Source organism: Melanaphis sacchari, unplaced genomic scaffold, assembly GCF_002803265.2.
Source record: "Melanaphis sacchari strain LSU unplaced genomic scaffold, SCAv2.0 Contig23_pilon_pilon, whole genome shotgun sequence".
NCBI lineage: Eukaryota > Metazoa > Arthropoda > Insecta > Hemiptera > Aphididae > Melanaphis > Melanaphis sacchari.
The window spans coordinates 1,435,079-1,507,167 of record NW_020271114.1 but is presented as its reverse complement, the minus strand read 5'-3'; the positions used below and the strand labels follow the sequence as shown (position 1 = coordinate 1,507,167).

Sequence of the window (72,089 nt, the reverse complement as noted above, 5' to 3'; positions counted from 1 at the left end):
TACCTACTATTTTTGGCGATTGGTTATTTTTAGGTTGTGTTCCACAATCCAAATAACTCGATATTCACTATTTGATGACATTTTAATTTTTTTACGTTTATGTATTAGAGTTATATGGGTAAACATATAAACATATACGTATAAACTTAAAAACTAATAAGTAATATTACACATAAACATGGATAATAAAAAAAATATTTCACTTATACGTGATAGAATCAAATTATTTTTTTTTAAAATTCACAAATGATAATTTTAAATAACATCTTAGATTACGTTATGAGAAATTTGATTTGAATGGTTGCCACGTGAATCTAGAGTCGACTGCGTGAATGATATTATCTTTGCCAAGAAAGAGAAATAATATTTTTAGATATGGTTTAAAGTGAGTTTATAATTACGTGTCTCTTAAAATGTCCTCCCAATCGTAAACACTTCGCTATCGATGGTCCCGATGGAAGAACAACTGTTTATGGCCTTCTCCTTTATCATCTTCCATTGCTTGCAATTTGGACACAATTTCTAAAATGACAGCCAGACATTGAGGTGTTGGAAGAATTGGCCAAAAATAAAATTGTAATTCAATTAAAATAGGTAAATAATAAACGTTCACGGTTTAACAGTGCATGGATATTTCAATTAAAATTCGTATATAACAAAATAATAAAATTTAATGAAAATAAAAAATAATTTATAACAAAAAAAACAAAAACTGTCTTACAGATGCATGTAACTATTATTATACATGCACGGCTGACGGCGTTGTCGACGATGTCGTGTCGAACTTTTGACTGACCCAACAAAGGGCGAACCGCGAACAGCGAGACCTTAAAACGATAGAGCGCTACCTTTAACAACAATAAATAATCGTAAAAAGTACTGGCGCAACAGAAAGGAGTGAGAGAGAAAACAAAAAAAAATGATTACTTTTTACCTTTACGTGACGTGTCCTCCTTTCGTTTCGTCTCGAGCCGTCATAATAAATAATATATATTTTTAAATTAATTTAATTCTATTTTATCAATCGACAATCAGACTATGGTATCTTTAGAGTTTAAATCAAAACACTGACTTTCGTCACATGCATATAATGTACTGTGTAACGGAATATCAAATGTCGAAGAATAGGAATTTGAATGTGACTGAAAGTTTGTTTTAATTTGACATAATATCCCCTCTTTTCTCAAATATACATGCCAGTATGTATTCGAAATCAAAACACATGTACCTTGAAATACAATTCTAACAGTTTATCTATTTTGTGATAATTTTGAGCTAATATATATGTAAATGCAAAATTACTTTTCGTTTAACAAAATATAATACAAACTTTAATTGATTTTACTTATAAATATTTATCCAATATACTTAGATATATACTATATAGATTAAAATACATTTACAAATTAAATTTAAATATTATTATATCAATGTATAGAATAATTTTTTGGTTGTATTTTATGTTTTTATATCTTGGTCAATAAAATAAATTGAAGTATCATAAATAAATTTAAATAAGTTACTTAGTTACATAATATACATATTACATATTATTCGATAATGGAGATAAGTTCGATCAGAGATAATTACCGTATATGTGTTAATGATAAAACTGATGCCCAATGGTAAAATAAATATAGTATCGTATATTATAATTTTATTCATAAAGAGAAACCATATTTTTATATGTATCAGTTATCCCTTATTAGTTAGGTATGTAAAATAGTTTAAAAATACATAATAATATGTTAAAATATTGAAAGAAATGCCAGTATGTGTATGTAATATAAGTACTCGTATGTTTACCACGAAAAACATAAAATATTAGCCTTTTAAAATAGATATTTTGTAAAATCTCTTATGTTTCTCTATATTTGATATAATAAAAATGAAGTAAATAATATGTATATTCATGTATAATGTATGTATGTACCCATGTAAGTATGTATATATGCGTATGTATATATTATTTATTGTATACATATTAAAAAAACGGTTAAAGTAGTAAAATTCAATTTTTCAATTATTTTTAGTTTGTTAAACAAATTAATATTTATGATAAAAAAAATTATGAAAATAACAGATAGAAATCGGTCTTTAAATATTTTTAAGTTACTATATTTTCAAATAAAACTTTTAGGGAAGGAGTTTAGTAAATTAAACAGTATTTAAAAAAAAAAACTTCTATTTTGAACTTGTAATTAAAAAAAGAATAATGTAAAAAATACCAATCGGCTAAATAAATAGAATAACGTACGTTTTTATAACGTACTTTAAGGAAATCGAATAATTTATTTATATGATATTATTTAATATGCACATACGCTTATACAATAGAGACTATAATCTTATTCGATATAAGTTATAATATATTTATTATATAATCTATGTTAATTTTTACAGTACAATCAACTATAATAAAATTTTAATACTCTATTGAATATTGATGTATTAAACATACCACGATGTCTTATATTAATGTCTTAAACAGTTCATAATTATAAACCAAAGTTTTTATGTAATACTTTTATGTTATACTCTAATAATATTAATTATGAAACATGATATGTCAATAAAATAAATAATAAATAATGAAATATACAATTACTTCTAAGCGCAACAGCTCATAACGGGCCCCTGACTTCCAAAATACGAATACAAGGATTATTTTTTTCTATTATGATCTATTTATAAATTTCTCTAGTTAGATACGTGTACTTAACTATACTATCTACTAAATATTTTTCTCTACTTCTTTTTATCATCGACTTCTACGGACGTCCCAATCTTCTGATTCCTTCTATTCTTGCATACATTATGTACTTGGATAGTCTTTTCTCTCCATTCACCCGACGTTCCTTTAGAAATATTTTAATATAAGACTACAAATTTCTTAATACCAAAATAAATTGTGCATATAATGTCATACAAAGAAAATAAATTATCATGATAGTATTTCCGGCAAGCCCATGGATGGTAGTCTCAAATATCAATACAAGCAATAATAAACATGAGTAAAGAATACTTAATTGTAAACATTTTTGTAGTCTCATTATTAACTATCATTCGACAAACATTTTTTAGAATAATTTAAATTTATTTATTTATTCATTATATAATATAAATTTAAATTCAAATTAAATACAATTAATCATTTTAAATGAGTTATGTATATTAAAATAAGTAATTTGTTTAAACCAAAAATTCTCGTGAAAAAATCATAGTAGTTATAGTTATGTTTGTGACTAATTTTGGTGATAAATTTTTATTAATTGTAATTTTAAATTTATTTATAAAAATTTTAATCATCAGTTATTTTATGTAGAAAATTTAAATATAAATTCATTTTTAATAGTAAATAATAACTAAGTAATTGGCTACGAACATAATATAAATTCATCACTATTTTTTTCACATGAATAGCCAAATTTTAAAGAAATATCCTACCTACTTAAAACATGTATGAAATATTAATACATATAATAAAAAAAACATAAGAACAAAATTACAAACGTGAATATATACCAAGTTTCTATGATGTTTCATTAAAAACAAAACGTAAACCTTACCTTTTAGAGTGAAGTGGATCCATGTAAAGATTTTAATATTTAGTTTTGTATAATAGATGCAAAAATAAATTGTAACTATAAAAAAATACAATATACCTATATTACATAATACATTGTAATATTTTACTGTAAATGTATACTTAGAACACGTTTAATTAACAAATACCATAGTATTATAATAGGTGCCCTATAATAACTTCTTGTCGTGACTCGTAAACCTTGTATAATATTGATGTACAAAATATTTGGAGCATATGTTTAAAAAAAATAGTCTATAACTCGCTATTTATTAAATATTTTATTCTAGAATTGCTGTTCGATTATAGTTTTATTTAAAAAAATCAATCAAAATGTATATTTAATTCTGTTTTTGCTCTGATCGTCAATTATTATAATTATTTAACCTTTACTTCATTTATCACAACCAATAGCTCTAATACAGATGATCAATATCAATTAATACAATTTTTTAATGTGTTAAATGATTGTGAAGTTTATCCAAATGACTTAAATATAATCTTGGCCAATGAGGGGGTCCAGCTACATTGTATATCGGAAATTTAAAAACTACTGATTATAATGCAAAAACTTTTTTGGAACTCGTGTTATTGGGCTTGAAAGAAGTATTAATTTTGTATAATGCAGATTTTTTAATCATCGGAATTAACTAACTAATTAGTTGGGCGTTAGTTTTCCATTTTAAAATGAACAAAAAAATTATTTAAGGTCAACTATGTATGTATAGAAAGAAGTTATATGTTAGCATAATTATTTTATTTTAAAATTTAGTCTAGTGCCGGTACTTTATTCCATAAGGAGTAATACAAATGGAATAAAGAGCATGAATTCATGAACACATTTTATGGATAATAACTCTCATACATAGGACGTGTAAAATATTTATTTATTTTTATTCAATAATCTTACATACTAAAAAAAAATTTCACATTAATCTAACACAATACGAATTTGACGTATTTGTAATATATTTTTACATAGAAATATGTCTCGTCTGTGATAACGTGTCTGTAAGTCGTATATGTGCGGTATAATATATAGGTAGGTAGGTATACCACGTATTACATAAAGGTATATATATATACTTATATACATAATAGTGTAGTAAATCGTTCCTAGTCAATAAATAATGACATACTTTTGGACACTGGATTATTGACTTTCTAGTAGGTATATAATATATTTGTTATATTTTAGCAAGTATAAAATCAGACGTTTACGACACGCAATAAAGGTAATAAATTAACTTTATCAATTTATATTGAAAATTTTGTTGTTTTTTCTATTGTTTCTTACTAGAGACGTTATGCAGAAAGTATTTTATCAATAATTATAAATAAATTTTACAATAAGAAAAAAAATCGGACTATTGCTCTGCTGCATAATTGATGCCGTGTAAACCTCGTTATTGAGTAGGTCACTATAATAAATGTGTTAAATTTGAATTCAATGATCAATCATACTGTACGAGAAACTATTCTGAACGGAGATAATTTAACTTTTAGATTTTTAAGGATATTTTATTATACATTGATTTTGTTATTGCCCTAATTGCTATTTGTGATTATTAAAAAACAATAGGTTGGACTAATTTTTGAAAAATTATTTTATTAATATTAATTATACCATATAAATATGTATTATTGATAACTGTTATTAACTTTAATACCGTATTTCTACATGTGTTGTAGACCAAGATGACCGATGTGAATGATGTTTTATGCATTTGTGGTTATGTAGAAAGTTAAACATTTATCTAAAAATGTTGAAAATAGTATTGTATAAAGTATTGGAATATACAGTAAAACTCGCTTAAGACGCTCTCGCTTAAGACGCTTTCCCGCATAAGACGCTGTTTTTAGTCGGTCCCTAGACATTTCCTATACTAGTCAATGTAAAAATCACCTGTTAAGACGCTCAGTTTTTCTCTGTCTAATCGGGTAAAACGCTCTTTTTTTCAGCAGATTACGATAAATTTTAGTAGTTTTGTGAAAATAAAAATAGAATTTTTAGTACTATACGTGTTCTTATCGTTTTATTTTATCGCTATACCTATTTTATCATTACTTATTATAACAGTTTTACTGTATTTCATCGTCTACTCCTACAATAACTACTGGTTTGCAACATTTATTGGAAATTCGGAAAGTATTATCCTGTGTTGAAAATTCCGAAGAAATGTTAGGTTGTCTTAATAAAATTGAAAACTTTCTTGCTGAAACACATTGTCAGAACCTTAAACAATCAAAAATAGATCATTTTTTTAATAAACAATAATAAAATATGTATGTAATAATAATATTTTTTTAAATTAAATTCAGTAGCACAAAAATATAAGTATGTATGTATATTGTAATTATAATTAATTTATAAGTGTATTTCTCATTAAATTATGTTTAATTATAAAAAATAAACTCGATATTTCAACCACATCATTTTGTTTCATTCCCGCATAAGACGTTTTAGAGAGCTGGTCCCTTAAAGAGCGTCTTAAGCGAGTTTTACTGTATAATAATTTACATAATGATGAAAAATGTCAAGTCTTAATAAATTATATTTTTGGAATTATAACAAAATATAATTCAAATAATATTTTGTTGAAATTTGAATACGAAATGCTTAAACAATAAATTGTGCTTTTTTAGTTTAAAAATTTTTAGATTTCTATTGGAACAATTTACGAAAAATCCCCCTGAATTAAATTTTTAAGCTATAAAAATTAATTTGTAAATTATTGTTACTTTTAATAGTTATAAAATAAACTGTGATAAGCTTTACACATTTTTGACACGAAGAATAACATAGCTCAATCATATTATTACAATATCGGAGTATTAATAAACTAATAAAGGTACTTACTCTTATAAAATAATATTATATTATTATAACATTATTTATCGTTTATAAAATATAACACATTGTTATGATAATAAAATTTAAATAAAAATAACATTGTTTTGTGCTTATTACAAATACTATTTATAAGCTCTACCTAATATAATAACATGAATTTTGAAAACCTTTGATTGTTTAGAAATCGATCGATTCAAATATTTAAATTGTCCCGATGACACGTATATCATAATATACCTATGATAATAATGAATATATTATATACCTAAAATACTTTTGGTGACGTCGTATGCAGTATTGTTTTCGTGTAATAATAAATTAATAACCACGTGTCCACGTAGGTACCTACCTATGTAATACCTATATGATATATACTACGAACAGGAACAATATGGCGCTCGTATACCTATATATTATGTCGTGGTGTACAACGCTGGGTTGTTTTTGTACCTATTTAAATTACGGATTCCTATTAAAATAAAAGTCACGCAACTAGGGAGGCTCGCGCCTGCTAATAAAGCCAATGGGTCATGGTTAATATTTGAGAGCTTTTCACAGGGTGTCGCTCTGTGCGTTTCATGCGCCAGTGCGTGCGACTTTGCAGTTCGAGTGAAAAACCTAAAATCGTAGTGGCCAAGGTGTAGTGGCTTAGCTACTAGAACGGTACAGAGATCAGATTTGTACGCCCCAAAAACTGCGTATGGGGCGGTTGTTTAAACACCCGTACATAAAATCCTCACAATATGCACTGTATAAAACCCGTGATATTATGTATATTATATGAGCAACCATCTAGTAGTATTTTAAACGCGCTTCCGTTTTGAATGAAAAAGAAAAATACAATTTTTATCAGGATGGTTATTTGAATAACAATAAAATACATAAACGTGTCAAACGCATTACGATTCACCGATTCAAAAGTATATGAATTAGTTGGGCTTTTTAAATATTATATTTTTTACTTTAACGAAAATAATACACAGTAATGTTAGCGGCTGTAAAAAATTATAGTTGTTCACTGTGCTCCTTTATATGAGATGATATAAAAACATTACACAATATGGGTGCGTGGTAAAACCTGTTAAGTGTGTGTACGATTCACAAAATCCATGTGTCAAACTAAAATAATACGTTTATTCGTGTACTGAGATCCGACGTGTGTTTTAGACTTTGGTGTAACGTATATCTTGCGTATAATCTGGCGTAATAATTTTCAAATGTATACGATATGTTTGTGCGTGTGTGCACGCGCGCGTATTTACGATTCGTGTAAGTACACGTTCCTTTCGTACACGCTCGATTCGTTTTTTAAACATTTAATGTTTGTTCAGAATTTATCGACCTTTCAGTATTAACATACATCGACACATGATACGAGTATGTATAGACACTCGTCCGACGATCGAAATAAAGGTGGCGTGTAGCCGTGTAGGATATTATATATATTACATAATATAGGCGCAAGTGTTCTCGCATTTTATAAACAGCACAATCGGCTTACGTTTTATGCTTATAATTTATATATCAATATATTATGTGTAGGTATTGTATCCAAATGTTGTAGAACTGTGTATAGGTTATGTATAACCTTAGGTATAAATTGTTATGTAGTTATCTAAAACGAACTATGGTTGTATACTTATATAGTTTTAACCGAACAAAGTCCGGTTGAATGTTAAAAGTCACCCTCGTCCCGACGTTTACGTTTTAAATATTAAAGTAGGCTTACTACATGCAAATTATTAATAATCGATAGAAATTTAAAATCGTGGTGTACGAAAAATAGTGAATAGGGTAATATTATTATACATTACATAAATCACCAGACATTAGGATAAACGTCGAATTACCGATTTCAGAGGAAGGAAACGCCCTATGGGCACGTTGTGTAGTCAACAACAATACAGTCACTATGCCACGAAAACGTGTACTTATATATATTATTATATGATCTAAAATAATAAACCATACGAATATCCATGGCGACCAATATGGTTATTTGGTCTTGGTGCACGCGTTCGATGAAATGTTTCCTTTTTCGCTTAACGATTGTGATAATTATTAATTATACATATATATTTATATGCATATATATAAACATTTCAATCATAAAATTATTACATGACCACACCGCTGTGCCGTTCTCCCGTTACCTATCTTAAAACTTATAATACTATGGCCCGCAGCACTGAATTTTGATTTAAATTTTTTAACAAGGCGACCAAGCAACTGCGGGTATATCCGGGATTTTTCAATTAATGGGTTGAGGGAAATAAATTAAATTTAAATTACATACCGTATTACTAGAATGTATTTATTTTTTGTGATTCGACATTCATACGATAATTCGCGAGTTTCGTAACTTGTGGTATATGCGTGTGAGTTACGCACCTCGTCCTCGTGCACTCTTCGTTGATACCTGACTACCCGCGTTTACCGGAAAACAGTTGTCGGACATATGGTGTATCTCTAGTAATGATTGATAGATGGTAGATCATATTTCATGTTTGGCGATCATGATCTTACAGCCGCAAAAATATCATTCATGTTAATGCTGTAACATTATTACCCGCATTGCCGACGTTGAAACAGGTATGTTCTATTAAGGCACCTGCAGTATTAAACTGTGAGGAACTGAAACTACAGCACGGCCGCGGAGTCATGAAGTGGCGTATGAACGCCTATTATGTTGTCCGGCCCAAACATTATCGGTAGTTGACGCTATAGAAATAATAACCAGAAGCTAAGAGAAAACCGAACATTTAGACATCAGCAAGTTTAAATCCATAAAAAAAATTATAAGTACCATTGGTTGTAATTATGTTATATGTTACCATTTATAATCCCAAAATTTTAATTTTGTATTTTTGCAATCACAATTAATATTGTTACAACTCTTGAGTCGATACAGCAATTTATTCGTGAACAGAATAATATTACGTTGGCACCTATTCTCAAAAAATTAATATAGTCGGTTTTGGGGTGGTTTGTAAATTTCAAGTTTGCAATTACAAATGAGAATAAAAGTGCTGGAACAACTTTGAAGTATATATAGGACGTTTTTTTCGATAACTGGGGTGCTAATGTAACGATTACAACATTGGCAACCTCTTTCAAATCATTAGTTTGCTAATTACTTTATAGTTTTACAATATAACTTGTATTATAACTGTTTAATTCATTAAACATTTAATAGGTACCTACTACCTAATTTAACACCATGTTATTATTATAAATTACAATTGCGATAAATTGTAAAAAAATATGTAAATAGGTTTAAAAATTAAGTGTAATAGTATGAAATATATTTTATTAAGTCTTCTAGATTCAGATTTTTTTTTTTAATTTTAAATACATTTTTATTGAAAACTCAATTGGTGTAATTCTGGAATAATAATTTATTTTTATTTGTTATATACCTACACCCTTTTTGAGATTTAAGATAAGTTTCGTTACCATTAGTAGGTATAGTAATATGGTAAGATTGTAGGAATATACACCGAATAGGAACCTAGGAATTTATTATTATTTTTAAATTAAAACTCTGTAGGTATAATATTAAATTTATAAAATGAATATTAGGTAATTATTAAAATATTATTGATTGAAAAAAATTTAAATAATAATTATACTATACAATTCAATCACTAAGAAATTAAAACTGCTGTATGTAAGATCGTGTATAATTCATACGTCATATTTCACACGCATTGTTTGTCAAACTAATTAACTTAAACAAGTATACTAGATACCTTTTTGTTCACGTCTACTTTTTTTCACGAGTGTATCGATATTAATAGTGATCTAAACATTCTAAACAATCATATTAAGATATTCAATGGAATTATTATAAATTACGATCGCAATAAATTGTATTTATTGCATATCATATATCAGGATTTATGATTAAATATATGACGTATACATACATAATAATTTAGTCAAATAAATTAATTGTATTTTAAACTTTCCAGAAATTCGTCCTACACCCGCGACATTTAGACGCGTATAAATAAAATTACTTTTGGTCATACCTGCGTTTATTTCATAATGTCATGTCAACTAACTATATTATTATTATAATCACACCGGACTCCATGGTCATACGGTTCATAAATGGTACAGCCGATAATAGTTCTGACGTCAGAAGTTACTATACGAAATTAAAATAATTACCAGCACAATTATTTTTACACTGAATACGCGTAATATGTTATTAACATGTATGCGGTTGACCACTCTGATTGATGACGACCAACATAGCGCATTTTTATATCTTTTAATGACATCTAATAAATAAGCTTATTGTTTTTCATCGAATGAAAATAACGTCCTTTATAAATAGGTAAATATATAACTTATAAGTAAGCGAAAAATAGAGCCGCTGTATTACTAGGTAGGTTCTATACTACTGTGTGGCATCTGCACAGTGGGTCGGCTTTATGTTATATCACCCGGGCCGGTACAAAATAACCCGTCGTGGCGTCGTGTATTGTATATTGTTGAAATATATTTTTTGCTGTAGATATATAAGTGCTAATTACTAAATTAGATTTAATTTTATATAAATTTGATTCCCTGCGTGTCGTATTACATAAAATGTAAGTCTGTTCACAGGTCATAATCGTTATTCGATAATCGTTATAAATTAACAAATTCGCATACTATTACTTTAGGTACTTATGACCTATGACCTATATGTCATGTGATATTAATTAACTCATTAGACATGACACTATTTTTAAGATGTTTCTTTGTTGGAACAAACGCTGCGCTCTCCCATAGAATTTTAGACTTCATATTTACATAATAATGATAATGTGTTGATACCTTGGTTTGTCGATGAGTAAATTGTTGCTTAGGTGAAATTGTGTGATCTGGCTAGTCTGTACACTATATATATATAATCATAAATAATTAAATTATGTGTTATTTATGCAACTCACTAAAAATGTATAATGAGGTTTAGCCCCCCTCCGCCAAAAAAAAATTATAATGATAATTGATTATCCTATGTCTATGAACGGCATTATTTTTATGTTGCAACGTTGACAATGAACATTGTTGTGTCAGACGTCATTGACAATAATTTGCTTATTATTAAAAATTAAATCTTAAGTATAGAGTAATATTACCTTATGATCTAAATATAAAATATTATAAATAACTCCTTTCCTTAACTATAGACAATACACTACCTAAATTTAGTTTATATTAACTTTTTATTAATTAAAATGTATTATTAATAAAATCAGTGGTTCTATAAATTATATATGTTACAAATTATTTTCAATCACTACTCACTCAACTCAGTACACGAGATTGTATAAAATCAAATCTATTCTTTGTCCTCAATGCTAAATAATTTTAATATCTTGATTATATTTATCACTACATCAATTTAATTGGTACATAATGGAAAAAAATCTAATGAGTGGAGTGGAAAATTTTCACTTAAAAAACTCGTTTAAATTTGCCAGCTGTTGCCAATTATATAAAACAAAAAACAAAAAAAAATCATAAATCTATTACAAGTACCTATCTAAATATTTTTTTTTATAAATTTATATTATTTATATATTAAATAGTAATTTAAAATCTCTTGTCATAAATAATTTTTAGAAGCATTAGTACTACCAAAAAAATAAATTTTAGGTATCTAACAATAAATATAAAATGGAATTTAAGGGGAGTCAAACTTAAATTAAGCAATAAAAATACAAACATATTTTATACTTAAATGATAAATAACTACAAAATTAGGAAGTAAAATATTTTTGTGAACTAGGTGGTGGATATTCTGTACGTTAGTGGTCGATTTTTTTTTTGCAAAACGTTAGACTGATTGAGTCCTAGTTCGCTTCTATATTATAAATATATTACATACTATAATGGTTGTAGGATAGGCAATTTAACCCAAACAACTTTTTACAATTATTTAGATAAAATTTTTTTATATATAGGTAGCTGAAATATAATTTTGAATATGTATTTACAAAATACTAAAGCATGGGCAGTGTATTTATATATAATTATATACACTAATAAATCAAATTTAGTTAATTTTAGTTTTGAAGTTTAATTTAAAAGGAGTATAACTATTCATACTCAGTGGTGTTGTACATAACTTTTTGTATGATGGAGAGAAGGGTCAGTGGAAGAAACTTAAACTATCTATAAAAATTGACATTTTATAGTGATTATTATGCTCTTAGGTCTTAGGACTAAAAAAACTGTCTTCAGTGTAAATGAAAAAATAATTAGGTGAGCTGAAGCTCCCAAATTTAAAAGTTATAGGATATGCGTCATATTATAATATTTATACAGTTATTCATTTATCGTTTTACATACACTATCACAATATTGGTTGTAATGAATGCAATTATCGCGTCATTAAACTATCGTCGTGTGCTAGACAGTGGGTATGCAGACATGACAGCAATGAAAAATTGATTCTGAGGACGTAAATATGTATTTAATCAAAATAAACAAAATGCATTAAAAATAAATTTATTGTTAAGATATAAAATTTATAGTATCTGAGCAATATTTCAGAAACAACATGTTATTGGGAATAAAAAAAAATTTGTTATGTATAAAAGTCACAAAAATTATTTTTTTCTATTTTTAATGTCCGTATAGGTTTTTAAATATTTCGATTATAATTTTTTAAGAATCACCGACTAGGTTGTCTTCTATATTATTTACAGCGTATTCCATAATCCGTAGAGTTTTCTGTTTATTTAGTGTATAATTTATTTTTTGTAAACTAGAAAAAAGAGGGTGAAGGACGCCGAAATAATTCTTGTACTGGGCGCTAATAAAGATTGAGCCGGGCGCCGGTCCTGGCTGAAGTAATAAAACAGGTAATTAAGTTCTGATTAACTGTCTTCGAATTCGGATGGTATACACGGCTGAGGACCGAAAACGCCGAATTTATAAACTACTCTGTGATTTATACCAGGCGCGGATTCAAGGGGGGGCAAGGGGCCATGCCCCCCCCACGTAGACTCTGGTGAATTTTCTATTATATCTATTTTCGACAACTGATAAAATGCATTGTTTTGCCGATAGCGTTTCGGCCGTGTCCGTTTTTATCGGTCGCCGTCAAAAAGCAAATCTAATTTAATCGAATATCTGTTCTGTGATCATTTTTTAATATTTGTTACATTGTATTATTAATTATCATTAATTATATATTACGTATCATTATTAATTAAACCATTTATATTACTTATCTAATTATTTTATTTATTTTATTGTACTGATAAACTGGGATTTAAATAATAATATTTACTTATTAGCTTACATAGTATGTACAATGTTTTTATCGGACTTAGGCTAAAATTTCATTTAAAATAACCTTCCCCGTAAATATGTTCTAGATCCGCGCCTGATTTATACAATAATTTTGCATAATAATTATACCTTTATAATTTACGAGGCGGATAAACCGACGGGTACGTCTTGTAATTTGAAAACGCGATGTAAAGTCCTAGGTCCTAGCCTAAGATAATTGCAGGTATAGACACTGTCTGATATTAACCAAATCGAGCGACATTGGCCTTGAACAGGGTCCCGGGGGGGCATACGTTATCACTTAAATAAATAATATCAATATTATCGCTGAACAATATATTGTTGAAAATTAGTTAAAACTGTTGAAAGAACACTGAATAATAATAAAAATATGCAACTATTGCAATTTCAAATTTGCTCGTTTCTAGCAATGTTTGATTACATAAGACCCGCGAAAATCACGCGGGTAATGGATTGTTTCCGTTTTTAATGTTTTTATAATATCGTAACAAATGTCAAATAGGGATACATATTACCAACATCTAGTCAGATTACGGATACGGTTTTAACTTTTAAAACCCAATGCTTCATACCGTAGGGATACAGTAGACCACCCAGCTGATTGAGTGTCGTTTCAATATTGTTCTGTGATAATTGTAGAGTACCATAAGTCTTATGTTGGTCACATTGATAAATGATAACTTATCATACAAATATTTCGGCATATTTTGATTAAATACTTAATAGTTTAATAATATAATAATATATTGATATATAATATTTTTTAAATATACCATTAATTGACTATGTACATAAAATCGTAAGTTTGTTTAACTATTTACACATCACACTTCTCATTAACATAACTATTTTTTTACTTTTATGGTTTGCTTAATTTCCCGTTTATTCTTAATTCTTTTCACCTTTTTACGTATCAGTGCTTATGTGTATTTTTATAATTAAGGGTTATTAAAGAGTAAGAATTATATGATGAAATGTGCATAATATTATAATTTTAAGTCTTGTATTAACTAGGACCAGTATTTCGACTACCTAATTTGGCTGTGTAATAGTCGTTAAATGAACTCAAAACAGGTTAATTACATTTTTCAACATAACAATATAGTAAAATATCTTTATAAAAATTAATAAGCAACATACCTAATATTGTCCAATCTTTGAATTGCAAATATTGGTAAATTAATTAGATTAAAAGATTTTTGATGTTGATAGATATTTGTAAAGAAAGATTTTACTGTAATTATTTGTTTGCAAGGAATTTATGCTAATTTAAAAAAAATTCATATTTTATTATAATATGTTTAGTTAGATAAAGTAGAGTTTATAAATTTAAACCAGTTAAAACAAGTACAAAAATAAAAATAAAATAATATTTATTATCATATTTTTCACATCTATTTAGTACCATTCTTTTAAAATTATTAAAATATTTTTTTGAGTAAGTATAACTTATCCAACTTACTAATTATTGATAGTAAATATACCCATTATTAACATTTTTTTTTTAGAGATTTTACTAATAATAATATATGTAACTAAAATAAATTTTTAAACTATAAATTCTATATTAATAAATCATATTTACATAACTTTAAATGTTTTTAATTTTTCAAAGTACTGTTTTAAATTGGTAGTAAATTTTTTGATGGCTAATCTGAAATTTATTAGAGTTACTATAATAATATCGTTTAACATTAGTTTACCCATTAAATAATATATCAAAATCTTATTCTATTTTCTTGTTAGTGATTGGGTCAAAATTTGTGATTAATAGTAGTGTACTTGTAGATTAAGTATGTAGTTGATTACTTACTTTTTTTTCTCATTATTTTAATTTTCAATTAATTTAAGAAGATTTTCAATAGTTATCAATCATCATTTTTTGGACGATTTTTACCAAAAAAATATTGTAAAAAATCAACATAATTACCATACTAACTATTAACTTAAATTTAAGTCTTAGTTATTATTTTGTTCATTGGATAATCTGTTATAATACATTTTGATAAATAATGTTCTTAAATTGAAATTTCATGTTTACTGATAAAAATTTATTTTTTAATTTACTAACCACCTAAATTATTTATCAAATATTTTGTATAGCTTAAGGATATATTTTATTATAGGTTATATTTGAAACAGTAGCTGATCAATCAGACATAATTCCATTATGTCCTCATTTAAATTTATTTCTAAAACCTTTTGCACGGATCTTGATCACTGTTCAACTGGATGGCAAAAGCAAAACAACAATTTCCAATTGGCAAATCATGGAACGTTTAAAAGAATGGATAGATCCAGACAAGTTTTCTCATCTTTGTGTAGCAAAAACATCTTCGGAATTGATAAGGTTAGTAGATATTTTTAAAAATCATATTAATAATATTTATATTTTATTGATTTTATTTTAGGTTCGACGCAGAACTAGCTGACCGTTCACGATTGTCAACAGTATTATCCCGTTTGTGTGATAGACGAATAAAATTTCCTGGATTTTCTCATTTATTGACTGTGCGAGCTATTGAATCTAAACCAGATTTTCCTACTCGTCATAGTTGGGATTCATATTTTCGTGATAGCAAAGATATGAATGAACTAAAACCGGGTGAGCGTCCTGATACTTTGCACATTGAAAATCTACCTTTGGAGTGGTTAACTAAATCTGGAGAAAAATATCCTAATGAAAATATTCTAAAAAAAATTTTCAATGGATTTGGTGAAGTAGCCCGGGTTGATTTGCCTGCTGCTGACCCATCAAGAGTTATTCACGGAGTAGGAATCTGTGATGCATACATACAATTCAGAGACTATTCAGCTTTTGTGAAAGCAATGGATGCATTAAGAGGTCATAAATTGGCTTTTATCACGGATACAAAAGCACTAACAGCTAATATCAAAGTGGACTTTGATAAAACTAAACATATGACTTTAAGTGCGATAACAAAGAGACACGAGCGTCGTGATCGATTCTTGATGAGGAAAAAAGTGATGGAAGAAACAGAAAGACTAGAAAAAGTAAAAGAGTTAAAAAAACGAGAAGAAGAAAAGTAAGATATCTTTTAGTAATATTTAAATTTATTAAATTGTAATTTAGTTAAGTTAATAAATTAATAATATAAATATATTATTTATAAGCATTTATTTTTAATTTCATTTTTTAGTAAAAAAAAACTCTTTGAATTGGAAAAAAAAAATGAAAGGCGTAAATTACGAGAAGAAAAACGTAAAACTAAACGTATAAAGCGTTTGATTGATCGAGAAGCAGATGTAATGAATCAAAAAATTGCAACTGAAGAAAGACTTTTGTTAAAAACACAAAGAAAATTAGAAGCTATTCATTTACTGGGAGAATTATTTACAAGAATCAAAGTAAATTTACAATCTTTAGTATAATTTTTAATTTGTAGATTTATAATTTATTTTTGTATTTTAGTTGAAAATTAATTCTCAAAAGAACGAGGAAGAAAAATCTGAAAAAAATAATACCAATTCAAATGTAAATTATGAAATATAATATTATTAGTGCATTTTTAGTAAATTGTTTTAATTTTTAGAACGTTCAATGTAGAGATTTTGAGTCTACTTTCAAACAAAGAATGATTGAAAAATGGAAACCATTTCAGAACAAAATATTAAAAAGTAAATTTCCTCAATAATAAGGTTATGTACTAAGAAGTTAATATTTTGGTTTAAAGTTTGTATATAAACTAAATAATTTAAATAGTACTTAACAATTTATTAAATAAAGGTACAGTATTTGAAGTGTTGGGTAGTAATTGGTTATTGTAATAATGCCATTTTATTTGAAGTGTGACAATATTTTGTTACAATTTTTCCTAAAAAAAAAAAAAATTAGAAAAATAATAATAATATAAATGTATAACGGGTTTATATTATTTTAAATTAATATAAAAATAAATAAAAATGTTTACTTATACTGTACTTAATTGGAAATATACCTTTTATCTCTATGTTTGTTGATTGATATTTAATAAGAAATTAGAGAAAAATCCATGTACTGTTTTTTTTTTTTTTTTTTAATGTAAAAATAACAAATTTTGTTTATTGCAAAGTAAAGTAATTTCATTACATTTTCATTTGAATGAAAAGTAAAGTATCTTATCCTTAAAATTTATGTTGCTATACAGTAGAACCTCGATTATCCGTGATTCGATTATCCGTATTTGCGATTAACCGTGCCCACTCTTCAGAAAATTTATAAACATAATACTCGATATCGACAATCGTATTAATGACATTTTTGACGATAATAATATGAAGATAAGCAATATTGTACATCGATTATTATATTTCTAATTATAATTGAATCAAAATTTTTAAAATTTCATTATTATGAAATTGTACCTATGTTTTTCTAATTATAAATTATAATTAAATAAAAAATGTTATTATTATAAAAAGTCTTGATTAACCGTGATTTTCATTTATCCGTGTGACCGTCTCCCCATCATTACCCCGGATAATCGAGGTTCTACTGTATTATTATCTCCATATCTCCCTAATTTTACTTGATGTATTTATAAATTATTTAATTTTATTATAAAAAATATCATAACATTATAATTTTTGATACCTTTTCAACAAATTCATACTTATTAGAATTGAAATTATATTAAATTGAAAGAAAATCTATAAATAATTAATTATACTTCTAATAATACATGCTTTTGTGTACATACTGAATTACTTGTAACTAATAATACTTTGTGTTGTTATTGAATGTTCAAATTACAATATGACATTTTTGTATATTCCAACGTATATACCAAATTATCAAAATATAATTTATGTAATATCTATTTCAGTTATGATTTTTTTTTCAGATTCTACAAATAACGATACTGAAAATCGTAGTTCTAACAATGAGCAAAACAATCATAGCCAAGGCCGAGGCCGAGGAAATTGGCGAGGTGTTCGTGGCAAAGGGACACATCAATACATGGGTCGTGGAGCATACTTAATGCCACCCATGTTTGATCCAATGCAATTGATTAATTATGGACACAAATATCATAAGTATATTCAAAAACTTAATAAAAAAACAGATAATGACAGAAGTCGTAGCCGTAGTCAAAGCCGTAAACGAAAGCGTTCTTCATCTAGTAGAAGCTCTAGGAGTTATAGCCGTAGCCGAAGTCGAAATAAAAGTTATACTAGGTCAAGAAGTAGGAGTCGTACAAAAAAAAGCTATTCTAGAAGTAAAAGTCGTTCAAAAAGTAAGAGCCCTAAAAAGTCTCACAAGAGTCATTCAAAGAGTGAGAGTCAAATTAGAAGTATAAATAAAAGTTCAGAAAAAACAATAGAAAATAGTTCTAAACATAAACATAAGAAAAAGAGTAAAAATAAGAAGGCTAAAAAGTTAAAGAAATCTAAGAAATAATATTTTGAGTATAGCAATATCAAAAAGAAGAAACTTGTCATTATAATTTTAGATGTTTTATTTAAAAACCATTTGATCATGCTTCTGATTTTAAAGTAAACATAAACACATTTTTATTTTCTATTTTCTGTAAGATCTTGAAGCCAGTGCTGCCATTAAGTATTTATCTGAAGAGGTATAGTCAGATATTACATGTCCTTTTTCTAGGCATACTTATGTAAAATTTTGTCCTATGAATAATTATTATGATGTAATGTACCACAAATTGGTAACAAAATTACTTGAAGATGTTGCTGTAAATTATTTTTGATTTTTGTAATAATATTTCTAATATATTCAAAATTACATTAAAAAGTTTATTTTGTATTGTATTTATTATAAAAAAAATTAATTATACTTAAATATTTAATATTATGTTTTCATAAATTTACATAAATAATAATAATCTAATGAATAAAAGTAAATAAATAAACAAATAAATAAATAAATAAATAAATAAAATTAATTGTAGCCATTGTGCTATGTACAATAGAACATTTTAAACGTACAAAGCACCTCGTTGTACAAAAAAAAAAAAATTAAAATTATATTTATATTGTCTACTTGTATAATTATATCTATTCAAAAAAAAGTAATTAATAAATTATGTTTAGATAAAAGAAAAGAGTTGAGCAGCTTCATTACATTTTATTATTTTAATATTAAATAATAACAAATAATACAATGTATTTGCTAATTGAACTTTAATTTTATTCAACCGTTTTCAGTATAGATGACGAATAGTCTAAGACCGTTTACTTTTCAGTGAATCTTCTACTTGCACTGATTTGATAAACTGCATGGCTCTGCGCCAAGGGAATGGTGGCGACAATTGGCCTATAAAAACATTAAAAGCTAATGAGAACACCTTTACATTATAAGAATTGTTAAAGATGGTGAATTTGATGTTTCAGTCTTCATTATTAAATATTATAAATACCAATTTTTATTTTGTTATAAAAACTGGAAAGGCGCTTAAGACTTAAGTACGTTTTAAAAAATGTTGTAGCTTTAAAATAATTAAATGGAAATAGGTTGTAGCGAATGGGCCAGTAGAACACGAAAGATGTTTATCTGATGCCTATTTTGATTTAATTAAGGAGTTTGAATAAATAACAAAAAAAACTAAGGAAAATTTTCAAAATTTAGTGGAACTTAAGTTTTTGATATTGATGGACTGTGGAGAATGGGTAATTACTTACCCGAGTGTCAAGTAAAGGCTAAAGTGAGGTAGGGAAATTCTAAATACACTAACACTATATCGAACTTTGATTGAGTAGATAACTTACTTTCTGAAGACCTCCTGAAGTAGGAGTTTAACGATCGGGGGTTTCTTAGAGGCCTAGCCCGTCGCTTAGTTATCGGCGCTGGGCTAGAATGGAGAGGTGGCGCCAACGTAGTTTGATGACTTCCTCCGCCACCATTCTTTGTTACGCACATCATGCCATAAACTCTGATGCCAGGGACGCTGGCGTACGTCGGCTGGTCGTGACTCATCGGACCTTCTGTACAAAAAAACAATTTAATGTAAATAAGTTAATTTTAAAATTCATAAACAATAACAGTAGGTAAGTAAACGAGGAAAAAACCGGTAAATTAACATGTGTTACTATTGTTGGAATCCACTATTCAATAATACATATTATATTTGTGCATTTAGAGTTTTCAACCGAGAAATGTTTCAGTCCGGAAAGTAAAAATTAGAAAAATTACAGAAAAAAAGAAGCTGATAAAAAAAATATCTTTGCATTTCACGACGGACATCGTAGTTAGTGCTTACATTGAATTAAAAATATTTAATATGAGAAATCTCGCACCAAATTCGAATGTAGGTAGGTACTTAGTTCTTTTGTATTTTGTACATATGCCATATTACGAGTATATGTACATACAAAGTGACTTAAAAAACATACTTACACCCATTTTTTCTTCTCATATTATAATTACTCAAATTTTTATTTTCGGAATTTCTTAGTATATTTTTAATTATTTTTAACTTTTATACCATTTTGTATAAACATTTTTTTTTAAATGAGAGCCAATCTTTTACTATAAATTATAAATAATTGAATGATTTTTTTCTTATAAAATCTTTATGTATTTAAATCAAAATTTTAACGTATAATTGCTAATAGTTTTTAAAGTATATATGTAGGTACTAAGGATAATAGATAATTCTTAAAAATGTGATACCTATTGAATCTAATATTTATTATATTCAACAATTTTTAAAAATTCTAAAATGTTGATTAATTAGGTACCACCTGGCATCGATGTACTATTATTTTCAAATCATCATAGGCCTCATAAATAGAGTGAATCTTATTTGAAAAAAAAAGTTAGTACCGTTACATGATATTTCTTAAAAATTGGATAATAAATCTAAGTATGTATAAAATATGATCCATAAGTATGGTAAGTACTTATAATTTCTAAAAATCAGAATTTGAATAAATGTATTATTCAAAAAAAAAGTGTGGTGAACACGGCTGTGAATGATTTAAATAAATCACGTTAGTGAATATCTATTCATTTTGTCGTATATCTTACCCAGTAGACTGGTGTGAGGACATCTGCAGATGACCAGGTAATGCGACTTGCCGGTGCGGACGTTTTGTAGAGCCAATAACGACCAGTCCCTCGGTGAACGGCACGTCCTCATTTCGGCCACTGGTTCGCACGTCTTGACCAATGTGAGGATCTATACGGTGCACGTATAAAAAAAAAAAAAAACAATATTTAGTTAGGTAATATATTTTATTGTTCTGTATTATAATTCAATATTTATTAACATTGTTAATAATTAATATTGTCATAATTCATGTTTGATTATAATAATTTTTGGTGATAATAATTATGTATTTATGTGTAAGTAGTATATCGTCCCGCACTCTTACAGGCACAAACAACTTTATAGAATGAGGGAAAAATAAAATCAATATACCCTTATTTATAATATATATATATATTTATAAAAAACTGAAAGCAGTGAAAACGTACTGCCTATTACCTTATACATTTTTATTTTTATTTTGGCATCATCTTTCAGGGTATTCGTGGGGAATTCGTCAAAGACGCGCGACCGTGGTAACCTCGCTGTCGGTCAACGTGTTATATATGTCACTTGGGAGCGGGTATCTGTTATATTTTATTCCAGTCACTAGGTACTCAATTTTGTGAAAACGTTTTTTACTTCGTCCGGACCGTCTGATTCAAATTTCAAAACGATTTTAAATTTGCGAGTGTGCATGTACTATAAATGAATTACAGTGCTATAACAATAATACGGCGAAACTACGAGTCTTATCACTTTTGAGTTCCGGTTTGAATAAAACCGTTTTCGGACAATCAACGGAGTCATCTCAAGGTAAGAGATTAAGATTCACCACCAGTCACATATATAATATTTTTATTAACAGCAACAGTGCAACTGGTTTTATTGTCAGATACTACATAATAATTATAATATACCTGTATTTATGTGAATACATGGATAATTGATTAATAGAAACAAGAAGTGGGTAGTATTCGTAATAAAAATAAAGGTATATATTAAAGGGTTGTTTAATATGTGTTTGTGGCTAAGTAAAAACAATACAGACCGAGAGTCGAAGACCCTTAGCCTAGATGAGAATCTTGTAGGTAATCATTTTTAGTCAAAAAAGCATATTATAGTTTATAATTTGAAAAGCTGTACTCAAAATATTGGTACCTACCCAACTATCACTTGAGTGTATACTATAATACTATATTGTGTTATTACTTATTGCACGAGTATACTTCACAGTATTATTAGGCACACCGTGTATAAACTATTCTATATCCATTTTAAAATAATATGTAGGTACACAGTACACTGTTGAGTAATTTTAACTATGAAATGAATGCGAGAACGCGGTCATTAAATTATTATTTTTTACGTATAAAATAAAAAATTTGATTTTGTCAAAAAGAGATTTTGCGTAAAAATTTTAGTTTGTATATAATAATTTTTCCCAATTACATACTGAGAATTTTTTTATTTTTGACCCTAAATTACCAACTAAAAAGTGCAAGCATTTTTTCTGCTCCAAACAATGAAAAGTGATGAAAGACAAAAAAAAGCAACACACACATTGTAAAATCAATATATTAACGCTATGTTCAGAATTTACAACATTGAACATAGGTAGGTAATTTAATAACTATTTATATGAGGCTCACTGATGCATTATTTATAGATAATATATATTAAGAATTTTATCTTTAAAAACCATGTGCTGGCTCCGATTTATCAATTCATGAGATCATTGCAATTTAAAGTGTTGGGTTCCTAAATCATTGAATAAAATTGTATTGATTAAAATATTATTATTTAATATACAAGAATACTATATTATATACATTATTAAATACCTACGTTCAGCCAATTGCACATCCCTGATATATACAAATGTAGAATATAAATCTTTAAAAAAAAATAGCAAATACGGCCAATGAGGGGGGGGGAGGCATGGCTCCTGTATGCCTTCTGGACATGCCACTGTCTAAGTTTGATAATGCAATATTTATATTTTAATTACAGTAACTAAAAAGAATAAATATTTATTTTTTAAAACAATCTATATTTTTGATTTTAATATATTTTTATAAAACAATATTTTTTAATTCGAATTATATTGAAGTATTAATAGATATTTTTTCTCTTTCTGTTTTAAAAACTTGTCAATAATATTGTCGAAACTGAGGATTTCTGAGTAAAAAAATGTAGTTACAAATACAACTAATTTTGTTTGTCTGTTGTCGGTGAGCCCTACTTTCGAGTGGGCTCAGTGTAAATGTTTTACACGTCCTTGCATAAACATGACTTTAACCATATAATGGTATAAATAATTACCTATAGGTTTAGATGTTTAATAATATTTGGTTGCCAATGTATAAAATTTTTAGCATAGTTTTAGACGTTTATTTTTAGTTTTCATAGAGTTGTATTTATTCTTGACTAAAAATTAAGAAACATACCAAAAATCTGGAATGTCCATGTTTATGTTTACGCCAAAATTGAAGTGATTTTTCTGCGTTAAATGTTTTGTGGCTCTTTATTTAACTTCAATTACTCCAACTTATTTTGGTTTTTGAGATTATATTTTAATTTAGACTACATATTTTAAATAACTGCTAGGTATATGTTTTTGTTTTTAACGAACCAACAAAGTAATCCGCATTGATAATTTAAAGAAAAAAACAAAAATTCTATTGTAATTCGTCATGTATGAATGAACTTAACTATCAGAAAATAAGATATAATATACACGAGTGTATTTTTGATGTTATTATAGAGATTATCCAAATCATTTCTGTTATATAGCATACATAATTCTCAATATATGATATTACTATAACATGTATTGATTTTTTTTCTTTAAATATAAAATAAATATGGAAAAACAAAGTTTTGTATAGCTTGTTTATCATAGGTATAATACAATAATGATATATTTTTTCTATTTTGAATTAGGAACGTGAATTATATTGTCGAGCCTAGTTATGAAATATTATTTAAATTGCCACAATCATGGTAAACGATTATTTCATGTTCGATTTTTAAATTAAATTTGTCACGATTCTCTCATCAATGAATAAATTATTTTTAGTTAGAGGTACATTCTACATAAAATTTTATATTGGTTTAACTCTAACTATTTAGTTTTAAGGAATTTGTCATTTATAAAATCTCAAAACTGACATATAATTTTAAGTCTGAATAAGTTTAATAATATGCTTATTCTTTTTTTTTTTTTTTTTTTTTTTATTGAACTTAAGCCCGGCAACTAGGGCCATTAGCTGTTTGTAGGGGTTATGAATTATGGTAAGGGGTAAGGTTGGTACGGTAGGTTGTATTTTTACGATTGTTACGGTTGATAGCAAACACGTGTATGTGTGGCAAGGTTTTTAACCACTATGATCCCGAGTGGTCACCCATCCGGGAACTAGTAGCTATGGCCGTTACTTACTCTCAGTCGCATTCCGCGACTGATAGCAGACAACGCGCCACACCAAGCCACTAATGCTTATTCTTATTTGTTCAGGAAATTTAAATACTTTTATCAATTGTTATTACTTATTATCAATCAAATAGATGAATATACAAGTAAACGTATAAATCTTTAAAACTTAAAACCTAATTATTGGATTAAAAAATTATGATAATAGCAGAAAATTCTTTATACCTATATACTGTTTCATATTGAAGTGTTTAATGTAGGATTATTTTTTATTAATATTAGCATTGATTATATTTAACGTTAATAATCAATACTAATAGTGAATTAGAATTCAACGATTTTAAATCTTTCAAACTTATTCTCAATATCTATGAATATTTGCAGTGTTAAAAGTATAAATTTGTTTATTTTTTTTATTCATCTTAACATCTTGCTAACTTTTTGCTTTTTGTTATTTATGTTCTCTTTAACTTCTCTAATACGGTTGGTTAAATTGTATTTTTTATCAAGTTACATTAATTTTTTAGTTGAATGTAAGTTTATAATATTTATAATGTATTTAAGATGACGTTATTAAATTAACGGTGTATAATGATAAGTTATTTACTATGCAAAGATAAAATCAAACCACGATCGTTATCAGATTGTTTGAATTTAAATTATCTCTTTATTGTAATATTTTATATTTAAATAGGTAGGCGAATTTGTTTATACTGTATAAGTTTAAATTATAATTATATTACACATCGAATGAGTAGCAAAAACAAGGTATTATTGTTAAAAACCATAGTGTATAATATGATGTGTCTATTGTGGATATATTTTCTCTATTTTATATATACTCAAATATTATTAAAAGATAATATGCAAATATAGTATCTCATTGAAAATTATTTTTAAATATAAATTTATTGTATCTATTTTTTTTAAATATAAGATTAAAACATTCAAAATTGAATAGATTTAAAACAATTTAAATTACATTTAATGAAACTTAATAAATATTTGAATTATAGTAACAGATTTTATAAACATTACATTGTTGGTTTAATAATAGCATACGATTAATTAAAAAGGTAATTGACAAATAATGATTTATTATTAAAAAATGAATTATGCTTGAATTATAAGAAGATTAATTGTTTATCTAATTTACAGTTATTTGTATAAATATATAATAATTGACATCATAGTGTTAACAAATTTTGAGATTTTTAGATACCTAGATACATAATTTCATTAAAAATGAATTAATAAAACTGCATTTTTATATATTTATATTATGTATAAAATACTTTGGTTATTATTATTATTCTTATTATACTGTAGGCAATACTTATGACTATAACTGTTTTCTTTTTCTTTTTATTTATTTCAAACTTTATAACGACTACCTATAGTGGCTATAATTATTATTCCATAACTTAATGAATTTTTATTTATTCATACAAGTTATAAGTTAATGATAGTTGATTTAAGATTTATTATAAGTGTACCTGTTATGCATACGATTTATCTAAAAAGTAAAATGGGATTGTTCTTTTTTAAAGTATTATACTCGTATATCCTCTTATCCTGTTAAACTTTAAATCGGACGCAAGGTATGAGCACCAAGGTATGAGGTATAAAACAAAAACCCGTACATGAAAAAATTATTTTTCAGTTAGCATTGAGCTATTATTAAAACTAAAGTTAATAATTGTAATTTATAAGCATCAGTGTTTGTATAATAAGTGTCGAGTGATGACGGATCAATCGCTCAAAGTGACTATTATTAATCCTCATTCCTCACAAAGAGTCTTTATCATATATGATAGGAAAACATTACTTTCAAAGTAAAATTAAAAATATAAAAATCACTAAATAAATATTTAAAGTTCTTTTTTTGAAAATTGACCCAAAAAACTTTCTTTTTTTTACGAATATGATCACCATAATTTACTATATGATCTACGTTATAGACATTAGACATTGTAAACATTTATATGTATAGATTAGTAAATTATAACTACAACGGTTAAATATACAACTAATAATAATTACATCTAAAAACAGACAGATGTCATAAAAAAGACAAAAATTAAATAAGTAATTTGTGTTGATTTTTAGTAGTATAATGAAATGTTTACAATGGCGTATTTATGTTTTCTCAATAGTTTTTCATGGCTAGATTAGAATCAAATACAAAAATATAGCATGGTGTATTATGCTTGTGCATAGATGTATGTTTTCGTAGAACTATAAGAACAAAAGGAATTTCGTGTACTTAAGCGTATAACCGTTTGTTGCGGGTGAGTAAAAGTTCTAGTCGAATGGTCGTGTTAATAGCGACCAACGTGTCTGGGTCGAGGCAGTGGCGACGCCACCGTTGCGGATGTTATACCATTTTCACCTTTTTGGCGGCAATATAACAAGATTTATGGTCTTGAATAACGTTGGCGTGTGAGTATACAACGTTTAATGTACCTATGTATACATATAGTAATAATAATAATAAATATATAAATAAATAATAATAATAATAATAATAACGCGTACACGACTATTCGTGACGACCCGTGCGGCGGCAACGAGCGTTTGCGTGTATTATTATATGTGTTTTTATATATATATATATAGCGCGTATCTAGAGTGGTCTACTACTCCTTCGATCGCCACTGAAAGACTATAATACGTATAATACAGTGGACTAAATAATAGTATAAATATAATAATATTATACCGGGTTGAGGTTAGGAGGCACTACTCGGCCCGCGTTTAGGTTCGGCCGACTACGATAAAAAATGGTCTGTATTCAGGGAAACGTTTGCATCACATGTGGTCGCACCCGAGTATTAGCAATTCAAATGGTCGCGGGGGTGGAGGTAGTGTGTGGAATAAGTGGGTCGTAGCCTGGCGCGATGGAAAAAAACGGTACTCTCGCGGGCTTTTTTTTTTTTGCGTATTTTTTTTTTTTTTACCTCACTATCTGCACGAGACCGAAATTGCACGATTTCATGACATTTTTTGCACCATACCTAATGCGTGTACCGTGTACGTATGGTAAAGCAACCGCGGATGTACGCGTGCGCGTATATCGCCGTTTATTACGCGGAACTATTTTTAATGCTGTTTTTTAAAGTGTATTTTAATAATAAATAAATGTATTTTATTAAATAGTTTATCGCTGTGAGCATAAAACAAAGAGTTTCTATTTTCTATTTATTTATTTTTTGGTATAGTTATTATTTTTCAACATAGGAAACATTATTAACACAAATATGGTTTAGATGTATAGATAAAAGGTAGATATTTATCTATAAAGATATGAGCCAAAATAACATACTCTAATGTTATTTAATAAAACAAATTTGTGTCGAAATTATAAATTTACGTACATTAATCATATATTATTTGTAAATTTTTTATTGCCTAACCTAGTTTAATATAAATTATATACTACATATTAATCTACAGTAAATAAATATATAAATATTTTAAAAGATTTAAATATCAAATAAATAAATGAAAAATTAATCAGTTTTAATTATAAAGTGTTGTCAGTATTGCAGGGATTTTGCGTATTTCATATTTATTTTAATAGGTCTTAAAAAAAAAAAAAAAAATGAACCAAAATATTCAATTTTTTTTTGTATTTTTACAAAATGTAATTTAAGCGTTAAATTTTGGCTATTATTATATCATATAAATGATACTAAATTCAAAATAAAAATGCTTGTTATATATTATAATAACAAGCATGATATATTATATCAAAAAGCACCTATATTTAAGTTATTAAGATTGTTTTAAATGAACACTTTATGAGTAGGTATAATATAATTTTTTTACTATGCACATGCCATGTATTACCTATGTGAAATGTGAATATTGAATTTTTTTTTTTTCGTAAGTATGTAGAAACAAACATGATTTTTTCGAAAAGTACTGTAATTCTATTGTGCGAATACTTAAAAAAAATATATATCTTTAACTTGTTTTATCTTGACAGTTTGACTATACAGTAGGCACTATCTAGACACAAGACACATTTACAATATATACATATTGTTATTCATTGCGCATAATATGTGTACCCTAAAAAAATTAAATATTTAGTTTTGTTTTGTTGCCGCTCATCTTATTTGAAAATTGAACAAATTATTTAATAATATTTACTTCTTTGTTTTTTTTTTTTATATTACATTCAAAATATATAAATGATAAGTTGGTCAAGATTCAGAAAAATTTTTGATATGCCTGCCAACGTATTACAGGTAATTGAAAGACTATAAAGTCATAACCATTTTTTTACTATTTAATGCCTATATAATATAATTATTGACATGATACACGTTATGGTAGTATAGTAAACTATAGGCTCAAAATAGAAATGCGAAGTATTCTTTTATTTTATTTATTTTTTTTCTCATCATATATATAATTAATTTTCGTGCCTTGTGCCTCTTCACTGATGTGCATATTTTATAAGTCGTATTGAAATATAGTATTTTTCTAGGTCGTACATGTATATATATATTTTATAACACAAATAATTTATTCAGATACATACAATTAATATTATATCTATATGTATTTTAGAATTTATAAATTTATGTACATAAAATACATGTTTTAAAAATATTCAAGCACAACTATAGGATTTTGAGAACGTGTGTTTTGATTTGTTCATTTCTATTTTAACTATATGATTATTAATGTTGTATTAAAACAATATATAATAAATTATTATTATTATAAATAAATAAGTAGTTAGGCATATTATTATAGAATATAGATCAATACTTTAATAGTAGATTAAAAAAATAAGTTCAAGACGGGGCTAATGTGGTAGGACGCTCATAATATAATGTGTATTTTAAAATAAGTCTGTATAATAAAACCACGAATGTAAGAGAACTTAATGCATGTTTATAACATTTAAGGTACATTTAGGATTTAGCTTAGCTTTTGTTCTTTTTGTAAACCTATATATATAATATTTTATAACATTACTTTTATAAGTTTAAAAAATTGTTTTATAGGTAATTATATGTTGGTAAATTTTAGGTGTATATAATCCCAATAAAATACAATCTATTTTTACTCACTTTGCCGGTTGTGTCCGTGGACAGTTCTGTAGTGTGTAGGTCGTCAGCGTTTAAAGATGCAGAGCACGGCTCTTTGTACCTGGATGGACAGGCGCATAGTGGTTGCGTGTAATTGAGTCTTACATATACGGCATTACACACCTGTAAAAAAAACGTATTACTTGAAAACTTGATTTTTACAACACTAATATAATATAATATACTTAATATTATATTTTTTTTGTTAAAATTAGTACTTAAATTAGCCTTTTTACTCTTAAATTAAAATTAGAACGTTGCAAATATAAGTAGTTAGTAGGTTATAGTTATTACATGTTTGCATTAATATACATTTTTAAATAATTGCGGGAATAGAAAAATTGATTTTTAATATTTGATTTTAAAAATTAAATAACTATTTGATGCAGTAGGTAGCAACTAAAATAATTTAGACAGTAAACAGACATTTGATTCCAATAGATTGCATACAATACTGCTAGTATCTAAATAATTAATGTAAAAAAATTGTAACTAATTAAACTAAATCATTTTTTATAAGTTAGATAATATATGTTAAATATAACAAAATTTAACTTAAAAACTGTGGTTATTTATCATAAACTTAATATACATTTCAAGTACAAAAATATCTAATAATATACCTGTTGAACTGCACACTCGGGCAGTAGATATATGTGTTGATTGTGTGGATAATAGTGGTATTTTGTTGGTTTTAATCCTTGGTTAGGTGTTGCTGATTTATTCGATTCCTGCTAAAACAATATAACATTAATATAATCTTATTATAGTCTATAATTATTATTATTAGGGCAAAAAAGTTTCGTATGAAAAAATTTAACAGATTGTATTGAACATAATATATATATATACATACATATTATTATTTTTGTTTGATATTGACGCAATAATTTATTTTTAATACATAAATAATTAATTATTAGATGAAAACTACTTATTAAAAGAGTATATTTATATATAGATTTAATTATTTATATTTCACATTACGAATGTGCTTGCATTTTAAAAGTTAAAACTATGATACGAATACTTATATGTTCATTTTTTTATTTTTTGTTACATTTTATGCTACGTAAAAAATACATTTTTATCATTCTAGAAGCAATAAATTATTATTGTTTAATATTTATTATAATATTATAAGTATATAATCAGTTATGTTTTTGGCGAATTTTATAATATAATTTAGATAATTAAGACGGACAAGTATGATAATATTTTATACCTGTAAACATCATACGTTCTTTGTATTTATAATATAACCACTTTCGCTACTGATAGGTTTTGGAACCTAATACTTTACAATCAAATGGACACTCGACTCGCACCTCTTGATAATCTAGGACAATATCTTAAAAATCCTACCAATTATAATGCCAATACTCAATTACACCTGTCCTTATTAGATCCGTTTTCTGATTCGACTATTCATTCGACATTTTAACACTAGCGAACAATATTGCCCCTGGAGTATACCGCTATGGCCCAGTTATGTGGGCGGCACCTGAAGCCTAAACGTATAGTGTCATTGTCTGTGAACATAGAAACTTGTTGGACATGCCGGAAATATGATACAGTAATTTCTATTCAGTAATGATCTGACAAATTTGTGTTTATTTGTATACAATAATACTATTATATAGGATTATAAACAAATAGTCACGTGGCATACATCGTTTTCTTGAATACCATTTTTTAATGGTGATTTATCTTTATTTTCTTACACAAATAGTAGTATTGGTATACAATATTCTTATATTAGTATTAAAACATCACTGTGACACACTTGAACTTCTTCATTAGGTACACAATTAGTTTCGGTCAATGGTAATTTTCTAATGATGGGTTGATTGACAGGTATTTTGATTTTCAGCATTATATTTAAATTGCTCAATGACGAAAGTAATTTTATCATCGTACGTATATTCATTGGACGGTTGTTGTTATTATGAATTTATTATTATTATTTTTTTATTTAAGTTTCTGTAATATATTATGACATTATGTTAATAATGATTAAAGTTTTATAGGTATATGTATGAAAAAATGACATTTTGTCCTGAATTTGTTTGAATTCCATTGAAACTTCTTTATTATTAGCAAGATGACTAATAAAATTACGATAAATACATTAATACGTATTAATATTATATTTTTGAAATATATATAATGTGTATGTGTATGTTTTGCTATTTGAGGATTTGATAATATATTTTATCTTTGAACTTCAAATTTCTTAATTTATTCTTCACTGATGTAAAAAAGACTTTTTTATCTAATACGTAGAATCACGTATGTATATTGAATATTGTATCTGCATTTGAGTAGTATTATTTTTTTATTCGTCTAATTCCGTTAACTTGTGGAATTTATCACATTAAATGAATTTTCAACAATTCTCTCTGCAGCGACATAAGATTCTATAGCACTTCTAATTCACGTGAAATTATCATGCCATCGTGTGAAATTTTTTTTTTAAATCCAGTAGGTGTGTAAGAATTTTGAATTGTTATAAAACGACTACAGCATAAAAACTAATACTACTAAACGGTAATTTAATACTGTATCTCAGCGCCTATGTTTTGCAATTCATATTCCATTGATCAAATCAATCGACAGAATTTATTTTAATCCATTCACAGTACGTTTTTTTTTTCAACAAAGTTTAATTACTTTAATTAATGAAGAGATTAACGCGCTTTAGAATTTATTTTTATGTACAAATAATGAATTATTATGTTTATAAATAATTATTTAAACAAAAATATAAAAAATAGGTATTTGGTATCATTATGTTTAGATATGCAATATTGATACAAAATCAGGAAAGCAGTAGGTACGGTTCTATTGTACATTGAGTGTAGAGTGGGTCACAATTACAGGTGTTAAATTTGAATTCAACGATATATCATTGTATAAGTAAAACGATTTTAAGCGGAAATGGATTATTTGTCTATATTACCAAGTACATTTCATAATATGTTTTTTGAAATAGCTATTTAATTCATTTATTCAAGTTCTATTATTATAGTAGGTTGAAAGAATTAACCTCGGTAAATAAATAGGGGGGGGGAGCGTAAATTTCTCAGCATATTTTTAATCAAATTTCCACCAACGGGTGCCTATAAAGTATACTAAGCATAATTCTATGTATTATTTTTATAATAAATAAAAAAAAATAAAAAATAAGCTTATAGTTTCACTTAAACGTTCAAAATATTAAATGATTTTTTGCAATATTTCTCATTGTACTTTTATGTTATTTTGATTTGTTGATAGTTAAACTTATGATAAAGATTTGTAACTTGATTTTTAAAGTGATATAATATGTAATATACATAACATATAGAAATTATTCGAGGAGAACCACTAATTTGTGACTGCCTCTTTCCTGATTTGGATCTTCTTTCTGAATTTTATTATATTTTCTTTAATATTTGTATATTATATATATATATTTATAATTTACTGTATATAGTTATAAGTAATAACTTTTATACTATGGCTTATTATTATTATTATTTTTAATCAATATATAGTATGTTGGAACTAATAATAAATTTACTAGGTTATTATAATAGTATATAAAAAATATATAATATATAAAAGTATACATATGTATTAAATAATTATCAGTCATATTATTTTAATTTTATATGTGCATGTGAATAGTACATGAATATAATATAATATTGGCATATAGACTATAATTTATTATAAAAGAATTAGTTTTTTTTATGTATTTATGTAGTGTAAATATTATAGATTAATGACCCAGTTAGATGGAGTCTATTACGTTTTTTCATTCATCCTAGTAAAGAGTATAGTTTAAAAAAAAAATAAGATTTTTTTTATCACATTATATTTAGTGTATTTGATATTTAAAGACAGTTTTAATTATTTTCAATATTAATTCACGAATTATAATAATATATATATATCTTAAAAAAATAAAATTAATAAATTATATTTTTTTAGTACCTAACATAATAGTTATTTAACATTTTGATGGTAATAGTTACATCAGTAGTATGGCGAATTGAAAATTTTTTAAAGGCAAAAAAAATATATGTCAAAGATCCACACACCACTATAGATGCAAAAAATAGTGGGGTATTAAAACATAAATTGATATAATTAATGCGTAATAATTTAATACAACTAATTATATTTTAAATCACTATTGACTACCGATTGAGCATAATATTACATTTATAATTAGAGGACCACTAACCACCCCATATTTAAATAAAATTTCAGATGTGATTGTCTTTAAAATTATTGTTTGCCATGCCTTTGTGTTATTTAAAAAGATAACAAGTGTATTAAAATTGTTTGTTTTACTTTAAATTTTTAGTTTTTTGGGGTTTTCTACACAAAATATTGAACTACACCATACCATTATAATATAAATATATTATAGTATTTTTGACTTTTCTATGAATTCCAATCGAAATCTTTTAATTAAAGAATATTCAAAATAATGTCCCAGATACAAGACAATATTTTTTACATCACCGTAAAACCCAAAAATCGATTTCTTTGTGTTGGAATGTTATTGACCAGTATCTACTCATAGAAGCCCACACGTACGAAAACTTTCCAGAATCTTTGTAATTGCTAGACCGTATAATTAGGTCGGTTAAGTAATTAAAACAGATAGTTTTCGCTTTCGCACGATGCAGCAACTATATAGATAGACGTAGTTTGCTGCAGAAAATCTAATCGAAGAAACCAATTGCTAATTTAGTTTGTTGTTTTTTTAAAATCACCACTTCATTTTTCTGTTCCTCGTGCATTGTTTTCGACCAAATAGAAATTGCATTGATTAGTTGAAGGCGTACGCGACCGTTACACATGGGTTAATGGATTTCATGGAATTGGAGATCTCTCGCGTGCCGTTTCGTTTGTTGTAGGTTATTCTTTAATATTAAGTATTTATACAAATATACATATTTGTATGCATCTATTATTGGTGATGTAGCGGCTACTATACAAACTATTTGAAGTAGTAAAAAATAATATAAAAAAATACACCAAACTAAATGAAATAAATAAAACTGTAAATAGAATCGAATAAGATGTTTTTATATTTTACGGTTGTTATTATGAATTGTAACGGAATGTTTATGTAATTTCACATAGGTATTCTTTAAATTAACGTAATTTCGCTTGAAACGGAAGACAAGTATAAATGTATATTATATTACATATTGTACTATTGTAAACTGTTCTATAAATACCATATTTAACATTTCAAACTTAAAAATTTGATATATTTCATGAAAGTAAATAAGATATACCTACGCTACTTAGTACTTACTATAAATTTATATACACATTTTAGATTCTTAAAACAACTTTTAAAGCAATGATTTTTAAATATAGATGCTATAGATTTTGAATGTAGTGGTTTACTTTTTAATTTTAATATTTAGTTGTACTTATTGAGTAAAGTTGATGTGAAATATAGATTTAAAGATGAATATTAAAATACAGGATCATGATCAGTGTTATCTTTTTTTATTATTTATTATTACTTACTATAATTATTTTTATGACATTGCTATTAATTTGTTTAACTAAAATGTCAATTCAGATGTTAAACTATAGTTATTTATGATTTAAAATAAAAATTTAGTTTATTTATTATAGTAGGTAATTAGATTTTTAGAATCAATATAATAAAATAAGTTCGAACCAACATGGACAACAATAGTAAAAGTACTCTCGATTTGTTTAAAAATTCGTGTACAGTTGAATTTAGTAAATCAAAGTTCTCTAAACTAAAATTATTTAGAACATGACTAAATGTGTCAATATAATAGGCAGTCATTCTCATGAAGGTATACTGTAGATAAACTGCATATATATATATATGCCTTACAAAATCTAATACATCAGTGAACAATAGTGTACACTATTATCTTTTATAAAACTTAGTTATAGTTGGTGTTATATATTACAAAGTAAAAGTAGATATAAACGAAATATTATACTGTGAATAGTAAGACCTCGATAGGGTTGGTCAAATAAATAAGAGTTAACTTAATAAAATAATAACTAATAAGTCATAATACAATTATTTATTTTGACAATGCTATAATCAATACAATATTATTACTTGTAAATTATTTATAATATTTTGTATTTGTTAGTTAAAATATAATAAAATAGTTTAGTCTTTAGCACTTAATTTTGAGTAAAAATGAGCTTATATAATTTATATTATTAGCAATTGAATTCCTCTTAGTTAAATTCGTTAAAAAGTATGTACCTAACCTATGTAAGTAATGTATTGTTCAAAATGCCAGAAAATAGGATTATGAAATTCATAATTTCTTTTGTCGTATGTTCTGATTCGTATAATATTTATAATTTAATTTATATATATATATATAGGATTTCTCTTTAGCAGTTCATATACTAGTGGATTTATTTTCATTTCAATATGATTATAATTATGTATTATATGATGTTGAAATATACATAGTAGATGTTCATAATTTCTAACTATTTCTAAGTTATCGGATTGAAATACAATACTAGAAATCTGTATTAGCAATATAAAATAAAATAGATACTTGATATTGGAATACTTCCAACAGCTTATTATGTAAATATTGTTGCATTTATAAATCAATTTTCATTTTAAATTAGAATACAAAAGATTCATGATATTTTTGTTTGAAATATTGATCATGATATGTGTTTATTATAAAATAAAATATAAATATGTATTTTAGTACGTACAAAGCAAAAATAAACATAAAAATAGTTTAACAAACATCAAATTTAAAAGTATTTCTAGTTTTATTGGTGATGGGAGTACACAGCTACACTGAGTAATAATTAATCATTTTGATTTAGGGTTTGAATTAGTCATAACTTAATAAGGTAATTAAGTTATTATCGGTGTCAAATCATCAAAACATATGACCATTTGTGACTTTGAAATTGTTTGTCAGCTCACCAAGGCCGTAAACTTAAAAAAAAATCTAAATCGTTTTGGAAACGGTAACTTGCAGCCCTAATGACATTTGTCATCATCGTCATCATCACACACATACACCCAAGTATGCATATATACAAATAAATAAGTTCCGCAGCCTTATCAGGGGCATCGTCACGGTGGCGGTGCAAAACCCGTTGCTCCAGGGGAATGTCGCACCGGCCACTGTGGATAATATACGCCATGACAGTGGCGACCGTGTGTGTCATGGGACATTGCACACGAGTACACGACTGTGTACAGATTACCTATCAGCTATTCGATGCAGATCAATTGCATTTGTTCCGGGATTATTATCGAGCACATTATGTAATAAATGTGCGCGTACGCGTCGCGTATTGTTTGGTATTAATGTTTTATTATGAAGTGTTTACACGAAAACGCGTAGTGGATCAACTACATCAATATATTCATTTTGCACCATTAACTCAGGCGATCGGCCAAATCGAATTTAGAAATAAAGTTGATACACAGTGATCAAACAGAAACGGAAGCGGGGTCAGGGGCCGGAAATACGAGTTTGTTGAAGTGGACGGCGTGAAGGAGTTAAATATTTTTATATTATTATTATAAGCGTTGCACGTGAACACACGCGCTAGTCCTGGCCGAAAGAAAAAAAAGCGAAATTGCAATTCGCAATATATAAATAGGGACTCACGCCCACGATCGATATTATTGTGTTTATAATAATGTGTATACGCATAGTTCTTTGCCGTCCACGATAAATAATTTAAGTTTATGGTCATACGAGAATATACATATGTGTGAGCAAAAGGATTGTAAAATCACAATCGCTGTTTTGTTCAATGTATTCAAACCGCAAGTGACCCAGTTATGTCCACGTTAAAAGAGAATTAAACGAAAGGCAAGCAGGCGGACGTGTATGTGCGTGCATTGATCGGTTAAATAGATTGGGCGTATTAACATTTTTGTTGTACCTACTCTTTAAATTGACAATTTTTATCGATTCATTGTTTGTGAACGTATTTTCAAAGTGGGCGTTATGTTTCGTACAAGAAGAGTAAATTGTCTCATAACAGCATATTATCCATTAAATGTACTTGGCAAAACTAACAATAATGTTCCGCTTAACTTATTAGTTATTTGTCACTCATAAGGCTAATTATATCATAGCAAATGAAAACACTATATCATGTAGAGTATATACCTACGAATAATGATTTAAGTCATTTTCTAAGATAAAATTATTGAAAATAACGTGTATGCATTTGTTTTATTTAATTAAAAAGTAGGGTTTAGAATATGATGGAACATATAAAGGTATCGAACATTCTACATCATACGAGTACTGAGTCCCATATAGTCACTTTACAATAATTGAGCATTAATAAAAATGATAATAAGTATTTAGGTAAAATAATCGATTATTTAAATTGTAATTAAGCAAGTTTTTAGTTAAAATAATATTTAGAACAATAATATTATCAATTTTGTGAAATTTAACGATTTGAGTCAGTATGATAAAAATATTTTAATCGCACTACTGTATATTTAACTGCATACAACAATTTAAAATTCCTTATTTGATGAATAAAACATAGTTACGAGTTGCTTCTAAAAAAAAATAAATAATTCATTAATAATTAAAAAAATTAAAGGATTTCGATCGGTTGTTATTTGTTACTACTTATCACAGTTGTTTTTTTTGCATTGTTCATTTTTATATTTTTGACCCATTTGCCATTCAATTTCCTCAATGACACTAGTGAGTCGTGATACGTTCTTACAAATATATTTCAACTAGTTTATCTTTTTTTTTACGTATTAAAATACGTGATCTTGTCTAATAAAAATAAAATGAATAGTCTAAGCATGCCTAAAACTTTCTGGAAAATGTTAATCTTAATGTTACTTTTTATGTATTTGTCAACATAATATTTTGTTTCAATTACGATGTTATCGTTTATATTGATATTTAATTTTTTTTTTTATTTATAAGAAGTACAAATATTTCAATAATGTATAAAAAAAAATTAAAAAATATTTTAAGTGAAAAATAAAATAATTTTCCATTATAATTGCACGTCAGTCACCCGCTGAGTCGTTGCCATCACACAATAATGTTGAAATTCAATTTATATATTTTATTATCAGGATATTGTATTTGTAGTAAGTATATACAGTTATATTATATTCTAAAAAACAGTTCGGTCAATAAAATAAATAAATTCGATATAACTTAAATAATAGACAATTATTTTGGTTTTTATATTTAGATATCTTATGATGTAATAATGATAAAAATAACAACATTGTATGTAAATTTCTAAATTATACTTAACTAATAGCCAATGATAATTATTAATAAGTAATTATACTAACTACTTAATTGATCATATTTAACTAAGTTCCATTTAATAACTGCGTTACAATATATGATGTATATTCAAATTCTTAGGTTTCTTTTTTTTTTTAAATATATAGCTTAACTAACAATTAACATATAATTCACAAGAATTTTAAATGTTAACAGTACCTAATATGATAAGTATTACATATCAATGTTCATCATTATACATTTTTTATTTGTGGTATAATATTTATGTGATAATACTGCAATATATTAGGGCAAATTGTATAATACTATATGTTATGAAGTATCAGTAATCAGTATGAATCCATTTTAGATGGTAGTATTAATTTTGAATGGTGTTTTTTATTTTGTATCTGTTATCATTTACCTTTTGGAGCAGTAAAAGTTCTTCAATTTCCTATTTTGGTAGCTGGTAAAAAATTTAATCTAATTGGTTTTTTGGGGGTCAAATATTTTCAATACTTTTCTTAATAATCCAAATAAAAAAAAAAAAAAAACTAGAAAAATAAGAATTTTTACGCTAAATCAGTTTTATACAAAATTGATTAACTTAAGCAACTTAAAATGTATATATTTATATATACATGGTATAATTTTCATAATATTTTGACTTTTTTGGAGCAATTTTTTAAATTAAATTTTTTTTCTATTATTGTCAATAAAAATGTTTGTACAAGATTCTTCATAAGTAGTTTATACTGAAACTAACAAATCTAAAAAATATATAAACACTTATTTTTTATAGATCTCTGAAGTTCATATTTGGACGAAGTTACATATTTAAACAATAGATTACGATGTGTTAATTATTTTGTTATAAATTATAACTCAAATCTATTATTCCTGAGGGTTTAAAACTTTTATGTATATTATAAATTTAATTATACGTTTAGAAATTTTCAAAATATATAGATTAATTTTAAGATAAATTCTATTAATAGTTTTTACCATAATACTGTTTTAAAATAAGTTGGTATTGACTTAAATTTAATAAAGATTATTGAATACGATATAAATATATGTTATTATAATAATTAAATACTATTTATTTCTAATAGTTTAATAAATGTTATGTTATGGATTAAATTAAATAATCTTATCGTAATTCTAATAGTGAAATAAATTACTTTGATAGAAATATCCATAAACGTATTTTTGTAGTCTTAAAGGCTATGTGGTTTCATCTTGCTCACCTTTTTATAATTTAAATTTATTGTAGATTTTATTATGACACTATATTTTCAGTGATGTTGGTGATATTTTTATCTTTTAAACTTTTAAAGTGATGAAAACCTAAATAAAAAATCACTACATAATTGTTAGTAATAACGACATTTGTGTAAGTTAATTTACTAATAAAACTGCTAAAATACTTTTATGAGTATTATATAATTATTAAACTTAACAGTAATTTTAGATTCTAATTAGAACAATGAATATATAGGTTTTTTCAAATTTATATATTATATTTTAATACATATAAACAATTATATTTATAAATGTCCATTTTATTTTATGGTAATAATCTGTATTAATATTTGTAACTTGATTAAGTGTATAATTATGATTAGGCAACGGACTTTATTGTAATAAAACAATCAAAATCTGTAAATAAATATGTAAAAAAAAAAAAATTAAAAATGTATTAGTATTGAAAATTACAAAAAAAAAAAAAAAATAAAAAAAAATTAATATTATATAAATAAAGTAATATAAATAATGTAGGTGTATAAAACTATGAGTATTATTCCAGAACAAAGCAATGAAAAACAGCATATTGTTGAAGGTTTGCAAATGAAAGATTGCGACAGTTTGGTTGGAGAACATTCTTGTATTAACTAATAGACCGTTCTACGTCAAAAGATATGTGATAGTGGTATAATTCATGTTTAATATATCAGAAAGAGGGAATTCAATGTCCAGAGATCCTTGTTAAATTTTACCAATTAAAATATTTGTGATGATTTTAATAGTTTGAAATTCAGAATTTTTTTCAATTATATTGGCAAATTTGTTTTTGACTATTTCTCGCAGGTGTCCTTGAGTTTTTTCTAATTTATTTGCAGATTTTTCTATAATACTAATATTTTTTTTATCAAAGACATGTTTTTAATTTCTAATTGTTTAATTGTCTGAATCAAAAAACAAAAATTTGCAGAAATGTATATCAAGTTGTTTTTTAAATTGATGTTTTTCATCAGTAAATTTGCTTTTTCAATAGCTACGGCCGATTTTATATTGATATGCCATTTAGACAATGTATATTTGGTGGTCGTCAAAAATTATTAATCTTGTTAATCTAGATGAAGCAAATAATGTTTATGATCTTCAAAAATTAATGAAAAAATCAAAAATCACTAATTAAATATGTACAAAATATGTATTTATGCTATAATTTGTAAAAATATGTAAAATTAATATGGGTTTATTTTAATTAGAATGATCTAAATTGTACACATTTTTTATCAGATTTAAAATATCTCATTCCAATAAAAATATGATAAAAATATGTATTTACAATAAAATCCGTTCCCTAATTATGATTATAATTAGTGAGTAGTGACTAAAGTTATCATAGTTATTTATATGGTTTTTAAAAGATACATTGTACCATTTTAATGCATATTATTGTATTTAATTTTAAATGTTTTCATTTAGTTTTCGATTTATAATAACTATTTCGATATATTATTATATATTTTTATTGGATCTTACCTCTTCTTCAGTCGATTCTGGTTGCTCTGTAGAATCAACAGTGGAATAATCGTTCGTTGTTTCGTCTGTTTGACATGTCGCGGTGACCAAGATAGCCAAAAGTATGGCGCGCAATAGCGCCCGCACGCTCATCACGACAAAATCACAGACGTTGCTTTACGACCGTTCCACAGACATCCGACGGTCTTTTCCGTTATCTGGTCTCTGAAAAATAAATTTAATTACACAATATGTAGTTTAGTAGATAGCTACATCGGCATATAAAAATGTATGTAGTATAAATTCATTCTGTAAATATAATATATGTGATGAGATCTGTAGTATATTTTCTTTGATTCGGATCGGCATTAGGCATCAACTGATAATTTACCGTTTACTAGTAAAATGTTTTTCTGCGATGCTTATCGACCGAGTGAACATGTTAAATACTTAGCGAATTTATGGCAAATGTCGTATCTGACGTGAATAATATTTACCATTTACGTTATGGCCACTTTAAACTATTTATTTTTTTAACGAAATGTAGTGACGAGTGTTCTTATTTTGTGTGTGAATGTTTAAACTTTCACATTTTTAGTTATTTTGATGAAAATCATATCAAATTACAAAAAGGGAATGCTTATATTTTTAAAATAATGCATAGTTTGTAAGTTTGTAACTTTTAATGATGGTTTGTGGTTTAAATATTAAATGTATTTAAGGAAAAAAAAATGTTTAGTCATTATAATTTTACAAATTTGTCTTTGTTTCGTAAAAAAAAAAAATAAAAAAAATAACAACTAAATAAATAAATTATAAAATTAAATATAAAATAAATATTTTCTGAATATTTTAAATAAACTAAAAATGTATAGAATCCAAAGTTTTGATAGGTAACTGTAGCTCAAAGTAAATAGATACTTATGTAAAAATATTTCTATAAATATCGGTCCAGTTGTTCATATGACAAAGCCTCAGGTTTACGTTTTATTTAAATTAGTCTTTAATTTTAAATTATAGGTATGTACTTATTAGTTCATTATATAATAAAATATAAAATACACATTTTTTTAAATTTTTTTATTTTTAGTTTAAATTGATTTTGAAAAAGAAGTATTGTATTTAATATGTGATAAAGTTATCTATAATTATGTCTCTTTTTCTTCCTCTCATAGAACATACGATTGTTATAATTTCTCGATTGTAAAATAATAATTAAACTTAATTTTGTTTTTAATTTGTGGATTCCTTCTTAAAATTTTAAAAACGATAACTGTGTCTATTGAATACATTTTAAAAATTAGCCACTAACAATAATCGTATTACTATACTTGTCCTACTTTAGATCTTTTGATGTTCAGTTAAACAATAAATCAACATTCAACTAAATACAATCTATTATTTTAATAAAGGTATACTCGTTATTATAGCCTTTACTTATTTTTTCCTCTAGCGTTTTAATTATATTTAGTTATTTATAATTAAATTCATCAAATATTGTACGATATTTTGACAGGACATGGTGTTCATATTCCATTGCATTGGTAATTATATATTGTCTTGGTAAATATCTCTATTAATATATCATATTACACAACAATAATATGTTTAAAGGTATAACTCAACTCTTAATTTAATATTTAAATTTATAGAAATCAATGTTGTAATCTACTATAATACATGCGTAATGTATGTTTTAAAATATTATTTTCAGTTTATTCGTGAATAATAGACTTGCATTTATTACTAAAATATACTTCAGTATATATTTAAAATATTTAATAGGAGTTACAATTAAAAGTACTTAAAATTTGTATATATCTACCAACCTATGCTATAGTAATATTTATAGTAATTTGTATTTCAATGATATTTATATATTTTTTAAATTTCTTGAGATAAACGGTACTTTATGTATATTTATATTAAGAACCTTTGTTTATTTTGGTTTAAGGTTCATTGCTCATCTTAATCGTGGATCTTAGACAACTGTGGTTAACGAGAATAATACTTAACTTGATCAGAGCTGCTTACCGTAACGTCTACAGTCGTATAGTACTAGAGTTTGTGTTACATGTATTTAGTAATTTTATCGTACTTTTCTGATCTTAATGTTTTTACTCCTCTGAAATTTTGCTTTAAGATTATTACTGTCCATTCTCATAAGTTATCTAGGACTCAGATGTTAATGTATAAGTATTTATACTTAATACCAAAATTAATATTTATAGTATCAAAATATGTTAAATATATTATGGTACAATTATACTTCTTAATCACGATAATGTATCATAACAATAATATAAAAATCAATTCATTATTCACCTTCAAGAAAAAATAAAGTATTTAAATCAAAGAAGTGTCTCGTTTAAGCATTGTTATATCAAATATTATTTATTGTTGTTAAAGTATTTTTAAAAACTATTTTTCATTTTGTCGTCCTACTTCCCACTCGTAATTTCTGTAGAATTTTTTTTTTAGTTATTAATATAAAATAAGCATTTCATTCCTAAATAATGAAATATTAGTATATATCTGTTTATCACTGGTTTTTGATGACTTAAGTCCATTTATTTTTTTAATTCTACATTTTAACAATTTAGGCCAGTTCTTTTGTCATTATTTTATATTGGTCAGATCATAAAATTCATAGACCGTAGCGAAATCTAAGTAATCATCAGATTATACTGATTACAGTCATTGAAATTGTTTGTAGAAGTGCTGAATATTATGTATATTATATATAAATTATTCAATGATTGTGTCATTTTTGTCTGTTAAATCTTTAACTTATATAGAATCTATTTTAAGTCTAAATATATACACGAATTATAAATAACTATTTTCCATCTAATAGAATTTTATATACCAAATAATCACACCTAGTTTTATTATAAATTGTGTTTATTGTTGTCTATTCAATATACATTATTTATCGTTAATTATTTACTAATTATACTTTATTTAATAATGTGTCTATCATTTTTTCTATCTTATCTATACTAAGTTATTGATACGAATATATTTACATATTATGTAATTTGTAAAATTCATTTATGTTCGAAATTCTCTAAATAGTAGAGATTCGAAATGTATACCACCTATTGATAAATATGTTTTATATTTATGGGCACTGCATTTAATATTATTAATCGCAATGATAAAATACATGTAAAGCTATTTATTTTTTATAAATTATTTAATACTATTGATATAGAAAATTTATATTATGTGAATAGTGAATATGAAATTAATGATTAATATCAGCAGTTCTTACTTTACAACATGTAAAATATAAAATAATGATGATAGATGACATAGGTATATAAAACAATAATACATTAACTAATATTTTTTGAGTTTAAATCATTACAGTTTAGTTTTTATGGAAATAAAAATATTTATTTCTAATTAAAAAAAAAATAATTTATTATAGTTTTTAAATGCTAATTATATTTTTGAATCTTTAACGGCAAACACTCATTAGGATTAAAAACATGATACACTAGTCCCCTAACCATTTTTTTTTTTTTTTTTTTAATGATTGATTATTTAAATTATTATGATTATATTATAAACATATTAGCAGGTATAACGTACAAATATGTTGAATCATAATCTCAACCATGGCAATAAATACAATTTCACGTCAGCTATTTTTTAAAAAGTTAAAGAAATGAATTTGAATTTGATTTAAATTAACTTTTGATTATGCCAGTAAAATTGTGCAGGAAAAGCGTGTTTCTTAAAGTTTCTAGAATAGTGGGAACTTGAAACAGAGTTAATAACAATAATCTTATAATGATTGTTACACTTATTACATGATTTTAATTTTGTTAATACATAATTAGATGACTTGTTTTCTTCTTTTAATCAAATTTTTAAATCAAATTCAGACAATTTAATTTTATTGTCGTCTGTTTTGCTTGTTGTCTTCTTTGTATGCAATAGCAAGTAAATTTTAAAGTTTTGATATAAATTATTTAAATTAAATTGCACTACACGAACGTTTATACTTGGAAATATTCAAAAATAATTTTTTATAACTTATCAAATGTATGTTTAATTGTTATAAAAATTATTAATGATAAAATGAGTGCTCTCACCCCTCTGAATAAAAAAAGGTTTAAAAGATTATGTATATTACTCTTGTTACGCTCTGCGAACGACAGTATGTTCATTTAAGTAATTTTTTATAGCTATTATGATGCAGGTATATGCTCGGATGTTCTATAGGTACCTGGGTTATAAATTATCAATTAAAATTCTATTTTCAATTGTTAATGGGGCTTAAATAAAAATATGAACTTTTTTTAATAGGTATTTATATTTAAAAGATGGGATAGTATATTAATCAAAATGTAGTTCATAAAATTGAAGATAGATCCTTTAGTTACTTTTATTTTTTTACAAATCATTTATACCTACATTTTAATTAAATCGTGACTCGACACTTATGATAATCATTTCAAAATAAAAAAAAAAATATTTATAAGAAATGAACTAAAGTGAACACAATGAAAATTACAATGCCTGTGTATAGACTTAACATTTGAGTTTTACTTTTTAAGAAAAATTGTTAAAAATTTAATTAAATAGTAAATTAAATAATCATTGGATTAAAAAAAATAAATTATATATAAATATATAAAAAAAGCATTACGTAATAATTATTTTATGTTTTTTTTATCTAAAATTAAACTAGTATTAATATTAAAACCATTCATATCGGTAATATTATAATTTAAGTAATATTTACAGTTTAAATTTTTAATAAATAGTAAAATATAAAATATGAATGTACGTAAAGAAAACCGAGCATGTACAAGAAGATAAAAAAAGAAGATTTAATTATTTTAACATTAGGTATTAATTTTTTTTCACATTTTTAGTATATAAATTATACATTTAACCACTTAAATATCTCCTTTGGGATTAATATCTACCTGTTGATAATTACATATATTTTGTGTTTACAAAATTAATTTCCCTAAGTTTTATTATTTTAACTTTGATTTTTAATATTATTATATTAATTGTTGTAAATATATTTTAATAATTTGGATTCTGTTTTTTATTTTGTTAAAATATATGTTTTTTTAAAACAACACTTTTGATATACTAGGAGTCTAAGTCTCAAGGTTAAAACCATTATTTATAATTTTATCAGTTTATTTAGTAAGTACGGTGTTTACATTATTCTTTAGTTATTGTATAATATTCTATTAATTAAACAATATACATACGTAAATAAATTTATAATATATACTCGTAGAAGTTGAAAATAGTATTGATTTATTTTATACAGCACATATTTTTTTAAAGTATTGAAAATGCAAGATTTATATTTATTATTAATATAAATCTGGGGACCTTTTAGTTTATTCAAATAAATATCGAACAATTTAAAATATAAATACAAGTTTATTATTAACGTGTCATTACTTCTAACATCATATTATAGGCAGATAATATATGATATGAGATGTATATGATTTTATGAGAAATATTTTATTATTATTTTTAAATCATCCTTATATATCGTTTACCACAATACGTAACTCAAGTCTGAAAGGAGTTATTGGATATTATTATTACTACCATGTATTCAAAAAACGAACATTTAAAATACGATGCAATAATATTGTCGTAAAAGTGATTAGTATATTTCAGTACCGTAACTAAAATAATGTTATGCAAAGGCTATACAATTATTTATTTCCAGTTATTATATTATGTATATTGAATTATAGGTTTATTATTTTTTTTATGGGAAGGATGTAAGCCCCAAATATTATTTCCAATTACAATATGCGTTAGTATTGAAAAAATTCGTCTATATATTTTTCATAAATAACCGAGAAAATTATTTTCTTAGATGATTTTTAAAGTATTGAATGTGTTTAAACTGAAAATTCTCAATTTAAAAACATTATGCGGTTTACTTAGAGAATCAATTTTCATATTTCGTTGTTATCAATTTGTGAACATTAAGATCTATATAAATAAAACAATCTATATAGTGTACAATTTTGTACAAATTCTTATTAGTAGGTGTATAATTTACGAATATTATAAACGTAGTAAATATTATAATATTATATTATACGGTAATATAGTCATTATTACGTTTAAGCATATACAAACAATTTTGATACTATTAACCGCGACTAAAAAAAAAACGAATATAACAGTTTTAGGAATACAAACTTTATGTTATGTTATAGTTATAATTATCACGCTAACGAGTGTGTGAAAATAAATCAAACTCAGAGTTCATGCGCCGCCAGTATTCGCTTAGCGTTGTATGTATATCTTGTGATCCGTTCCAAACGGCACTACGTTTTACGCACGTAAATTGTTACAAGAACATCACGTCTGACCGGAGGTGGTGATGGTCTGTTTTTCAGTTACAGTGCAACAGCTCGACTGCAGTCTGCAGCAGTGCATTACTTATATATACTTGTAATATTAAGCATACATTTTAACTGCATATAGATGTAGAGGTAAACTATAAAAAGCCTTTTTTGGATTTCATGAAATTTAGTTTTACTAACGTGTAAAATGATCAAACCTTAATATTTGTTATTAAAATTAATTTTTCTAATTGAATCACACATTAATTAATGTCTTATAAAACTAAAATATAAAATTAAAACATATTCAATCGGTACACTTTTGTATGATTTGAATTTTTGAAAAAGTTTTAGAGTCTAGTATGGTTTTTAAATACTCGTATGACTTAAATTACTTACTAATTTTTTTTTTTTTTTATATCACTGTTACAGCATCAACAACAAGGTTATTACATTAACACCTACTTACTTTTATAAAAGCCTAGTATTGACTATTTGGGGGTTTGCGTGTTCTACTATTTTCAAACAGCTGAATTAGTTTTTTGTTTTTTTAATCTAGACTTTAAACCCCTAAGGGAAGAGCTAATCGATTGGCTAAATAGAATCCATATATCGATGTCTGTAGATGAATTTTAAAACATATTGTCTTTATTTTGAGACTAAATTGGAAGGATTGATTCGCTGTGTATTGTGATTGGAGAAGATCTTTGTGAAAACCCGTGGCCGTAACGGTTAGATATTCTTGTTCTTGTTCGTTATCATGTTTACCGCATAAGAAAACAAACAAACCTCGGTGTTAAAACATATATACCTATATATATATATACAATTATACCGCGTGTGCGAAAAACAACCGGTGGCCGATCAACGGGCTGTGACGACATAACGTCGTGCTGCGCGCATTATTTTTTATGTCCGAGTGGCGGCGATGACGAAAATAATATTATAATGATGTATATTATTATAATATTAGATATTGCAGTGCGATGACGGTGACCCGGGCGACGATAAGGATCGTTTGCGATCGTGTGCGTATCGTTTTTGTCGATTCGCATAACACGATAATATTATTATAATATATATATACACGAGTATATATATGTATATATGTGTCACGCCCGATACCGTCGTTATGATGATGACATTACACTGTCTAATTCATAGTAGAATCCAGTTCAACTAGACCAGTTGGGGGGCAATCTCCCCCCACCATATTTAAAAAAGTTGTACACATGCGTAATTCTAAAAAAAATACCATGGCTCTAACCCCTTATGTTTGCGCCAATAGACTACCCCCTTCTCTATTATGCCGGGTTAGATCCACCACTGCCGCTTATAATATAGTAATTATTAGACCGCGCGCGCGCTCGCGATCCGTCCGATAAAATTTCCCCCTTCATCACACGCGTGACGTTAATTGATTGCACGCGCGCGTATTTACGCCGTTTCGGCGAAATGCGTAACTGTAAACTCAATAAATTCTATTATTTCTTTTCCGATTTTTTTTTTTTTTTTTTTGTTTTTCAAACGTCGATTACTCGTAATAATAATAGGTATATATAAATATATATATTTTTTGTATGTTTATTGGTATTGCGATCAGCACTTTTTAAGCTGCTCTGTGTAGATATACACGCAGATCACTGAGGCTTGAGGAGTTGAGGATGAATATAGTTGAAACTACAGCAGCCTGATATTGAAATTTTATTTTCTTATTCAAGTACTACGAATACTAAAAATATAAGTAAATACTTAAATTAACAAATATTTTGTATCAAAAATTAAAATATCGAGTTCTCTATTTGAAATTGTCGAAATTATATTATAACCTTTGAATATACGAGTATTACCTAACTGTTCAAACTTTTATCGATCTATCGCGTTGATATTAATATCGGTATAGGCGTATAATATAATATACACGTATAATTAAAGAATTGAAAAACATTTGTTGCTATTTATTTTTAAAATTTTTTTTTTTTTTTATATAGCTTATAAATTTATAATGTTTACTGTTGTACATGTATATGCTATTTACAAATATGATTTTTTAGGAGAAGAAAATTAAAAATTAAAATACCTAAAACTAAAATATCGGTAAATCTAAATTTATCAAAATACCTATAATCTATATATTTAGTTAAGGACTTATTTATACAGTCAAATAACTATTTAATATTATACATTTTTATTTATGTTCATAAAATTTTGATAATGTCAGTATGATAATCTGGGAATGGATCCTGGACTATAAACGTTTCACTAAATTCTTGAACAACCAACATATTATTATTTTTTATGTACTATTTGCATGTAATAGTGTCATAGGATACGGGAATTTTACAATTTGCTATTTCATTTATTGATAATATTATTATTGTTAGTCAATCTTTTTATACGCAGTTTTTTGCTTTATTTGTCAAACGAATTATCGGGCATAGTTTTTTTGCCACAAAATAAATATTTATAAATATATGTAGGTTACACCTTTATTCGCGCAGGATTGAATTGTGGCATACCTATTAGTCAACATTTATTTTCACATAAATATGTATATACTCTGAGATATGCAGCTTTCTTATAGGATATATATTTATGAGGTATATTATACAATATAATTGTATATTTGTACATGTATTCTGTTCTGTTTGTTTTTCTATGCAAATTTATTTTACACCCGTACTCTGAAACGATGACGTGTAAGAGACACTAATGTTGTCTTTGAAAAATAACTTTATACTATGTGTACATTTTCATTTCTAAAAAAAAAATTTAATTGCTTTTTACAAGTGAGTTTAATAAATTAGTTTACTTTGTTGTACCATGAATGAAATTTAAAATTTAAATGTTTGACAACTAAACTTACCTACAGAACTTTTATAACGTGTTTGCATAACATAGACGTATAAATACTTATATAATAAAAATATTTGTATATATTACAATATGATTGCTTTCAAGAATTCAAATTTTAATAATACGGGGTTTTAAATATGTCTATACCAGGAAAATGTGAAGAATTAAATCGTTCATGTAAAACTCGTTGAACGGTACTTTTTCTTTATATCATTTGTCGTCCATCGGTCATTATTGTAAGAGGATTTAAAGCGGAACGCATGTACAAAACATTATATACAACACACGCGTACATCAATTATACTTAACTTTACAAATGTGAATCTTGAAAAATATTTATATTCAACTAACAGTAATATGTCTAAGCATAAACAAAAATATTTATGTACATGTAAAACTGATCATAATTTTATTATTTATTGTCTTAAACAGATTTCAATAATATAGATTAAAAACATTCTTTTTTTTACGGTGCCTATACAACTATATGTATCTACTCATATGTATTACTCGATTAATACAAAAAAAAAAAAAAAAACCCTAAGGTTAGCTTACGTATACTAATGAAATATGTCGTATTAATATAAACTGATTATATTGACTATATTGACCCAGTACGAAGATCAGTTTTTTTTTTCTTAAGAAATTTCCCTGTTATTTTCGATCACCATCATCACCATCATACTGTTATCGCGATCGCCAAAACAAAATACAAACCAAGGGGCATAATAAATATTTATAAATATATATACTTGGTAAGAATTAATTATAAAATAAGTCGTACGTGCTTCAGGTTTTATTGAATTTGAATATCGGTAGAAGTGACACACAAACACGGGTGGGATGCTTTTTTATTCGACGGACGATCACTAAATAATAACAATAAAATCTATTTTATACAAGATCATAGGTAACTCCAAAAATTTGGAACCCTATCGTAGTTTCTTGCAAATATTTATATTTCTACTAGGTAAATTTCGACACTAAAGGACCAAATGAAAACATTATTGTTAGGTATTAACTGTGTAACAATTGCTCTGGTAGCAGACGAACGCTACGTTTACACGCGATTTGCCGTGACCGCTTCCTACGCCGCCGCCGCCGTCGTCGTTTGCCTATTATTTGTTGTGTAAAGAGACTAACATTTTTGGTTTTACGAACGGTTTATTAACCCATTTGCCATGAAACTGCGCGTTGTTGTTACAAGTTTTAAACCAAGTTATGAGTACTTCCAATTACGTAGTTAAAGACTCCAGAACTATCTATATAAATAAAATGTAATATACGTAGTATAATCATTCAATGTTCGCTCAAATCAGTAGTATCCTATTTTATTGTGAATCGACGTCGGGATACCTGCATCGATTGTGTGTTAGAAAATCGAAACCGTCGTCGGTATAGAGCGCATGTCACCTATGTCGTTCAGTTCTTATTTTGCCTTTTGGCCTGAAATATTGTATACATAATAATTTGGGTTTTTTTTTTTTTTAATTCAAAATTACCAACCGTTTATCGGATTTATAATATAATAATTAACGTACTATAACATGTAAAAAGTATGTATATTGTCACAATATCATACTATGTATTATCGTATCTCATCATTATTCTGTACGACCGTGGACCACGTTGAAATAAGGGACCATTGCTCTAGAGTCTAGATAAGACAATCGACGTTTCTACCAAAAAAAAAAAAAAAAAACTATAGTGTGAAATGAAAACGATCACCAAACGATTTAATTAAATTACTATTATTGTGTGTATTTTACTACTGTCGCAGTGCAGCGGACAACCTACTTCGTAACGATTCCAATTCAGTGAGTAAAAACATTGTGTTTTCCATTTAACCTACTTATAGTGTGGTGTGTGTATTGCGTGTCTATATATGTATAGTTTTAACATAGGCTCGTTGTATTTTCAGTAATTCAATGTTGGTGGCTTGTATTTAAAATACGCTAGTTTTTAAAACGATAAACTGTATTATTTTTGTTCTTTTTACGTGTGGACGACGAGCATAATAATTAGATTACGTTTTTTTTTTTTGTAAATATTTTCATGCTAATATGTTTTTGCTTTTTTTGCTGTTTTACCTATTTTTTGCAGCATGTACAGTTGTTTTATATTTGTATGATATATATACATATATATATATATGGGTGTTTCAAATGTTAAATATTTAAGTAAAAAAAAAATAAACATGAACTTAATTAGTGCATATTATTAAATAAGTACATAGTAGTCGTATAAAGTATTTATAAATAGATTTTGTAATTTTTAACGGTAAATTAAATTATACTTCTACTTAATAATATTGTTATTGTATAGGTACTAAATAATTGTTAATATTTGATTATTAGGTATCTATTATGAGAATATATATTGCAAATGTATAGTTGGAAATTGTTAATGAGCTTAGGGGCAATTTAACGACTTGTGTTTGACAATAAAAACTAAACACTATTTTACTACTTGCAGTTAAATATGATGCTCATTTGTATATAATGTAGTGCCCCTAAGGCAGTTAACCTAGTACTCGACTATAGCATTATATTGTATAAATATGTTATTGGATTTCTAATTTGAGATGATACATTTGTTATATAAAGATTGAAAAAAAGATTCTCTTAAAACCTATGTTCCATGTGGGAGAAAAATAATCAAGCATCTGCTTTCACGGATTTTATGTGCAATTTAACAACAGAAAGTTTTCGAGTAATATAATCATAAAAAACGGCCTACTTGTAAATATATTTATGTTGTAAACTTACTTAGTATAAGGATTTATATACAATATACATTATCATGTGGAACGTATTATTAATTATTATTACTGTAGATTTACTTTAAATTTTTTAATTATTACTTAAAATAATACATCTCGTAATTCTAATGGTTAAAAAATTTATACGTACAACTATTTAAAATAATTTAGATGATTAGATATTAATGATAATCAAACTATTAAAGTCATAAAAAGTGTACTCTTGTATATTTTTTAAACCAATTATAAATGAGTTTTTTAATTAATAATAAATGGTGTCTAAGAACTGAAATCTCGGGAAAGGGTTTCTTTAATAATATGATTATTATTATTAGTATTCGTACTTAAGTGTCCTATTTTTAATAGTAGTAATATTTATTTTTATTTTTATGTAAGTATCTTAATCACATACGCAACGAAGAAAAAATATTTATTGATATATTTATATATAATTACGATATAAACATGATGTATCAAACAAACTATTTATTATAATTACCATTAAATTAAAATACTTACATATTAATAATAATATTATATATACAATATATATATATATATATATATATAGTTAGAATTATGTTGCAATCTAAAATTTGATTATATTCAAAAGTGTCATCTCAAATCAGATATAGGTACATATAAAAACCAATACTGTATATAAAACGGCGCTCAGTTATTCGTTTCACAGTACATTCAATCATTATATATATATATATATATATATTTACCCGTATATTTACCCGATTTATGCTGTTCATGTTAGTTACAATAATTTTTTTTATTTATTAAAAATTCAATATTAATTTACTTCTCCTGCCTTATTATTTATTTTTAAATAAAAATAATTCTGATCTATTTTTATCGTGACAAATAGAAAAAGGCCGGTATAAATTATCATGAATTCTACAAAAGTTAAGCGATATTTATTTAGCAAAAATTATAAATTACTTTATATTATAATAGATATCTATTAAAAAAAAATTGTCGTACTCACTCCCCGATAAATCTTCTCATTACGTGACTAAATATGTAATGAGTTAAAAATATTAAAGTTTATGGTATTTAATTATAGACTTTATATATATATTCATTTGTAGTTCTTAAACATGATTTTATTAAATAACTGAGTTAAAACAATAAATTATTTTTACCATCCATTTCATTTACCCTACTTTTATCTCATTACAATATTATGAACTTTTATAGTGTGTTATTTTTTAAAATATAATTGTTATGGTGAAGTATAATTTTGGTATGACCTATTGTAGCGGGAGTATGGATATAAACGTGATTTAGACTTGAACGGTGGGTAATGAAGTTAAATACTTAATAATAATATACCACAATACATTAATATCTATAAATCTTTTGTACTTACTTTTTGTGCGCGGTGTATATGTCAGAGCGATCCAAGAACTTGATTTTATCAGTAATATATTAATCTAATTTGAAATTAAATAAAAAGACAATCCAATCATGGGCCGCTCTTAATATTTTTGATTATATGTACAATATCGTGTTGATGAAAATATTTAAAAATAAAATTGAGTTCTATATTATTATTTGTTTTACTTGTTTGTATTAACAGACTACTTAGAGCAAAAGATGAAAAAAATAAAAACCGCGTTTACACTGTATAGACGACGACGAAGGAGTGCAATATAAATAGGTAGGTGTTAATAATAATAACGACGACGGCCAAGTATCAGAACTCCCGCGCAATTGTTCCACGTGATATCGTTACCGGACGACTGTGCCGATGTACAATCGTCCAGGCAAGCACTTCAACGACGTCGTTGCCCAGACCCTCCCCACCCGCACAATACGCATCAATACGCTGTAGTTTTCCGAGTGGCGAGTGTATAATGATATCGGAGGTGAGCGCCGCAAATCTTTTTTTTTTACAATATATTTTATAAATATTAATTTAACGATGTGTACCGCCGTGTCCACTGACAGACAGAGAGATTTTTTTTCACGTCTTCACCGCCGACGATGACAATATAATATTACTATATGCAATTTTGATAATTTAATATATAGGCACCTTTAAATTTGAATATAAATATAATATGATATGTTATTTGGGTCAAATAATAAAATGTTTACGTATGCATGTATATATATTAAATATATATTTGGGAAATTAATTGAACCGAAATTCGAGTGTGCGGCAAAAAATCGTGTCACACGATTTCAAATCAATACGATGGTTGGATAGTTATTGGAAAACGGAATTCCTTACATTATTAATTTTGTTGTTTATGCATATTATAAATTTAACGTGGCAAAGTCATATATTAAAATGTATAATATTATATTTGTTTTTTGATTTTCCTATGATAAATCGTTTTTTTTTTTTTGTATTTAATAACGATAAATATTTTTCTTTATGGACTTTATAAAAAAGATGTTCGTCGAGATAAGATATTATTTTATTTGGTATTTTCTTAAGATGACGTAATTTTTAATCCATTTTCTGACATGAAACTAAGAAATATAAGTATAATCGACTGTACTCTTTTATTTTTTTAGAAATAATAGAGATCTTAAGATGATTTTAATATTTAATTATATTTTTAGATTCTTAGTGGATAGATGAATGTATTGATTTTACAATGATGTGTTATTTTGTGTTTATAGTGTTTATACACATTATAAGTAGCTGATAAAATGCTTCAATTTTCACTATAAAAGTGGTTTTGGATAGAAAATCGGATAAATTTGTATTTTAGAGAGGTTAAGATTTAAATAATCCTAGTACTTTTTATTATACAAAAAGACAAACAAAAAATTAAGGAAAAACGGAAATTCTTACGTAAATCTAATATTAAATATCAAAATAATAATTTTGTAACCATAGTGACCTTAAAACTTATCAAACTAATTATTTAATTAGTTAAATGTGATTCATACAGCCAAAGTTTTTGAAACATAAAAACAATAAAACCAACCATAGAAGTTAAAAGTATAAATATATTTTTTACACTGCACCAACTTGTAGCACCTGTATGAATATAATTTAATTTTAATATTTAAAAAAATTGAGAGCACCAACTTTGTAATAATTGTTTTTCTTTATATGCAATCAATAATCTATATTTTATTATTATTAATTATTTTAATTATTGACTAATGAAATTATTAACTACGTTAAAAAACGTACCATGGAATATATACTAAATGATAAAGCTGATGGACTGTTTCCGCTCAGAATCGTTTTTCATACACAATTATGTATCATTGAATTAAAATTTAACACACCATTATAATAGTGATCCACTCGACACTTAAGATATAGCAGAATGGTACCCACTTACTTACTTTTTTTTTCATGATCGTTTTCAAAATTTTTGTCTGCATACATATTACATACTCATTTTGTCATTTTTCAATATAAACCAGTACTTTTTCATATATATACTTTCACAAATGAATTTTTTTGTTCAATCATTTAATGTTAAGCAATATGACTGTCTTCACTCAATTGTTATTTTATATCATTTATAAAAAGGGTGAATATAATATTTTTGTGTAAATAATTTATTAACTAAATATAAATTTCCATAAAATATTTTAATGTAGTTTAAAACTGTAATATTCTCAATATTTCTCATGTTGCTATAAATTATAAAACATCAATAATATGAAAAGACTTGTTAAATTTTATTATTACTAAATACATTTAAAAATTTGTAGTAAATAGGTTTTTAAATAACTTTTAGGTACTTATGATCAAATAATTACTGTTAGTTTAGTTTATTTTATAATTTAATAATAATAAAATTAAATTATTATAAAGATTCTCAATAACATGGACGACCACATATAGTATAGGTAATGTTTTATAATTGAAGAGGTAATGGGAAATTTATTTTTCAAATAGTCTTAGTATTTGGACAAAAATAAGAAATACATAAGTAATCAATTGTTTACAGGTAAATAGTTTTATCGATTTATCAAGAATATTTTAATTGGAGTATACAAGTTTTAAATTATAATAATTCTATGAGAAAAAAAATTAAACAAGTAAAAACAGCACAATATACAATAAAATAACTAAATATAGTTATAAAAATGTATTTCTATTGCTTTATTTATGTTAAAACGATTCAATTTTTCATAAAAATAAACGAATTCTATATATAATTATTATTTCAAATTAAAACACTCAATTTAAGTACTTGGAAATATTTAATTTTAATTGAGACTTTGGTCTTCTTAACTTGTATTCATCGCCGATTATTGTATCTATGGAGGGATAACTGGTAATAAACAGTGTTGGGAATAGATAATTAATAATTTATCTAAATAAAGATAAAGATGATTGTACTAATTTTATCTGAATAAAGATAAAATTAATACATTTTTATCTAGATAAATATCAGATAATTTCATTAATTTTGCAAATAATTAGTGATATAGGTACAGATATTAAGTAAAAAAATATATCATTTAAAACATTTTAAAATATATACATAAAATAAAATAGTTTATTCATTAGAACATATGAAAAGTTATTCTCTGATTTAACAATACAAAAAAGCTTAAATTTGAAAAAAGTATAATCAAAATATGGCTAATGAGAATAGTAATGTCATTCAACTAATCTATAAATTTACTTTTGTTGTCTTTCTTATTAGTTTGTAAAATTAGAAGGAAAATTGTTTAAAAGACTAATACCTATATTTAATTGGTGATACCTGTTGAAGTACAAGAAATATACAACTTAATTTCTCATGATGAGAAATATGTTTTAGTGAACCAAACGTGAACTCGCTTGCATACATAAGTTGTAGTAAAAATTTAAAAAAATTCAAACAATTTACAAAAGGATTTATCATAATTAAATGTTAAGTAAATTTTTTTTAAATATTTTCCTTTTCATTTTTCAAGTACTTATTGTATCTCATTAATATCACATGTTTAATTAAAATAGGTTTGTAGAAATGTATAATAACATTAATAACTCAAAACGTAGCCAAATTATTACAAGAAAAAATTATACTCGATTTAATTAATACTATATGTAACTTTTAGAGATGTTTAAGATAAATCGTATCATTATTTTGTATTAGATATTGCAAGTTATAGTATTAATCTAAATTGGGAATGCGATTTAACAGTAGTATACAAACAATTTATCATTTTTCAAGTCAAAATTTGTTTTAACGGGTTTTCACATTTTTTGCTGTTTACAAACGACTTGTGAGCTTACAATTAAAAAATTATGTATTGAGCGCAAACAATTATTATCGCTATATTTCATGGGGCATAATTGTATTGCAACGTTTGAAATTACAACCCTAATAACTTATGACATTCGTGGATTAACTGAAAATGAAAATATTAGAGATTTCAATATCTCCGTATTGAAGTTATTCCTCTGCTTGTAATTTTACTCTAAATATCTATTCATGTTATCCATTTTATATTCCATAGATGATAAATTAGTTTTGGCTTTTTGTTTATGTAAAGTTAGTATCTTTATGCGTAGAAATATTAAATTAAATATTGGCTCCGTTATAATACAACATATGGGGTATTTTAATATTTAAAAAATATTATATTGAGAGTAAGACGTCGTATGAACTCGAGTTGTGAGTCCATATTGCAATTTGAGTTGTGTGCGTTCTACTTGTCATCTGGCCTATAACCAAGTAAACGGTGATTGAAACTCGTCATTGATCGCCGCGATCGCAATTATATTTTCTTATCGTGAATATTTTATTCTGTTATGTCACTACTTACCACATTCGAAACCGTAAATTAGCGAGTTTAACGAACTTATTAGTTTTTATTATAATTAGCTCCGTTAATTTTTCAATAAGCGAGGTTGACTAGTTTAGGCCACGTCGAGGCGGTCTATGCGTGTTCCATTAGATGCCCGGATGAGTCCATTCCAATGCTGAAGTATATTTGTTTTTATCCTAATAACGGTTTGTTCGATTTAACGGAATACGTATTAAATGTTAAATATATTTCATCACCAACAATAGAAAAAATGGATAAAGTATGAACATTTTACTAACATTTATTATATATTATTCATATAGATATCATTTTAACATCGCCATTTTTATCGATACGTCGTAGAAATTACCACCTACGCTTAACATTCACCATAAAAAGTCTAGACTAAGATGATACGTTTTTTTATTTATTGCAATTCATGGACCATATTCTGAAATATCATATCATTTCATATTTAAAAAAATATAACATGTACATCGGATTTAAGTTAAAAATAATGTTAAAAAATAAAAAAAAATCTTAAAATTACTGAGGCGTTAAGTGTAACGTGTCCATAAAAATAATAACAACTTCATATTTAGTAAGTAAAAAAAGACAATAATTTTTATTACCGTTGTGAATGGACATAGTAGTTGCAGTGGAATTGCAAAACTAGGACGGCGTTTGTTTCAGAGGACCATGTTCGATTGTTCCTGCACACAATATAATTAAAAATCGTCTTCTTTAGACAAAAAAGTACATAATAATAAAATAACGAAAAAATTGACACAGTGACAATGGACAGACTTGACCAACGTTTCAATAACATACAGTCACTAAATACTTGATTCAATGATATCATCTTTCATCAGCTAAATAAAAATCAAATGTAATAAGAAAAAAATACCGTCTTGCTCAATTGAAAGACACTTGTGTATTCACAGAACTCCGTAAATATTTAAATTTATGTCATTCATTATTCTTTTACATATGTTTTCATTTTGTTTTCATCCGATTAATATAATGTAATGTTATTTAATAGAGAATAGTAATACGTATTCGGATAACTTATGGCTATGTTGTATAATTCTAAAATAAATATGTATTATTCACGTGAGTATATTCAATATTTTAACTAATAATATTAAACAAAAAATATTCTTCTTGAAAACATAAATTTTGAGCAGAATCATAAAAAGTGAACATTTTAGCGTAACTAACTATGTATAATAATATAATTTAATACTGATTATAATTAACATAGTAATAAAGACATATAGTCTGTATAGTTTGTTATTTAAATCAAGAATTAAATACATATATCTATTTATATATAAATACTAAATAACTAATTTTTAAATTAGTTATATACTCGTAACTTAATATTACACACATATTATAATTATAGTTATTATATTATTACTCTACACCTGATATTTAAGTAATAATTTATAAGTAACTTGGAGCAGAAAGTTTATAATTATATTATAATATTAATTTTTTTATTGGTAGTTGTTAAATGTATAAATTGAAGGATAATTATAAAAATATTTTATCGTAATTTTTATATAGTTAGTAAAATAATTGCCTACATATTTTAAATTTCATATTTAAATCTTAGTTATGATATCACAAGAAAAATTATTGAATAGCTATAATCCTTTATTTATAAATCAAATCTTGTATTTATGTATTATTTGACTTAGAAAGTTATAGATTTTCATCAGTAGTATTCCTTTTTTATTATAATTATTATTTTAATATTTATAATTTATTTTATTTCTATATATTTCTATGATACAATAATCTAAATTGTTTTAACGGATACATTTTGTTTATGTGTGATTTTAGAATAATTTATTTTGAAAGTTTACATAAGATAATACAAATAGAATGTGTACAAATTATTATTACTTAGTGATAGACTATTTTTTTAAAACCATTAATTTATTTTTGCTAATCCTAAATTCGCTTTCATCTCAATCTTACACCAATATTCAACTTCAGAAAAATAATATCATGCTATCTGTGAATGATAATATATCTCTATTTATATCTTAATTTTTAGTAAATCAATTATGTATAATATTAAAGATAGAGCCGCTCCTAAAATTGTTCCTAACTGTATTATATCACATCTTATTTTTTAGAATTCATAAATATATTTATTTTTTTTTGACAATTTATAGCCTATTACAAAGATAAAATTTAAATTAAAGCCATAAATTATAGTCAGCTATTATTTTATTTTTTAATTTATTCAAAAATATTTCTTATGAAACTGAATATCCAATATCCAAAAATATTCTTGTACATATTTTCCATCTATCAGTATAATTGTAAATTTAATAGGTTCTTGATTATCGATATGAATTTTTGTTGTATTATGCAATTTCCATAAGGGGATATTAGCAACTAAAAATGTACAACATAAATCAAGGGAAAATTCTGTGTTCTGAACTTCGAATGAGTCTTTTATAAATATTTGTTTGGTTTTACTTTTCTTGTTGAATTACTGAGGTATTTGGCTGTACTTAAATGTGGAGTTACTTGAAAGCGCTTATTTTATGAAACTGCTTGGTCAAAAATATTACAAAATCGTGTTTTTTCATCAGCTTTAATAAATTTACTAGAAAACTCTTCAATGTATTGTTGAAGTTTTGCACTGATACTTTATATTTTTGGAATTTTAATGAAATCAATACAGTTAGCAAACAACATGGCAAAGTATATACGACGATGACTCGATCAAAACACATGCCAACTAACTACTAATTAACCTATAATCCAGTACGGTATTTTACTATTTATATATTGAAAGTACAATAGATAATTTTCAGCGTAGGTACGAGTTTTCGACGAAAAGTTAAGATAGATTAAATTACTTTTAAGTATTTTTGTGTATGGATGAAATAAATTGTAACGAAATATACCATAAAATATGCATTTTTCGTGTTTTTGTTGTTCGTAAAATTTGCAATAATATTTATTTTTTTCAAAATATGCAAAAATATTCAAAAAAAAATAATACCATCATTTACTTTATCATGAACTGATCCATGGACATTATTAATAATAGTAATAATAAGAATTTGCAAAAAAAAATATATCAATGAATATAAATCCTAGCCTTAGTTATCATTTCTATTATTATTTTCAATGTTTAGTATTTTTCTATCAACCGATATTCTATTTTTCTGCATGTGTTTCGCTATACTTTGAACTAAATTTTCAAAATAATTATTAAATGAACGAGTATTATTTTTTATGTGAATTAATACCTATATTAATATTGTGGATAAGTTGTGATTATTGGTTTTGGTTTTCGGCTTTCGAACCTAGGAAGTTCTTTTTAACCACCTTTCTATATTCTAAATTTGTTAATTCTACTACGAAACTTTATTTATGTAATACCAAATCATACTAATTATATGCATGGGTAAATTGTTTAAGAAATATTTTAATAATATGTTGAATAGTTTGATGTATAATATTTTTTTTTTAATCATTGATTAATAATAAGTCATTTAATTAATTATCAACAATTAAGCAATTTTCTTGAAACTGCAGCTTTATATTTGTAATATTTTGTATAACTATAAAACTATTTTATTTGTTTTTAAATACAGAATATGTTTAGTTTAGTTTTATTTATTTTTGAACTAAGAGAATAAAATATTTTATGTATTTATTAAATTTTAAACTCTTCACAAAAACAAATGTTTTAAATCAAACGTTATTTTTGTTATTCAATAGGGAGGTAAAAAATTTAAATTGGTAAATTTTTCATTTTATATAGACCTTACAAAATATATTATTTTATTTTTAGTTTGTGTTTCGACTAACACTTTTTCACCATTTATAGGTACCTACCTACTGATTATAACACTTGTATTATCTATCTTAGAATAAAATCATAAAGTTCAAATAGACATTTAAGAATAAATATTTTTCATTAAAACAATACCTTATCGTTTATATTTTACAGAAAATGCATGCAAAAAAATTCACTGAAGCAGAACAAATCCGGTGAAAGAATAATCCATAATGTTTTTGTATACACCAACTATATAATACTTTTCATTTCATTTTATTCAAACTGCGTATTTTATATGTTTCTGTATGATAAAAACAGAAAAGTAAATTGCTTTTAATATATTTTTAGCTATTAAATTAGTTATAATACTTATAGACGTCCCAATATTTATTTTGATAAAACTTTTGTTCAGATCAAATACGTTGATCGGTTGTATAATATAATCGGCACACTCTCGAATTTAAAATATAGTTCACAAATTTAGTTCCTTTTATGTACTATAGTAAATAATCGCATATCTCAGCCGTCAATCACGACAACTCAACCAAATAACACGAGCAAATTTAACGATTTTTTTTTTATTTATTACTAGTAACACGACGAAATTCGCATTAAAAGTCGACAAGAGGGCGTTTAACGACAGGTGTAACGCTTAAACATGTATAGTTGTCGATGCGATAATTGGAAACGTCTCGTCGGTCAACATATCGTAGTGCTTGATCTTATATTGTCTGAGCAGTTAACCATGCTGCAGAAAGTGTAAATAACTACGCGCGAAGATATAATGTTTGTATAATATTATAACTCGTTTATATGGGGTAAGACAAAATACTTTATAATTTACTTATTATTCTTACTATGGTAAATTTAAAACTTTTTATTAAAATATTAAAGTTTCTAATTTTAAAATACTTAAACATTAAATCACATTATTGTAATGTTAATAAAAGTAAATTGAATTTGTTTCTTCTTAATTACACTTATGGTAAATGACACAAACAGAATCCTAAAACATTTTTTATGCTCGCAGAATATACTTTTTTTTAAATAAACAAAATGCCACACATACATAAAAATGAGTTTCTTTGAATAAAAAACTTATGCGATAATTATTTGTGAAATAATTTGTTTTTGCTAACTTGAATTTAATTTAACTAAACACATATATTTTTGTATAGTTACCTCATGAATTTATAGAATTAATACTCATAGTAGTTAGTACACTTGCACACGTATAGTAAGTGCAATGCGTATGTTAAGAGCTCGCAGTATAAGTATAATTACGAATTACTGTATAATAGTAACTATAATTACAATAACTTGATAAATCTAAGCTATGTTTTATAATTTATCATAATACCTACTCTAGTTTGCAGTCGAGACTCGTGACCGATAAATAAACAATCATCGATTGAGAGAAGACTCGCTGGTGTCGAGAAAAAACCAAAAATAAATTACGCTAAATGCGAAAGAAACGGCCGGTCAACCGGCAAAGGAAGTAAAAAATATAAATGAAAAACAGACGAGGACCGCATTAGCACGTTCTTCGCGACCGCACCGCCCACGTCCACTTACTATACAATATGTATATGCGGCACACAATACAGTATTGCGGTCTACATTGATTTACTCGCGCGTTATACTTTCTCCACATTTTTATACGCGTGTTATACATCGTAATACGCATAATATAATAATATTTTGCATATAATATAAATATAAAAACTGAAATCGATCATATTTCGGGTTTTTTATTTTTATTTCTCGTCGATCCTCAGCCTCCAACATTTCCGTACTGCGTTCCTACGTGTGTGTGAATTTTTCAGAAATGATGACGCGTATCCGTTCCGCCTGTTAATAATAATATTTCTCGGTGGCGGCAGCGGTCACCGCCAAGCGCGATTAATTGGATTATAGGACGCGCGATGTATATATTATAGGTTTATAAGTTTATAACTATATATATTACATCGACGAGACGATACAATTTCGCTATTATTTATTATATATATTATGTTTGTTATTTTGTTGGTAGGTATTTATTACAACCGCGGTGGTCGCTGATGCTAGAGTGTAGTAGAAAATGAACAGATCGGACGAAACCCTCGCTTTTCGCGAAATACTACCACAATGTGTTGTTTTTGGTCTACATAATATATATATATTATTATACACTATGATAAAATATTCTTTGATTCGCGAAAACTGTTTAGTATTCGCTCTCGCCTATACGTGGTTTACTCGATCATTGAGACATAATATATTGTGGGTACGCATCATATACCCGAAATTTCATATACGTGATGAAAATCGAATAACTATTAATGCTTGCACTAGAAATCAACGTGAAATAGTATATGACGTATAATATTACATTTACACATTCATCACAATTTACAATAATCTGTTGCCTATTACGTGATTGTTCATTAAATCAGCTTATTTTATTTTTAATTTAGTACTTAAATATTCGTATTTTTACAATCTGTAACCAAAACTTATTACAAAAATTAAAAACAATGTAGGGTTATAAACTTGTATAAAAGAAGGTAAAATAAATTTTAATAAATGGGGTTTTAGCAAAGAAACCTGTCGTGATGGAAATCTGTCGATTAAATTAAGTAATTTTTTTTTCGGCTAATCAGAAAATATTGTATAATTTAATGATGTTTGTTATGTATTGAATATTTTTTTCTACTTAATACCAATTAAAATTACCTAACCAAACCCGGCTGCAAGGTACCAAATGCTCGCTTTTTACATGCACCTATATTATAATCATGTCCAAGCTCTGCCACCCGCATCTGATCCTGCACGCTATTATTTGCGAATCGAGCGAGACCCATGTAAGGAAATCGATGGCGGCAACGGTACGCTGTTCGTACGTGTGTAACGTGATAACCATCAAAATATACTATATTTTATGTGGGAAACCAGGACCGGAGGTAGATGACCTATAGAGACAAATTATTAGAATATGGAATACATTTGACTATTAGGCCGTTAATTATTATTGTTATTCTATACACAATTAAGTCTATCTTTGCCATTTGGTCTGCGATCATGGCGCAAAATTTAAGTTAAAAATTAAATGTGTATTATGCATTGAAATTAAACAATAGAAAATATCATAGGGTAATAGTATGCAACAAGCAATAGTGCCTGCAGAATAATCACGGGAAAGGGATGTTGCATCGTACATGGACGCAATGCAGTTGCAGCACGTGACGACTTACTCTACCACTATTAACCCCACGTAAATGGTGAGTAGAATATAGATTTAAAATGTATTTCATAATATTAGGGTAATTTATTAATTTATTTCCGGGCATATTATGCTATTTTTATTATAGATAGGTGATGTACAGTTATTAACTTCAATGTATATAACACGAATATTTTAAACTTCTACGTGTATAAATGCTAAGCAATATGATTTTGAAATTCATAATTCTTTTTATTAAAAAATATTTTCATAATAATTATTCAGTATAATAAAAAAACAAAAAGTTGCAATATTGTAAGATTAGTAAGATTTAAGACATTGTATTAATCAAACTTAAAAACAAAAATTTGAAAGTTATGAATAGTGGAACCAGGAGTTTATCATACATATTATAATATTTCCCTGCTTAGCTGAGAATACATGCACTTTTTATTTATGATTTATATAAGACATAAAATTACTATAGAAAAAAAAATAACATTATTGTATTCAAATAAATTTAACTGGACCATATTGAAATGAGATAAGTAATTTTAAATGTAAATTTACATTAATCGTGTATTTTATAGCTGATGTTTTGTGTACTACATTGCCACTTAACGTTTTATTCAATCGTAGACAGATAACTACACCCGAGAGTCTTAGTAGATTAAGGTTATGGTAATTTATTTTGTATTTCTTCAAGACAACAAATATATATTCATTTAAGGCAAATAGTTTAAAAAAATTTAAATAAAAATATAATTAAGAAATAATATTAATGCGATTTGTTAAAAAGTATAATTTTGTAAATTAAATTTACATCATTTTTAGTAAATTGACTTTTATAAATAATAATAATTAATTACTAAATTATTTAAAAAGTTAATTTGGTTGTACCTAGTTTAAGAAAAAGCTATAATATTAAATTATATAGTTCTTATTATATTCATAAGAAAAATAAGCTTGTTAAATAAGTTATTAAATAGTAGATATAAGTACCTAAATTTATATAATGGAGTTAAAATGGTTTGAAATTCATGGATACATATCTACAAGTTTTTTATTGAAATTTGAGTTAATTTTTCAACCATTAAAATGCTATCATGTAAATGTATAGTACGTAAAAGTACTAAATGTGGTTTGTTGAATTTTACAACCATTCAAATTGGTATAGTTTTTCTTATAAAAATGTGGATATAAACGTGCATATAATTATGCTGGTGCATAATAAAACGAGTATTATAGGTATCTAGGTATATAAAATGTTATTTTTTCAATAATAACGAACTTTTACCTGCTTAAGGAGATAAATTTATTCAGTGTGTGATGGTAGTTGTGTAAATCGTACTCGTACTAGTGTAGGTATCTAAGTAAATTTTATCTTAAATGGCTGATGAACAATTAAATTAAATTCATTAATCGTATATAGGTACTTAATACTGTTATTGTGCTCAACAGCGGTGTAGGTTGTGTCTTGTGTGTTTATGTATAGAAATTTTTAATCATTTGCTTTAGTTATAGCCTTAGAGGTATTTTCATAGTAATTGTTAATTCCAGTTAGTTGGCAATAACGTTTAGTTTATCGGCTCGTGTTTTTTTATTGTTATGAGGTACCCATAATTTACATAAAGAATAAGTGGAAAAAATTCTTCAATAAAGTAGTTTTTCTACGTTGGAGTGGTAAGGAGGACAGAGAGGCGTTTTCAGCGAGGCTCGTTATAATATTATATATTATATTATTATCGATTTCGGACATTTGTTTGCAATACTATAATGTATTATTATGAAGTATATAGTGGTACACGTTTAAATATAGAGAACAAAATCGATGTAAAGTTTCCGGGTCATCTGTGCACGGACATATGTTGGAATTTCGTATTGTAACGCGTGAAAAGAATTGGCTTTGCCATGACCTGGATGCGCATTGCCAATATAATATCTTAAATAATATAATAGCTAGATGACCATACATCGTACCGACTAAGGACGGTTGTCACCCCGAAACGAAATAATAATAATTGATTAACGGGTGATTGCGTTTATCCGATTTTCACAGATCGTGAACGAGTCGATTGTTATATGGGACTCGCGTCAAAGTACTACGGTTGACGAACACTGTCGCAGACGACAATAATATACATATGATGGACATGCAATTATTGCATATACATGATGAATCGTCCAAGACGCTCCTGCTCCTAAAAGAAAAGTAAAACGGTATAAAAAGAGTTTAAGCCACTGTTCAAGTAATATAACTAAAAATGTATATAATTTCGTTGATTTGTGTTATTCAAAAAGTGTTTCACGAATGGTTTTTAATTCTGATTTATTATTTTCTTTGTGATTTAACTATCAATTTTATTATATATGAAATATTACGTGCAACTGACTATTCCTATGTTAAAGTGTAAAAAAAATTATATAGTTAGTCTACACGGACATTTTTAACATGAATAATAATAGTTAATATCATTGATTTTACTATTTTAGTTTGAAAGTTCTAAACTTTCATAATATATTAAAATGTGAATCAAAAATTACGAAAGAAACAATGCAAAAACCATTGCTTTCAATTTTTTAGAAAACAATAGGTTTTTTTATTATGTGTTATTATGTTTTATAAAATACTATATTGGTTAGTAAATATCATAACATCCATACGAATCTTTATTTAATGAAATAATGAAATAGGTGCTACAGAGTAAAAGAAACTTATAAAATTGCTCAGTATGTAATAACTAATGTGTATTATTACATTATAATATTATATAATTTTAATATTTTGCATATAAAAAATCTTGTAAGGATGACGATTTCCTACGAAAATATGTGTACATTTCACATTGGTAATAGTTTCGACTAGACACAAGTATAACATGGACACAGTTATAGCTGTACTATGTGCATATAACTATAGATACACGATAGACTGGTATGTTTTAAGTTTTTACATTCAATAGTAATAGGAATAAGAGATTTTACGATTGTGAATTCGTAAACATTTTTAATAGACGTCCATCAATACAGCCCACTACAGTTGTTACTTTATTTTTTGCTTTAATATATATGCACGGGCACGGTTCTAACTAATCAAATTGTGTACCGTTTTAAGACGGATACGTGTGACGAATTCCCATTGAATTCAGAAGGAAAAAGATATAGTATATATATAAATACTGTTCATTTTGTTATTATTATATTTTTTTTTAATAACTCTAAACGTATAGTATGCGTAATGTGTATGTATAATGTATATGTTATATATATATATTCATCCACAGCATTAATTTATTCATACACGACATTTAGGTATCGCTTATGAACGGAGTTGTCGAACTTCAAACACAATAATAAATTATATTGTTGTAAGTTTAATGTAGTAGACGACAAGATGAAGTGGAGCCTGTGGAGATAATACACGAAAAAGGAATATTATGGTAACCACAATATGTTTTTACTGATTGCGTGCCGTACTGCCGTGTCAGAAGCGCCATCACGTTTTATTTTTCCCATGTCTTATACCAGAACAAAACGTTTGATAGACGTTTGATGGATGATCTCGACAGTGTATTTAGGTCAGTGAATAATTTTAGTTAAATAATTGGAGTCCTGAAATAAGCAATATGAATACTAAAAAATTCTATTCACTAAGTATAAAAAAACAACTGTTTCACGACATTTGTTATTTATTGGCTGTATAGTTTTTTCTACTAACATCAAGTATTCTAAACTTGCTATCTAGTTGTATACTAAGAGGTAAAAGAGAGTATATTTTTTCCATTGATTTTCATCATTACGTTAAATTAATCTAATTGTCTGTATCTTAGTGTTGTAAATTACTTTGGATTTATGTTCGGATTTATGGGAATACCCTGAGTGTGTCTCGTTTTTAATTTTTACCTTTTTTATAGTCTGAATGTAGGTATTTACACTTACAGTCTTATTGGAAAATAGTATTTGAATAGTCCTAGTGTATCCACAGTTAGGTTAGTCTGTTCGAGATTCTGGTCGAGATTATCGCAATCAAAGATAAAGAGATAGTATCAAAATATCTTATTAATAATCATAATAATATTAAATATTTATACAATTTAATACATTAGATTATATAAAAAGAAATGAAAATTAATATTGACTATCAACTTTTTTTTTTTTAGGTTTTAAACAGTTTTTTCTCAAATATTTTTTAAAATTACTAAAACTTACTTTTATATTTAACACCTTTCCCCCTTTTCTTTTCTAAATTACCTACTGGTTCTAATTTATTACCAGAAACTGAGTTTAATGAGTTTGGATGAACTACTTTTTTAACGGGAAATTAAAAATAATGTGTTTGGGTGAGTTCCTTATGGCGTGTATGAGTAAGTTTCTAATACTGTGTTAGAGCGAGTATAGTACAGAAGATGTATTTGGTAAAAATATATCGATTATAGTGGCGTGGTGTTATACGTTCTAAAAGTCGTAGATGACTTTCTCATTGCCCTGTTCCTTTTCATATTCGTCGATTATGAGACGTTTGGTTGATACCATAGCCTCTACCAAAAAAAAAAAAAAAATAAAATAATTATATTTATATTATTCAATGAAAAATTATATAAGATAAATAAAAATATTTAAAACAAATTGAGATAAGTATATATCAGGTGATATTAAACTTTTAGAATAAATAAAACAAATGGAGGTAGAATGTTAAGAAAACAATAAAAATAATAAATGAATAAATTTCTTAAATTTAATTTTAAATAATAAAATACTAATAACTATTTCAAGAAAAATAAAAAAAATTAAACATTTATTTTTAATTATTTTTTGTGGAATTCATGGAGTCTGTCATAATGAAAGGAAAAACGGGTTCATAAAATATTGTCCAAATGTATCATAGGATATTAAAAAAAGATACTCAAATGCTCCAAATATATTACAATGTTATAAAATCACTCAACCATATACACTATGCTAAATTTTCTCAAACGCAATACGCTTACCAGAAACCACATCTTTCAAAGTACAAGATTAAAAAAT

At 25.8% G+C, this 72,089-nt stretch overlaps 2 protein-coding genes across 4 annotated transcripts; one reads left to right on the top strand and one right to left on the bottom strand.

Annotated features, from left to right (window-relative positions):
* Window positions 1-14,480: 14,480 nt before the first annotated feature.
* LOC112594585 (A-kinase anchor protein 17A) lies at window positions 14,481-19,478 on the top strand. Of its 2 annotated transcripts, none has more exons than XM_025339446.1 (7): window positions 14,481-14,559; window positions 15,887-16,110; window positions 16,172-16,807; window positions 16,922-17,129; window positions 17,194-17,256; window positions 17,315-17,399; window positions 18,605-19,478. In XM_025339446.1, the coding sequence occupies exons 2-7, from the start codon at window positions 16,031-16,033 to the stop codon at window positions 19,159-19,161; spliced, it is 1,629 nt and encodes a 542-aa protein (XP_025195231.1). In that variant the 5' UTR covers window positions 14,481-14,559; window positions 15,887-16,030; the 3' UTR covers window positions 19,162-19,478. The 2 variants fall into 2 exon arrangements, with proteins under 2 accessions (XP_025195231.1, XP_025195230.1); XM_025339445.1 differs by lacking the exon at window positions 14,481-14,559 and adding an exon at window positions 14,609-14,834.
* A 246-nt stretch (window positions 19,479-19,724) lies between these two features.
* LOC112594668 lies at window positions 19,725-55,809 on the bottom strand. 2 transcript variants are annotated; one of them, XM_025339584.1, is made up of 7 exons: window positions 55,688-55,809; window positions 42,355-42,558; window positions 30,916-31,026; window positions 30,275-30,415; window positions 21,751-21,901; window positions 20,490-20,705; window positions 19,725-20,037 (listed from the first exon to the last, which is right to left on the bottom strand). In XM_025339584.1, exons 2-7 carry the CDS (start codon window positions 42,484-42,486, stop codon window positions 19,946-19,948), a joined length of 843 nt encoding a protein of 280 aa, XP_025195369.1. In that variant the 5' UTR covers window positions 42,487-42,558; window positions 55,688-55,809; the 3' UTR covers window positions 19,725-19,945. The 2 variants fall into 2 exon arrangements, with proteins under 2 accessions (XP_025195369.1, XP_025195370.1); XM_025339585.1 differs by having other exon boundaries at window positions 19,731-20,037; window positions 30,916-31,023.
* Between the last annotated feature and the right edge of the window lie 16,280 nt (window positions 55,810-72,089).

Coding starts and splice junctions, on each gene's coding strand:
- LOC112594668 (XM_025339584.1), bottom strand. CDS start 42,486: ATGAGCGTGCGGGCGCTATTGCGCGCCATACTTTTGGCTATCTTGGTC. Junction 30,416..30,915: donor CCGAGTGTGCAGTTCAACAG/GTATATTATTAG, acceptor TTTTTTTTACAG/GTGTGTAATGCCGTATATGT. Junction 20,706..21,750: donor TCCTCACACCAGTCTACTGG/GTAAGATATACG, acceptor TTTTTTGTACAG/AAGGTCCGATGAGTCACGAC.
- LOC112594585 (XM_025339445.1), top strand. Junction 16,808..16,921: donor AAAAAACGAGAAGAAGAAAA/GTAAGATATCTT, acceptor TTCATTTTTTAG/TAAAAAAAAACTCTTTGAAT. Junction 17,130..17,193: donor AATTATTTACAAGAATCAAA/GTAAATTTACAA, acceptor TTTGTATTTTAG/TTGAAAATTAATTCTCAAAA.